The following is a 72089-nucleotide window of genomic DNA, read 5'->3' as shown; positions in this document are numbered from 1 at the left end:
TTTCTATAGCACTTGAAGGATTACAAAGCATTTTCCTCCCAATAATCCTCAGAGGTGGGTACAACAAGCATCAATATCCTCACTTTGTGGGGTAGCTAGATGGCACAATGAGTAGGGTGGTGGGCATGAAGTCAAGAAGACTAATCTTCCTGAGTTCAAATCTGACCTCAGACACTTACTGGTTGTGTGACCTTGGGCAAGCCACTTAACCCTGTTTGCCTCAGTGTCCTCATCAGTAAAATGAGCTAAAAAGGAAATGGCAAACCACTACAGTATCTTTGCCAAGAAAATCCCAAAAGGGGTGATGGAGAGTTGGACAAAACCACAACAGCAAAAACATCCTCACTTTGTAGACACAAAGCCTGACATTCAGGAATTTCCCTAGTATCACTTAGTAGTAAATGTTAGAAACTCCTTCTAACTCCAGCTTAGTCAATGCTGTGTTCCACTGTACAATGATTACTTTGGAAGTACTGCCCTTTTAAGGAAGGGACTTCACATCATCATTTCCCAGTATATAAGTATTCCAAAGGCCTAAAATGCTTTTGATATTTTAGAAAATAGACTCATGGATTAGGAATAAGGAGCTCCATATTCTAATCTTTCCTCACCCCAGAAGCCTTTGCTGATCCTCAGTTGCCAGTGATTTTCCTCCAAATGGACATACTTATTTTATACATATTGTGCAAACATTTTTATACATGTATACATATTCCCCCAGCAAAATATAAGCTCCTTGAGAATAGAGATTGTTTCATTTTTATCTTTGTATCTTCAGCACTTTACACAGTGCCTGGTACATGGTAGATCTGGAATGAGGAAAACCTGGATTTGAATCCTGCCTCTGACACTTACTCCATATTACTATGGGACTATAGCTTACCCTAAGGGGCAGCTAGGTGCCACAAGTGTATTAAATGGGTCTACTGCAAATTTGTATTGCCTGACCTCAACTGGAACCTCATGGAGCATGATAATCCCTTTAAAGCTACTTAATTAATTCATTACCCACTCACCACAGTGGCTCTTCCAAACCTCCCGCTGAACTCCTCCAAGTCATAACTCTGTGTTTGAGAACAGGTACTATCTTTTGCTTTCTTTGAATCTCTAGCACTTAACCCATTGCCTGACACATAGTAGGTGCTTGTCGTTTATGGTTTGGCCTTTGTCCTCAAAGAAGACCATGACATCAGAGGATGATGCCATGACATGCAAGTGAGTTAGGTTTAAGTGAGGGAGGTCTGTACAAAGTCAGTAGCCTCAATCTTTCCTCTGGAGCCATCTGAGTCCAGTGGCCAGATACAGATCAAGATGACTGGAGATAACCCTCAGTAGGTGCTTAAATGTTTATTGACTGACTGACAATGTCTGCCTTTGACTTCATCTATAGCTGTGTGGTTATTATCCTCCAATTACATTTTCCCCATCCCAACGTGTTGCCTTTGCTATACTATTTTTCCTTTGGATTGAAGGAAAGAAATGATTTCTTTCCTCCTTTATATCTCTCCAAATCCTACTTTTCATTCAAGGTCTACCTCTAGGTATACCTTGCATACCTCCTTTATGAAGCCTTCTCTGATCACTCCAGCTCACAAATGTCTTCCCTTTCTCTTAATTGTTACCACATTTATTGTCTCCATAAATTATTTGACACATCATGTCTCATGTGTCGCTTTTCACACAGATTTTATTTCCCCATATGGCAAGTTCTTTGAGAGGAAAGGCCATGTTTATACATACACACAGACACAGAGACACAGACACAGACACATGCACACACACACATATATATATATGCCATGTTTATATATACATATAGGCCATGTTTATACACACACATACACATATATGTAACTCACATAGTGCCTAGGAAAATACTTTGTATTCATTACTGTTTATACAATTAAATGAAAGGTCTTTGGTTTTTAAGCGATTTCTAGCCATGAGATAATTAGGCAGCACCTAGCAGCATTTAAGCAAGAGAATAATTGACTGAGTGAACAAGATAACAATTGACTGAATTGAATCAATTCTCTTACTGAACAGGAAATCACCAAGATGAGTTAAAAAAGAAATAAACAACTAATTCAGGGTGTTCATTAAGACAACCCCATGACTTGCCTAAGTGTAATGAATTTTTTTCTTAGTCTCCAGAAATCTGTGTAAAAGGAGTAGTTCATCAGGGAAGTTTCTTGAAAAAATTGATGAGTTCCCTAATCAACATGATGGGATTATGAAGTGTGGGTCTTTGATTAGAAGCATCTAAGTGTTATCACCCTATAGGTGTGAGCACACCACTGGCACCTTGCTGAGAGTACACAGAGAGCTCCAAGATGATTGATAGGCTGAGAATGGAGAAGACAAATCCCTTTCTGGTGAGTCACCCCTGTCCAATGTCTATAAAAGTGAGCTGAGTTTCTAGTTTGATTGCTTAGTCTTTCTCTGATTCTTTCTCTCTCTCTCTCCAGAAGACAAACAGTAGTAATTGGGAAAAAGCTGTTTTCTGAAGTGCTGGTGGAGGAGTAGGGAAAACTCTACACAGGCATATTGTCCTTCCCTAGGAGCAAATGATGGCAATTTGGAGCAGAGTCACATTGTAAGGGTATCCATGCTCACATATACCTAGATAGGCTATTTCATGACTAATTTAGTTGAACCATAACCTTCTGTGTGCAGGATGGAAGACAGTAAATTTCAAATTCCAGGAGCTACATGATCTTAGCATGTAGCCTTCTAGCCTGAGAAAGGAGATTTCTTAGGCAGTGCTAATTTGGGGGTTTACATTACTGGTAAGCCAACATAGGAGAATTCCTAATTTTAGAATGCAGGTGCTAACTTTTTAGACTCTGAGAGAAGATTTCTTTAATAACATACTCCTTAGAGAAAAAAAAAAACACAGTAACAGGGGAGCCCCTGCAGCTGAAGAATTAAAGCCATGTCATGATAGGTGCAAGAATCATGCACCTTGTCATCCCTTGCTATTATTGTTAATAACTTGGAGAGAGCAGGTCTGCTGGGAAGGGGATGGCTTGTTTAACAGCTCCTAACGTAGGGGGAGTTAAAACACAAGATAACACTAGGAAAAGAAAGTTAACACTAGGAATCTTGAGGGACTTTGTAAGGAAGCTGGGAAACAGAAGGTCAAAAGGTTTCTTTGATCTCAGTCCCAAGATTGGTTCCTTTCAAAGGGGACTCAGAGATGAGTTTAGTGCTATATGTGTTTTCTGTCTCTATGTACTCCTTTGAGTCCTTTGCACATAATATATTTTTTTCTATGATGAAATAAAGGTTGTTCTAATTTCATGTGTAACATTAATGCTTGTGTGGAGTTTATTACCTCTACCCCTATAACCTCCAACAAAGAAAATAAGTAATATGTATTACTTATGCCAGAAAAAATACATATGTATAGATATAGATATAGGTTTTTCCATTGTAATTATAGGTGGAGTTAATAAGTTGAAGAAATAAAATGGCATTTTTAGGTCAGAGCCTATTATCAAAATAGTTCATACGAGTCCAGAATTTTGGGGCTCTAAAACATCAGTTTCATCTAATTCATGCAAAAACATTTATTGGTGATTTAGTTTCTAACTAAATTTGCTTACCTATTTGTCAGTGACATTATGCCAAATATCACTTCTATGATCATAGGGATGATTTTGTGAAATATTTAAGTTAACATTTTTTTTGTGAGGGAGAGGTGTGATTGTATATTTTATATAACTAGCACACTGCTAGGTACTAATTGGGATGTCAAGAATATAGAATATAATTTGTGATGTCAAGATATTTACACGTAATTGTTTTATGGTTTTTTACTTTTTTCTCCTCGACTTCACCATTTATAAGTATGGTGGAAACCACACATTTTTCTCTCAATAACAAACGGTGTTTTGGAAATTGGCATGGGAGCTAGTTCTCCTTACTTCCTCTAGATATTTCAGTTAGCAGTTTTCTGTTATTTCAACAATACCAGATTTCTGATGCTGCAGGAAGCATAGTGGACTGAAAATTACTGGGGGCAGAGATTGAGGTCAATAGTCAATAAACATTTATTAAGCATCTACTATATTCTGGGCCACATACTAAGTGCTAGGGATACAAAACAGGAAAAAGATAGCCCTTGCCCTTATGAAACTCATACTCTGAGAGGAGAGACAATAAGCAAACAAATATGTACACACAAGCTATAAACAGGATACATAGAAAATCAATAGGAGAAGGAAGGCACTAGAATTAAGAGGGGTTGGGAAAAACAGAGACTGGGGTGGGAAGCAGAGACCATTTCCAGTTTAGGAAATACAGCAAATGCCTAGGCACAATAGGTGGAATGCCATGGTGGTAGAATAGCAAGGAGGTCAGTGACACTGTATAGAAGAGTATGTGGGGAATATAAGAAGATTGGAAAGGTATAAGAAAAATGAGACTAGGTTATGAAAGATCTTGAATGCCAAACAGATGATTGTGTTTTTGATTCTGGAGACAACAGTAAGCCTCTGAGATTTATAGAGTTGATGGGAAATGGTGGATATAATTCAAGGTTTATATTTGGCAGGGAGGAACTGGGGAAATGGTAAATGGACTAGTGAACCAAGAGAATAGAACAGTGTAGAGTTGAATTGCTTCACCACGAGGTCAAGATGGGAAAAAGAGGAGAAAGTGGTTATTTTAGGAGAGATAGCCTTGTGAGAGAATTGGGAGGTCAAGTGATTGGCATTAGTGGATAAAGAAAGGTTTGCTAACCCACTAATGATTGGCATTAGTGGATAAAGAATCAATTTTGGTAAGAGAATGCTGAGGGAGAGTTGTAAAGTAAATAGACTATGGTGGGATAAAGGGATTTTGGAAGGGAGAGACAGAGAAAGAGAGATAAAGATGGACAGAAAAAAAGACTCCAAGAAGAGGGTTGGAGTTTAATAGGAACCATAATGCAAGAGGAGACTTCAGGAATAGAATTTTCTGGAGCAGCATATGTGAGTTGAGATGAAGATAGAATCTGTATTGTAGGATTCTGGATTTGGGGGAGCTTATTTCTTAAGAGTAGTAATGGTCACCTTTTTGTGGCACCTGAGTAGATCTCCAGGTGTTATCACATTTTAAAGTTGTGAATCAGCATGATATATATCACTCTGAAAGACTAAAAAAGTCCATGAAGAATATATTTGAAAAACGTTGATATAACTTAACAGAACATAGGAGAAAAGACACAGAGACTATTTTATTTATAAAATCATAGGATGTTACAATCAGAAGGAACAATCCAGCTTCTTCATTTTTCATATAAGGAAACTGAGATCTGCAGAGTTTAACTGATGTCACCAAATTTATTTTTGTTTTATGTTTGTTTTCATTTGTTTATTTATTTGTCTCTTCCTTCCTTCTTCCTTCCTTCCTTCCTTCTTTCCTTCCTTCCTTCCTTCCTTCCTTCCTTCCTTCCTTCCTTCCTTCCTTCTTTCCTTTCTTTCTTTCTTCCTTTCTTTCTTTCTTCCTTTCTTTCTTTTTTCCTTCTTTCTTTTCCACAGAGAACCATAAAAAGCAGATAAGAGAAGTAGATGAAAAATTGGGAAGAGAAATGAGAATGATGCAAGAAAATTATGAAATGAGAGTCAATAGCTTGACTGAGGAAAATAACACCTTAAAAAACAAACTAACTCAAATGGTAAAAGGGGCTCAAAAAGGCAAGGAGGAGAAGAATGCCTTAAAAAGCCAAATTTACCAGCTGAAAAAAGAATCTCAAAAGCTCACTGAGGAGAATCATTCCTTCAGAATAAGATTGGACCAAATGGAAGCTAATGACTTTATAAGAAATCAAGATGCTGTTAAACAGATCAAAACAAATGAAAGAATGGAAGGCAATGTGATATATCTCATTGGAAAAACCACGGAGCTGGAAAATAGATCCAGGAGAGAGAATTTAAAAATTATTGGATTACCTGAAAGCCATGATAAAAAAATAAGAACCTATAAATAATCCTTCAAGAAATTCTCAAGGAAAACTGCCCTGATTTTTTAGAACCAGATGGCAAAATAGAAGTTGAAAGTATTCACTGATAACCTCCTGAGAAAGATACCCAAAAGAAAACTCCTAGCTATATTATAGCCAAGTTCTGAAATTCCCAGATCAAGGAGAAAATATTACAAGCAGCTGGGAAGAAACAATTTAAATATTTTGGAAACACAATCAGGATAACCCAGGATCTGGCAGCTTCTACACTGAGGGATCCAAGGGCTTTAAATATGATATTTCACAGGTCAAAGGATCTGGGATAAAAACCAAGAATCACCTACCCAACAAAACTGAGTATTATGTTTCAGGGGAAAATATGGTCATTCAGTGGAATAGAGGACTTTCAAGCATTCTTGATGAAAAAAACAGAGTTGAATAGAAAATTTTACATTCAGATACAAGAAGCAAGAGAATCATTAGAAACTAAACAGGGAGAAGAAATCATAAGAAACATATCAAAGTTGAACTATCAACATTCATACATTGAAAAACGATAATTGTAACTGATGAAACTTTTCTCAGTATGAAAATAGCTGAAGCAAATATATATATATATATATGTGTGTGTGTGTGTGTGTGTTTGGAGGGTATATGGACATATGAATACATATGTGAATATGTGTATATATGTTTACAGGTATACATAGATAGAGGGCACAGGACCAATTTAACAGGAAGGGATGATACTTAAAAGGCGAAATTAAGAGGTGAGAGAGGAATATAATGAGAGGAGATGGGGAGAGACAGAATGGGGCAAACTATCTCATGTAGCGGAGGCAAGGGGAAATGGCTACAATGGAGGGGAAGAATAGGAAGGCAAAAGGGAATGGGTCAACCTTATTCTCATTGAATTTGGCTCAGGGAGGGAATTATATACACACTAAATAAGGTATCTCACCCTACAAGAGAGTAGGGGGGAAGGGGATGACAGGGGGAATGATGGAAGGGAGGGCAGGCTGGGGGGAGAGAAGTTGGAAGCACCCACTTTTGAAAAGGGATGGGATCAAAGTAGAGAATAGAACAAGTGGGAGGTGGGATAGGAGGGAGGGAAATATAGTCAGCCTTTTACAATATATCTACTAGGTAATATTTTGCATTAGCTACACATGTACAACCTATATTGAATTGCTTATCTTCCCAGTAAGGGTGGGTGACAAGGGAGGAAGGGAATGAATCTGGAATTCGAAATTTTAAAATCAAATGTTTAATATATACTATTATTCATGCTATTTTACATGTAATTGGGAAATAATTTATACGGGCACTGGGGCATAGAGACACACCATGCCCTACCGGAAAAGTCGAAGGAGATATGGGAGTAGATATGGGAGAGAGCAGATTGGAGGAGGGGATATCCTGTGCAACTGCTATTTTTGGGCAGTGGGTAGGGGAAAAATGAGGAGAAAATTTGTAACCCCAAATCTGGTGGAAATGAATGATCTAAATAAGAAGTTAATAAAGCATTTGAAAAATGAAAAAAAAAAGAATTGAGTGAAGACAAAGACTGCAAAAAGGAGGGGAATAGAGTAGAAAAAAATGACTATAGAAAATTATTATGGTGACAAGGAAAAGGAAAACATACACTCAGAAAAAGACAACTACATCAAAACTCCTACATCCAAAGCCTCCAAGAAAAAAAAGTGAATTGATCTCAGACCATGGAACAGCTCAAAAAGGATTTTAAAAATCAAGTAAGAGAGATAGATGAAAACTGGGAAGAGAAATGAGAGTGATGCAAGAAAATCTTGAAAAAAACAAGTCAACAGCTTGGTAAAGGGGCACAAAAATACTGTGAGAATTGAGGAAAAGTAATTCCTTAAACAACAGAATAGGCCAAATGTTAAAAGAGGTACAAAAATCCATTGAAGAAAAGAATACCTGAAAAAAAAGAATTGTTCAAATGGAAAAGGAGGTACAAAAGCTCACTGAAGAAAAACAATCCTTAAAATTTGGAATTGAACTAATGGAAGCTAATGACTTTATGAGACATCAAGGAACAATAAAGCATAACCAAAAGAATGAAAACAAATAGAAGAAAATGTGAAATACCACATTTGAAAAATAAATGACCTGGAAAATATATCCTGGAGAGATAATTAAAAAAAATATTAGACTAACTGAAAGCCATGACCAAAAAATTAGAACTTAGACATCATCTTTCAAGAAGTTATCAAGAAAATTGATCTGATATAATAGAACCAGAGGATAAAATAAAAATTGAAAGAATCTATGGATCATCTCCTGAAAGAGAGCCCAAAATGAAAACTCCTGGGAATAGTATAACCAAAATTCAGAGCTCTCGGGTCAAAGAGAAAATATTGCAAGTGACCAGAAAGATACAATTCAATTACTGTGGAGCCATAGTCAGGATAACATAAGATTGGGAGGTTTCCACTTTAAAGGAATGGAGAGCTTGGAATATTACATTCCAGAGGGCAAAGGAGCTAGGATTACAACAAAGATTCACCTACACAAGAAAACTGAGTATAATTTTTCAGGGGAAAATGGATATTCAATGAGATAGTGGACTTTCAAGCATTCGTGATGAAAAGACCAGAGCTGAATAGAAAAATTTAGTTTTAGACAGAGACTTGTGAAGGAAAGGGATACAGCATTTCAACTACACTGCAGTCATGCCATTCTTTTATATTCAAGACTGGTTGGGCCTCAGTATTGACAAATGGATCACAATTATGAGTGCTGAACAACCTTACAAAATGCTGGCCTGATGCCATGCTTTCAAGAAGGAATTCATTGAGTGTGCCCATGGAATTGGTATGACCCAAGCCAAGAAAGATTGCAAATTGGAATATGAGGATTTCATTGAATGTCTACATAGGCGGAAGGTGGTAGAATGCTTAGGAATAATCATGAAGCAGAAGGAGAAGCTGATGAAAGAAGGGAAGTATACTCCCTCAGCTTACTACTCAGGAAAGCAAGAGCAGAAGCCTTGACCAGCCACTGTTGACATTGGGTGGCTTTGTTCTTTATGATAGGATGAAAGTATATCCTGTCAGGGCGACTAGGTAGAGAAGTGAATAGAGCACCAGCCCTGTAGTCAGGAAGACCTGAGTTCAAATCTGGCCTCAGACACTTAACACTTACTAGCCGTGTGACCTTGGTCAAGTCACTTAACCCCAATTGCCTTGGTTTCCCCCTCTCTCCAAAAATAAAAAAAATAATTTAATTAAAAAAAAAGAAAGCATATCCTGTCATCCCCTGGAAAAGTATATTTCATAAAATAGTTATCTCCTTCCAGATAGTAAAAGTCAGAGTATAGAAGTCATCCTGCTTTCCCCAGCCCCCAGTTCTCTCTGTATTTTGCCATTAGGACAACCACACCAGGCAAAGTTGGTGGCAGTGGTTCACTCTCCATATAAGCATATGAGCAACCACTTTTCAGATGAAGACATCAAAGCTATCTATTGCCCTATTAAAAAAAGCTCTAATTCACTATTGATTGGAGAAATATAAATAAAATAATTCTGAGGTAGTATCCTATACCTATTAGATTGACCAATAAGACAGAAAAGAAATATGACAAATTTTGAAGGGGATGTGAGAAAATTGAGATATTAATGCATAGGCAGTAGAGTTATGAATTGATTCAACCATTTTGTAGAACAATTTGGAACTATGCCCAAAGGGTTCTAAAACTGTGCATACCCTTTGACTGAGCAATACCACTACTAGGTCTGTATCACAAAAAGAAAAGGACCTATATGTTCAAAAGCATTTATAGCAACTCTTTTCTGGTGGCAAAGAATTGGAAATTGAGGGAAAGCCCACTAATTGGGGAATGGCTGAAAATGTTATGGTATATGATTATGATGGAATACTTTTGTGCTGTGAGAAATGATAAGCAGGACACTCTTAGAAAAACCTGGAAAGGCTTAAATGAATGATACAAAAATTAAATGAGTAGAAGGAAAAGATTATACATAGTTACAGCACGATTTTAAGATGAACATCTTTGAATGACTTAGCTATTCTCAGCAAGAAAATGATCGAAGACAACTCTGAAGAACTTATGATGAAAAATGCTATCCATCCCCAGTGAAAGAATTGATGGCATCTGAATATAGATTTAAGTATACATTTTTAAAATTTTCTTTATCTTTCTTGTTCCTCTCTCTCTCTCTCTCTCTCTCTCTCTCTCTCTCTCTCTCTCTCTCACACACACACACACATAAACACACCATGGCTAAAATGAAAATATATTTTGCATGAGTACATATGTATAACCTATATCAAATCACTTGCCTTTTCTTTGGTGGAGGAGGGAGGGAATTTGGAACTCACATTAAAAAAAAAGAATGTTAAAAATCGTTTTTACATATAATTAGGATAAAATAAAATGCTAAATAAATAATTTAAAATTAAAAATACTTTTCCAGTACCCCTTAATGCTTGTGACTTCCCTTGAAGATTATCTCCAATTTAAATATAAAACTGGATTTAGATCTCTGTATATATCTAGTTTGTCTATAGCTGTTTGCAAATTGTCCCCTTTATTATACTGTGAGTGCTCTGAAAGAGGGAATTGATTTTGGTTTACTTTCTTTGGATCCTCATCCTTTAGCACAGGACTTGGCACATAACAAGCACTTGACTGTTTCTTGACTTGACTTGCCAAATCCCAAAGTTCAATCTTCTGAGCATATCAATTTAGTAAACGATGCATGACAGTTACTCAACAAACAGGGACTAGACCTTTTCATCATAGGCCTGGACCCCAAATACAGACAGAAATAGACTTTTATACAACAAAAACAGTTAATGAAATAATGCCAATTGAAAGGAAAAATACATTAGGTAATCTGATTTCTAACTGGAGGAAAGATTAGGAATTTTCCAAGTTTGGAGGAGGGTGAGTGAACAGATAGTATTCCCTGAGTTCAGAAAAAGAGGTGTCCTACTCAACCCCCCAAGGATCTGTAATCAATCAAAGGAACACTGAAACAATGATTGATTGATCAGTATGGGGCTAGTTTTCAGATAAGACATTTAGGTTGACTGAGATGTGCAATTGTAAGAAAACTCGTTGCATCAATCTTTAGATCTGACTAAACTTCTCGTCAACATAACCTGGGTCTTTGTTTTAAGAGTCTTTGAACAGCAGATAGGGGTGGTCCAGGTTGCCCAGGCATCCAGGGTTAGCTTCAAAAAATTCAATAAGGTTTTTCATTTTCCTCAATTGAACAAAGTTTTCTCTAGCATAGAAGTTGAACTAGATCAGTAAATGAATAGAAATTAAGGTAGCACTAAAACTGACTAAGAGAATGTATTGGTTCATTCAATTCCTAGTACCACTTGTTGTCCTAATCCTCTCAATTTCCTCACTCTCAATGACTTGGAAAGTTATGGAAGTCCCAGTCATCAGATTTCAGACAGCATAAATCTGGAAGGCATAGCTAATATATTGGATAGCAGAGGCACGGTTCCAAAAGATATTGACAGGCTAGAGCATTTGGGAAAAAATAATAAGATGAAATAAATGTAAAGTGTCAAATGGGGATAAAAAGCAATTTCACCATTACAGCAAGGGGCAGATATTATTAGGCATTAGTTTGTCTGAAAAAAGAAAAAGAACCGGAGTTAGCAATGTGATGGGTCAGTTGAAAAAGCTCATGCGATTCTGGGCTGCATTGACTGGCATAGCTTTCGAGAATGTGGAGGCTATAGTCCCACTGTACTTAGCTGTCACTAGACTTCATTTGGAACATCATGCTCAATTCTTGGCGGCACAGGTTATGATTCCTATTGATAAAATGTGGAGCATGCATACAAGGAGGCCTGATAGGATGGTAAAAGGCCATAAATCCATGTCATATGAAGATCTGCTAAAGGCAGTGAAGATGTTTGCCTTGGAGAAGAGGCAAATCAGATGGCGTGTGATTGGCATGCTTGTGTTGGGCTGGCATATAGAAGAAGTATCCCATTTGTTCTGTTTGATCTCAGAAGGCAGACTCAGGAGCTATAGGCAGAAATTACAAAGAGACACATTCAGGAGGATTCAAGTATCTCAGAGCTTAGTGGTGGAAGCCTTCAGGCAAGCCCTTGAGAAGGAATTGCTTGGGAGTTGGGAGAAAAGAGTTTTGAACTTCTGATGCCTCGAACTTTTCACCTGCACAGCCCTTGGGCCAGAGGAGAAACTTATTCACTTTGAAAACTTTGGGACTTATCATCAGTGTCGTGGCAGTATAGCTGAAATAGTTGATTTCAGTGTCTGTATTGATAGTTGAGGAATTACCAGATATGATAAGTAAAGTGAGATTCAAAGCTCTATAAGGAGAGGTGAACTATACCATATCTAAGATTAACATTTTTTCCAGTTTATTTATTTTTAGCTTTCAACATTCATCTCCACAAGATTTTGAGTTACAAAAGTTTCTTCCCATCTTTCCCATACCTCCAATCCAAAACAGTAAGGGTACTGAATACCCCTTCTTCCACTCTGTTCTCCCTTATATCCTCCCTCATCCCCACCCCCCTAACTTTCTAGTAGAGCAAGATGGATTTCTATACACCAGTGCCTGTATATCTTATATCCCAGTTGCAGGTAAAAAAAAGTAATTTTTTAAAACATTTGTTTTTAAAACTTTGAGTTCCAGATTAAAACTTTGAGTCCCAGATTTAATCTGAAAATTTTGAGGATTTGAGCAAAAGAACTTCCAGAAGATATGGGATATGCTTTTGGCAATATATACCCTCCAACAGTAAGCCCATTTTCCCATGGACAATATGTACTTTTTGGAAATTGAATCATATACTTATACCTAAACCTTAGATAAATCTGGTTGGAAAATTGATGTCAATTTATACTCAATGAAAAAAGTATACTGATGGGAATGCATGAAATAAAGCATTAGAAAGAAAACTGTTCTTTTGCACCCCAACACCCCAACCACCCTACCAACCTCTGGGATGCCTCTAGAATCTTAAGGTAGAATTGTACCACTAGTCAGGCAGTGCAAGTTGGAGTTGGGAGAATAAATATAGAGTGTGTGTTCTATAAAAAGAATATGAATTAATATTTTGTAAAAAAGCAGACCTTCAAATTTTGGCCAAATTAGTAACCAGTTATGACTTCAAAAAAACTGATGATAAAACATACCACCACCTCTTGACAAAGATATGACAAACTCAAAACTATCTAAGCTTTGCTCTTAATGAATACTAATGCAGGCAGCCATTTTAATAATATGACTTTAGGGCTGTCATTAAAGTTATTTATATTCACCCCTCCAAAACTAGATTGTTTATTCCTGAAATTTTCCTATTTCACAGTCATTCTATTATGTCCTTTTAAAATGCAAATGCCATTGGGCTAAATAACATTATTCAACATTAGAATGAATGTTTATTAGTATCTTTTTCCTACGTGCTTATTTTGATAAAAGGGTGGACATCACATTTAGTCACTTAAAGCCTCATGGAGGAATAGGGTATACAGGGAATGGGGTATAGAAATCTATAGTGCCCTATAAGAAAGCAAGGTGGAAAGAGATAAGGGGATATGATATAAGGGAGGGGAGACTGGGGGAAGGGATAATCCAAATGCATGCCATCTTGGGGGAAGAGAGAGATGGGGAGAAAGTTTGGAATTCAAAATTTTGTGGAAATGAATGTTGAAAAATAAAAATTAATTAACTAATTAGAAAAACGCATGGAGTGAAGATAGAAGGAACAAATACCATAAACAATGCTAAGGTGAAGGAAAACATATAAACTACCCACCTCCCCATCAAAGTTTGTTGAATTCATATTTTTCCTTAAGGACACACACACACATAGACACACGCATATACATACATACATATTTGCCAATACAATAATAAATAGTTTGGTTTCTCTTCATAAAGATATCATACGGTTTTAATATGTTAGTTCTCCTTTACAATGACATGTCCTGTTAAGAAGAAGGATATAGGCAACAATAATTAATTTACACTTCCGGGAATTTTGAGCCCTTGAAATGAAGGATGTGGTTGAAATTCTAGGACTAAGTACCAATCTGATGGAAATAGGATGAACTCTTTCTTATGTGTCAGCCAACTCCAAATGAATTTCAAACACCTAAGAGCTATTGAAACTTCCAAAAAAAAACCATTTTGCAGAAATGTTTTTACTTAACTTTTTTGAATAAGAGGCAATTTAACGAAATAATTTAGCTAAATAGTTTGGGATCATTTACACATAAATCACCAAAATACCATTTTGAAAAAAAACCTTTGAGACTTTTGAGGTTTTTCCAATATGTCTAAAAACCTCACAATAGCCAAAGTAAATTTTTTTTTGTTTTTCTTTAACACAGCTAGTACAAATGCTTTCTGGAAATAAACCCTGTACATATGTACATATATGCATGCATATTGTTCATATACACATATATGTAGGGACATGTGTATGTGTAACAAGAATATATATGCATACATATGTGTATGTGTGTGTATACACAAACATAAATAAATATTTGGAAGTGTGGTGTAGTAGTGTGTAGGGGAAAGTGATTTCAAATCAGGAGTTCAAAGTCTAGTTTCATCTAGATGTTCTAGACTCAGTAACTCTTTATGGAATCTTAACAGATCACTTCAACACTCAGGCCTCAGCTTCCTCATCTACAAAATGAAGAGGTCAGATTAGATAATTAAATCATAATATTGCTTTTAGCTCTGCCACCCTCTGATATTCTGCACAATCTGTAAACCTATTGACATGGGTACTTCATCCACAGGGGAAAATTTCAATAAATTTACATTTTATCTTTGTTCATGTCTTTGAATAAATTCATAAAGGATCTACCCAATGTGTTGGAAGCTTTCTTCTAGGTTTTTTTTTTGTTTTTTAGTAGTTGGTGCATAGCAAAATAAATATTTTTGTCCATTTTTAATCCCTTGCACTTTCATACACGACCATCCCAAATGCATTACTTTCCAAACAGCTATGTAACACAGTGCAGAGCCAACTGGACCTAGAGTTAGGAAAATCTCACTTGAAATCTACCATTAGATATTTTCTGTTGGACTCTGGGCAAGTCACTTAGCCTCTGTTTACCTCTGTTTTCTCATCTGTAAAGTAGAGATAATTAAAGCACCCGACTCTCAGGTTGTTGTCAAAAAGTGAGATATTGTAAAGTGATTTGAAAATCATAAAGTCAGCATTTTATAAGCTACAGCTACTACTACTACTACTACTACTACTACTACTATTACTACTACTACTGTTACTACTACTACTACTGTCATCATCACCATCATTATTTCATTTATACCACTTCATGTGAATAAGTCATTGATAGTAAGTTGCAGCCTATTAACAATGAGGATTATCTTTCCATTGCTATTTGGATTGTATACATAGCTATAATACTTATTAGATTGTCTACAAAGCTATATTACTTAATTTCATGATTCTAGTTCTACTAAATTTTCAATGAATTTAGTCCTTGGCAAAGAAATATGAAAGTGACAAATTTAACTGAGAACCAGATTAATGCACTAAGAGTGGCAATGGTCCAGTGCTAGTCTATTGTTTCCCTGGGCCTTTGTGTTCCCATAGTACAATGGGTCATTTTAGGTATTAAAACACCTGTATTATTATGACTTACATGGAGAATTACTACCCTTTATAGGAGACATAATTTGGTGTCAAAATTTAAGTCTTAAAATGTGTAGAAGATTTTTGGATATTTTTGAAAGAGTTAGTGTTATTAACTCAGATCTTTAATAAGTAGAACAAATGAAAGAACAAGCTCACTGGGAAATACTTGTTAAATAATTAGGCTTTGTATACCTTACATTGATGAATCTGAATTAATTTACTTTTAAGTTAAGGATTCCTTTATTTTACTTCTCTTATGTTAGAGCTCATAATTTTGATTAGCTCTAAACAGTTCTCCAGTTTGAAGCACCATTTGTTAATAATAAGTCTGCTAATTTTCAAAGGGGTGCAATTTTACATGTGAAATTTAACACATTATCTTGTCATGACTTAATTCTCTTTGTGATAGTACTTCTTTCATTTATCTGAAGCTTTTTTTTTCTATTAACTTTTTTTTTAAAGCAATCGGGGCTAAGTAACTTGCTTAAGGTTACACAGCCAGTTATTTCTGGGTGTGGTGCTGAGTATCTGAGCCTGGATTTGATCCAGGTCATTCCAACACTGGAGCCAGTGCTCTTACTCCCTGAGCCACCTGGCCGCCCCTAAGCAATTGGGGTTAAGTAACTTGCTCAAGGTTACATGGGCAGTTATTTCTGGGTGTGGTGCTAAGTATTTGAGCCCAGATTTGATCCCCAGGTCATCCCAACACTGGAGCCGGTGCTCTTACTGGCTGTGCTACCTGGCCGCCCCTTTTTTCTATTAACTTTTAACGAATTATGCAACTGGTCTGTAGGATCAAAAAAAGTAGCTTCAGGGGAAGGTGGAGACTGGTTTGAGGAAGTAGCCTGGCCATGAGGATAGGTAAAAGCAACAACTAAAGATATTACTATTGTAAACTTTAATCATCATTATCATCATCATTGATATCATTTTAATTTTTCATATTATTAATAACATCTCATATTATTCTCATTTTAATAGGATTTACAGGTTTATAAAGTGCTTTGCTCACAATAGGTATTCTAAGTCTTGTTATCCTAAATTTTTTAGATAATGAAATGTGCCTCAGAGAAATGGACCAAAATACCTAGGACCACATAGCAAACAACACAGTTGACATTTGAACACAGATCTTTGGATTTTAAGTCCAGGACCCTGTTTATTAAACCATAATTTCATAATCCTGTGAATAGATTTTTGTTATAACTATGTGTTTGAAACTTGAGAGATAGAGGGAAGGGGGACCAGGAAGGAGGTGGGTCAAGAGTAAAGACAGATTTCAAAATTAAGTCTTAGGTCAGTCCTACGAAAGAAGATAATTAACATATATGAAGTCAATGGAGATGAAAACCTTCTTGACAATACCTGTTACATTCAGTTTCTGAATGAATTTATTGCATTGTATGCCATATGCCTTTTCTTATTATTATCTTCTTTCATTTTTTTAAACTAATCTTGATAGCAGCTGTAATAAATTGATAATGTGACTATACCCAGAAAGCTGATTCAGGGATAATTCCTACATCAACAAGTTTTGTTTTGTTTTTCCCCTCTCTGATAAATGATTTTTTTTTCATCTTCTGTGATGTTATTTGATGCTTACCTTATCTATTTTCTTGCAGATGGTATTCATTATATAAAGGGGTGAGACTTCTGTACAATATAGAAGTCTTTGAAGCAATTCTCATTCTTTCCTCTTGAGCCATGCTTTCCTATATATGTCTTGTTGTTGTTTGTTTGTTATTGTTTTTGACATATAAGTCACCAATGGCTGAAGTGTATGCTTATTTAATTTGGATGGTTTTATCTGATGCTTCATTTAACTTCTCTACCTTTTCATTCTTTACAAAGTTGGTGTATAAGATGAAAGTTTTATCATGATAGGCTTTTTGCAAATTTTTGTCGTCAGTACTACAAAATGTGCTGAACACTGCACAAAAGAATGTTTCTTATAGCCCTTGCACATATAATAAAACTTTCTCCACCCACTCCTTTATTTTTCTAACTAAATTGTATTTGTTAGCCATTCTATTTATGGTCTTTTTCTCCCTTATTCTTCTTGGCTTCTTGGCAGCTTTTGACACTGATGATCATCCTCTCTTCCTTAATATGCCCTTCTTTCCATCATGTTGAAAACCACTCTCTCCTAATTCTCCCTCTACCTATGTAAGTGCTCTTTTTTAGTCTCTGTTTCTGTACCTTCATCCAAATCTTGCCCCCTGACAATGTGTCCCTCAGGGTTCTCGTCTTTTCTTCTCCCTCTACTCTCACTGGGTGATCTCATCAGCACTCATGGATGTATTTACCATCCCTATGCTGATGATTCTCAAATCGACCTATCCTGCCTTAACCTCTCTGCTGACAAACAATCTTGCATCTCCAACTGCCTTTCAGATATCAACCTGGGTATCTACTGTGTTTCCCCAATAATAAGACCTATCCTGAAAATAAGCCCTCCCCTTACTGTGTAAGATTCCTCTAAAATAAGCCCTCCCCCGAAAATAAGCCCTATTGAGATTGCTACTGTAGTGAAGGTGATCCCCTGTGCTACACTATACATTACGGTACCCTCTGTATACACCGTGCCCCCCCCCGCCCCGTGAAACGCACGCAGCACTCCAAGCTGCATCCAATCAGAGCTGCAGCAGTGAGCATGTCATCCTGTTCTTCCCCAGTGATTTGCTTGCTGGCGCCATTGACAGCAGTGCCGCAGAGGAGAGCTGAGGCAGGACAACATAAGCCCTCCCCTGAAAATAAGCCCTCTGGTGTTTTTCTTTCCAAAAAAATTAATAAGACAGTGTCTTATTATCGGGGAAACACAGTAGTTGATATCTTAAAGTAAAGAGGCAGTTAGGTAGCATAATGCATTGAGGGCAAGTCTGGAATCAGGAGGACCTGAATTCAAATCAAGTCTCACACACTAACTGCAACCTTGAGCAAGTCATTTAACCTGTGTGCCTCAATTTTCCCAATACCTACATCACAGGATTATGAGGATCAAATAAAATACTATTTGTAAAATACATAGTACGGTGCCTGGAACATACTAAACACTAAATAAATATTTATTCCCAATCTCTTTACTCTTACTTAAACAAGTCCAAAATAAAAAAAAAAATCATTATCTTTCCCTTCAAACTGCTGCTCTTCCCACCTCCTGTCTTACTCTAGAGGGTCACATGATCTTCTCAGTCCTTCTGGCTTACAGCTTGGGTTTTATTCTTGACTCTTTACTGTCTCTCACATCTCATATCCATAATGTTGCTAAAGCTTGTCGATTTCACCTCCATTATTCACCCTTTTCTCGTTTGACACTGCCACCATTCTGGTGCAGGCTCTCATCACTTCCTAACTGGATTGCCATAATAGCCCGATTATGGGTCTGCCTGTCCCAATTTTCTCTCCACTCCAAACAACCCTCCCTTTAGTTACCAAAATGATTTTACTAAAGCACAGGGCCAATTATGTTACTCCCCCTACTCAGTCAAATTCCATGAATCCTTATTGTCTCTAAGATCAAATACAAAATATTCCGCTTGGTGTTCAAAACCATTCATATCCAGGTATGGAGCCAAGATGGCGGAACAGAAGCAGTAACTTTTCTAAGCTCCTCCATGAATCCTGTCACTAAACTTTAAAAAGTGAATCTGAGCAGATTTGGGAGTGTCAGAATGCACTGGGAGACAGAAAGTGCCAGAATCTAGCCCAGTCAAGTGCCCACATGGGTCCAGGTAGGGGGAGCGCAGAGCACATGGGAACTGCAGCTGCACAGACTAGAGAGCAGACTACAGCAGAGAGAGAAGGAGCCCCATCTGGCAGACTCACCCACCCCAAGGGTGATTTGCAGTGTCTCACCAGCATCTCACCACAGGACAGGAAAATTCATTGGAGCCAGGTAAGAGAGGGCTCAGGGCCCCCAGCAGAGACAGCAGCTTCTCCTGGGGCAATCAGCCCCCCAGCCTGGAAGTTTAGAAATCACCTGCCTGACTTTCCAGAGGCCAGGATCACAAAGTAAACTCTGGCTGCTCCAATTCCCCCTCCCTGACTAAGAAAACCCATAGATAAGTGTCCCATCCAGAGTAAAATCCTGAGATAGTGGAAATAGCCCTGGGCTTGGGAGTCATTGTAAAGGGGTGTAACTGAGGAAGCAAGGAGTCTGAAGAGAAGAGGGGGAGGTGTCCCAACAAGCCCTACCTCCCCTGACCAGCAAAAGCCTGCCAGAGTGGTAGTGCAGAGGCATAGAAGCAGAAATATGGAGTGGCCAGACCACCCCTCCTCCACAAAGTACTCTGTGAGCATCAGCATAACTTAACAGAAACACTAAGAGCCCTTGCCTTGCCCTCAATCTACACAACCAGAGGCTATAGCTCATAAAGCCAACAACCAGTCACCTAGCTCCCAGCCTGAAAAATTAGGAAACAGGAAGTTGCTCTGGGAAGGAAGGAAACTGAGAAGGAGAATGGAAAGACAAATAAATCCATTAGAGCTTACTATAGTGGGCAAGAACAACCGAAGAAAGATGACAACATGGGCTCTATATTCACACTTGAGACCACAAAAGTAAATATGGACTGCTCTCAAGCCCAAAAAGCAATCTTGGAGGAGCTCAAGAAAGATTTTAAAGGCCAAATTAGGGAGGCAGAAGACAAATTTAAATCTACAGTGACCAAATTGGAAAAAAGTCTCACTGAAGAAAACAAATCCTTAAAAAGTAAAATTAATGAAGTAATTGGAGAAAATACCTTCCTTAAAAAGGACCTTCAAAAACTAACTGAAGAGAATAATTTACTAAAAGTTAGAATTAGTCAAATTGAAGCTCAGGTCTCTATGATGCAACAAGAGTCAATCAAACAAAACATGAAGATTGAAAAATTGGAAGAAAGTGTAAAATATCTCATTGGAAAAATAACTGACCTATAGAACAGATCCAGGAGAGATAACTTAAGAATTATTTGTCTACCAGAAAGCCATGATGAAAAAAGCAGCTTGTACAACATCCTCAAAGAAATTATTAAAGAAAACTGTTCTGAATTCCTGGAATCAGAAGATAAAATAGTTATTGAAAGAATTCACAGGACTCCTCCTGAAAGAGATCCCAAATTGAAAACTCCAAGAAATATAGTAGCCAAATTCCAGAATTACAAGATTAAGGAGAAAATACTGCAAGCAGCCAAAAATAAACAAGTCAAATATCATGGAACTACAGTCAGAATCACACAGGACCTAGCAGCTTCTACATTAAAAGATCGGCGGGATTGGAATTTGATATTTCATGGGGTAAAAGAGCTAGGACTGCAACCAAAGACTAACTACCCAGAAAAATTGAGCATAATCTTTCAGGCAAGGAGATGGTCATTTAATTAAATAAGAAACTTACAGACTTTCCTGATGAAAAAGCCAGAGCTCAGTGAAAAATTTGATCTCCAATTACAAGACTCAAGAAAGACATAAAAAGGTAAACAAGGAAAACACAAACTCATACATATATACATGGACACACACACTCACACACACATGCACATAACTTGGGATGCAACAAGAGCAAAATATTCACAACCTTATATGAGAAGCTTATAACTGTCAATATCGAAATTTATATGATTATCATGACCTTTAAAAGGGTTATACATAGATAGAAGGTGTGGGTATAAATGAACTAATCTGATGATTAAAAAAAAACCTTATTGGGGGGGTCAAAGGGACTGCAACAGGATAAAAGGAAAGGAAGAGACAGAAAAAGGCAAATTATACCATACAAAGAGGCATAAAAACACACCATAGTAGAAGGAAGGGAAGAGGGAGAGGAGCATCATTTGAACATTACTCTGACTGGTTCTGTTTCAAAGAGGGATCAACATAATCAGTTAAGTTTAAGATTCTAATGTGAAAAGATAAGAAAACTCGTTAAATAGAGGGAAAGGAAGGAGAGAGAGGAGCACTGTATGAAATTTACTCTCATTGGCCTGGGGTCAAAGGGGGAATAACATACTCTGATAAATATAAAAATCTATTATGTCCTATAGGCAGTAGGAGGGTAAGAGGGGATTAAAAGGGGGGATTAGAGGTGAGGGAAATAGTAGTAAGGGGAGAGGGTAGGTAAAGAAAAGGGAGGGCACCTGGAGGGAATACTGAGGGAGGTGGTGGTCAAAAGCAAAATCCTTAAGGAGGGGAAGAGAGATGTAAGAAACAAAAATATAAGCAGGGCAGGGAATAGGATGGAGTGGAAGAGAGTCATTACTGTGAATGTGAATGGGATGAACTCTCCCATAAAACAGAGGCATATAGCAGAATGGATTAAAAATCATAATCTTATAATATGCTGTCTACAAGAAACACATTTGAAACAAAGGGATAACCACAGGGTAAAGGTAAAAGGCTGGAGGAGAATATATTATACCTCAGCTAAAGTAAAAAAAAAATCAGGGTTAGCAATCCTTTTCTCAGATAAGGCTAAAGCAAAAATAGATCTAATTAAAAGAGATAAGGAAGAAAAATATATTCTGCTAAAAAGCACCATTGAGAATGAAGCAATATCATTACTTAACATATATGCACCAAGTGATATAGCATACAAATTCCTAGAAGATAAGCTAATGGAATTACAGGAAGAAATAGATAGTAAAACTATACTAATGGGGGACCTTAATCTTCCCCTCTCTGAACTTGGTGAATCTAACCTCAAAATAAACAAGAAAGAAGTTAAGGAAGTGAGTCGAATTTTAGAGTGGCTAGATATGATAGATCTCTGGAGAAAACTGAATGGGGATAAAAAAGAATATACTTTCTTCTCAGTGGTTCATGGCACATACTCAAAAATTGATCATGTTCTAGGGCATAAAAACCTCACAATTCCATACAGAAAGGCAGAAATATTAAATGCATCCTTCTCAGATCATGATGCAATAAAAATTATATGCAATAAAGGGCCATTGAAAGACAGACTAAAAACTAATTGGAAATTAAACAATTTAGTCCTAAAGAATGATTGGGTCAAACAACAAAGTATAGAAACAATCAGTAATTTCATTCAAGAGAATGATAATAATGAGACAACATACCAAAATTTGTGGGATGCATTAAAGGCATTTCTTAGGGAAAGTTTTATATCCCTGAGTGCATACATGATTAAATTAGAAAAGGGAGGTCAATGAATTGGGCATGCAATTAAAAAAATAAAAAAAGAGCAAATTGAAAATCTCCAATTAAATACTAAATTAGAAATATTGAAAACCAAAGGAAAGAGTAATAAAATTGAAATAAAGAAAACTATTGAATTAATAAATAAAACTAAGAGCTAGGTTTATGAAAAAAACAATAAAATTAATAGACCTTTACTCAATATGATAAAGAAATAGATAGAAGAAAACCAAATTATGAGTATCAAAAATGAAAAGAGTGAATCTACCCTCAATGAAGAGGAAATCAAAACAATAATTAGGAACTATTTTTTCAATTGTATGCACATAAACTTGACAATCTCGGGGAAATGGATGAATATTTACAAAAATACAAGTTGCCCAGATTAACTGAAGAGGAAGAAAACTAGTTAAATAATCCCATCTCAGAAAAGGAAATCAAAGAAGCCATCAGTGAACTCCCTAGGAAAAAATCTTCAGGGCCAGATGGATTTACTAGTGAATTCTGTCCAACATTTAAAGAACAATTGATTCCAATATTCTGCAAATTATTTGGGGAAATTAGTGAAGAAGGAGTCCTACCAAATTGTTTTTTTATGACACAAATATGGTACTGATACCTAAATCAGGAAGAGATAAAATAGAGAAAGAATATTATACACCAATTTCCCTAATGAATATAGATGCAAATGTTTTAAATAAAATATTAGCAAAAAGACTACAGCAACTTATCTCAAGAATAATACACTTTGATCAGGTAGGATTTATTCCAGGAATGCAAGGATGGTTTAATATTAGGAAAACCATCAGTATAATTGATCATAACAATATAACTACCAGAAACCACATGATTATCTCAATTGATGCAGAAAAGGCTTTTGACAAAATACAACATCCATTCTTATTAAAAACACTAGAAAGTATAGGAATAAATGGAGTCTTCCTTAAAATAATAGGTAGCATCTATTTAAAACCATCAGCAAGTATTATATGTAATAGGGATAAATTATAAGCATTTCCAATAAGATCAGAGGTGAAAGAAGGGTGTCCACTATCACCCCTCTTATTCAATCTGGTAATAGAAATGTTAGCAGTAGTAATTAGAGAAGAAAAAGAAATCAAAGGAATCAAATTAGGCAAAGAAGAGACCAAGCTATCACTATGCAGATGATATGATTATATACTTAGAGAATCCAGAGAATCAAGTAAAAAAAAAAAACTCCTTGAGACAATAAATAAATTTGGCAAAGTTGCAGGATATAAGATAAACCCACATAAATCCTAGGTATTCTTGGATATTTCTAAAGAGAAATCATATTTAAAATTACTGTAGACATTATAAAATATTTGGGAATCTACCTGCCAAAACAAACCCAGGACCTCTATGATCACAAATACAAAGCACTTTTCACACAAATAAAGTCAGATCAAACTAATTGGAAAATATCAATTTCTCATGGCTGGGTTGAGTTAATATAACAAAAATGACCATTTTACCTAAATTAAATTATATATTTAGTGCCATACCTATCTATTTACCAAAAAAACTATTTTATAGAACTAGAAAAAATAATAACAAAATGCATTTGGAAGAACAAACGGTCCAGAATATCAAGGGAATTAATGGAAAGAAATGCTAGGGAAGGTGGACTAGCTATACAAGATTTTAATTTGTATTATAAAGCAGCAGTCATCAAAACTACTGGGTACTGGCTGAGGAATAGAGTAGTGCATCAATGGAATAGATTAGGCACAGGAGATTCAGGAGTCAATGACTATAGTAATGTATTGTTTGATAAACCCAAAGACCCCAGTTTTTGGGATAAGAACTCACTATTTGACAAAAATTTCTGGGAAAACTGGAATATAGTATGGCAGAAACTGGGCATAGGCCATTTTGTAACACCACATACCCAAATCAAGTATAAATGGGTGCATGATCTGGGTATAAAGGTTGATACTGTAAGCAATCTGGGAAAGCAAGAAATAGTTTACCTATCAGATTTGTGGAGAGGGAAAAACTTTATGACCAAACAAGAATTAGAGAGCATTATAAAATGCAAAATAGATAATTTTGATTACATTATATTGAAAAGCTTCTGTACAAACAAAGCCAACGTAACCAAGATTAAGAGGGAAGTGAGAAATAGGGAAAGAATTTTTACAACCTATGTCTCTGATAAAGGGCTCATTTCTAAAATAAATAAAGAATTGAGTCAAATCTAAAAGAATACAATTCATTCCCCAATTGATAAATGGTCAAATGATATGAACAGGTAGTTTTCAGAGAAAGAAATTAAAGATATCTATAAGCATATGAAGAAATGCTCTAAATCACTATTGATTAGAGAAATGCAAATCAAAACAACACTGTAGTACCACCAGTCAGGTTGGCTAAGATCAAAAAACAGGAAAATGACAAATGCTGGAGAGGATGTGGCCAAATTGGAACACTAATGCATTGCTGGTGGAGTTGTGAACTGATCTAACCTTTCTGGAGAGCAACTTGGAATTATGCCCAAAGGGATATAAATAATTACATGCCCTTTCACCCAAAAATACCATTTCTAGGGTGATATCTCAGATCATAGAAGTGGGAGGAAGACCCATGTGTACAAAAATGTTTATAGCAGCTCTTTTTGTGGTGGCAAAGAATTGGAAATTAAGGGGGTTCCCATCAATTGGGTAATGGCTAAACAAGTTGTGGTATATGCATGTAATGGAATATTATTGTGCTATAAGAAACAAGGAGCAGACGGTCTTCATATTTACCTGGAGAGGCTTATACGAACTGACGCTGAGTGAGTAGACTAGAACCAGGATAAATTTGAACACAATTACAGACACAACGTATGTGTGATGACCAACTTTGATAGACTGGACTCTTCTCAGAAATGCAGTGATATAAGTCAATCCCAAAAGACTCATGACAGAGAGAGATGTCTACATCCAGAGGAAGAACTAGAAAGAACTGAGTTTGAATTGAGATTGAAGCAAACTACCTGATCTTTTCCCTTTTCTTGTTTGGTTTTATTTCCTCTTTACCATTTTTTATTCCATCTGATACAATCTGTCTTTATAACCTGACTAATGTCTAATGTGAAAGTATTTACAGATCCTGTACTTGATTTTATGCCGCCATGGGAGGTGGGGAGGGCAGGGAAGGGGGCAGAATTTGAAACTCAAGGAATTGTGGAATTGAATTTTGTAAACTAAAAGTAAATAAACAAGTTAATTTTAAAAAATCAACCCTTTATATCCTGAACTCTTCCTGCCTTTACCACTACATACTCTTCAATCCAGTGACACTGGCCTCATGGTATTTCTATGAACAAGATTCTCCATCTCTCAGATCTGGGAACTTTCTCTGGGTGTCCCCTGTGCCTAGAATATAATACCTTTCATGTCCACCTACTGACCATTTTTTTTGTTTATTGTTTTTTTAAGTCACAACTAAAATTTCATCTTCTTTAGTCTTTCTCCACTCTTCTTAATTCTAGTGCCTCCCTTATGTTAAATTTTTCCCCTATTTATCCTGTATATCTTGTTTGTATATGTTTATACGCATGTTGTCTCCCCCATTAGGTAAGCTCCTTGAGAGCAGAGGCTATCTTTTGAGTCTTTTTGTATACCCAGAGTTAGCACAGCAACTGACATATTAGGCACTGAAAAACATTTACAGATGGATTATCAATTGATTGACTTTTTCCACAACTTCCTTCTTTCTTCTGATCTTGTTGATAGCAAGAATACCAATATTGACATGATTCAAGTCCTCCAGAATTCTGCTTCATTGTTCAGTAGGCAAGGAACACACATTTAGGGTACAACTATTTAGAGTATGGATAATAAATTTTATGGATGTTATTTTTAAAAGTGTGATTCTTAGCATCCTTTTTCTTCTTTGTTCTTACTCTAATTCTGTAATTGTAAAAGTGGAAGTGGGGTATCCAGGCCTGAAAGACATTCTAAATGTTCCTTTTTTGGTAGATTTCCATACTCAAACATTCCATCCACAGAAATTTATTCCTACTTTCCTAGGTTGTTCCTCAAAGAATGAATAAATTTGTTGCTGGGGTTAAATATGAGGCCTTTTTGGAATGAGAACCTGCTTCAGTTCATACTCCATTGAGAACCAATGACCAAGATGAAAAGTCAGACCAGGACATATATTTGAAACAATTTGATTTTGAACTATTTAAATATAATTTGCAATCAGAAAGGGGAGATGAACAACAGAAATTCTACTACAAGTTACAGTAATTGTATGAAGAATTTTAACCTATGTAAGTTATGTTTCACAAAAAAGACCAAAATAATTCAGGAAGAACTTTAGTCAGCAAATATCTGACTTATCTGATAAACTGAGCAACAGAATGACAAAGGCAACATTGGGTTAAAATGTAAACTAGCTTGTAAAATTTTATGAAGAAGAATGATGAACAGTTATGAGCTTATTGTCACATAAAGCAGAGAGAATCAGCAAAGGACAAAACCAGATTGAAGAAAACTTCCAAAGCACTTAACTAAACAAAGTTACCTGAAAGGAATTTAGAGAAAAAAAAATGGAGAGGGAAAAAAATCTATGGAAAAGGTTTGTAAAAAAAAAAACTTTACAATAAAGCATTTGCTCAATCAAGGACACTGCAGCTACTGCATTTGGATCCTAACCTCAGTCCTGGATGTGCTTTTAGCAGGGGTATGAAAGCCACTATGGAAAACAAAAACAGTGGATGCAGCCACATTGATCCAAATATATATAGAGAATTCCTTTGCCAGAGGTAGCACGACTATGAGAGCATTGAAGGCTCAGTGTGAAGTTATCTGAAGAAAGGGCAGATACCAAAGCTGTGGAAAACAATCTCATTTGACCATGAGAACATCAATAGCTACTGACTTATATGCTTACTTTCCCATTTAAACAAAATCATTATGAGAGCTATCTATACATGAATTGAAGATGTCCTTGATTGGTCTTGGGAGGGAACAAATATGCTTTCACAAGTGATATTGAACAATGGGTAATATTTCTACCATTTCACAATTGATTGAAATATAAGACAAATAAACTGCAAAGCAACCAGTAGATGAGGAGACTTTTAATCAATTAAGTCCCTGCAATCCACAAATTAAAGACTATAAGGACCAGATAACAGAGATAAGGATGTAAGTGGACTGGTAACAGAAACAGTGAAAGAGTCTACCCTTTTTAGATTTTGATTAGTTACAGTAAAAGGAGAATAAAGATATATATGCACTTCATCCTCTTTATGGAAATATGAACAAGCTTCTTAATCAACTTGAGATGGTTTTACCCTAGTCTTTGGCTAAAGTCAGCCACAGTTAAACAGGAAGCAGTCAGTGAATGGCTAAAAGATCTAACCATTTTGGTATAAATCAAATAAAATGAAATAAAATTATGCAAAAACATGGAAGCCACCAAGCTCTGAAAAGAGTTGCTCTGTCTTTTGAGAATAGAGTCAGTTATAGAGGAAGAACCCAACTCTTGAGGACTCACAGTCTGACCTTTTATCATTATTGTTTTTCAGAGTGTAGTGTGCTGTGTGGCTTTCTCTCACTTTCTGCCCATTGTAATGGCATCTTGCAAATCACCTAGTAATAGATGCTGTGGCCAGAAGAAGGTAGGCCCAGAAGTTCTAGCTGCAAAACAGAGTCAAGGAAGCCAGGAAAAGATATTGTGAGTCTAGTACCTAGAGGCAGGAACCTTCTTGGGAGATATCTGGCTTGAAAGCCATGATTCTGAAAGAGTAGAACCTAATGACAAATAGAGTTAAAGAGTCTAGCAGAGGAACTTACCTAGCAAAAATATCATACCCCATGAATAGTGATGTCCTGGAAAACCCTAGGAGGGATCTTGTGGCAGTGGGAATGTAAATTTTGTGGGCCATATGTGTCCCTACTGCATGTAGCATTGCATTTTTTATCTTTGTTTGATCATTCTTCAAACTAATATTGTATGTAGTTGCAAGAGAATATATCCCAGGTTTATAGTGCAGATGATTTGTCATTTAATATATAACCATGCAATTTCAGTAATTTCAAACCTTTACTTTGAGTTAATATGTCTACTGACTTAAAAATGAAGTCATTGGTGGGGGTTTATGGGCTATAGTTTTAGCCATGTGGACCCAAAGAATACACAAAACACTCTTAACCTGGGGTAATTGATCCCCAGGGAACCCAATGTGTATGTGTGTGTTAATGTGTGTGTGTGTGTGTGTGTGTGTGTAAAGAGAGAGAGAGAGAAAGAGGGGGAGAGAGAGGGAGAAAGAGAAAAAGAGAGGAAGAGAGAGAGGAGGAGAGAGAGAAAAAGAGGAGAGAGAGAGAGGGAGGAGGAGGAGGAGGAGGAGAGAGAGAGAGGAAGAGAGAGAGAGAATGTTAGTTTTGTGGGTTCCTATCATAAAATCCTGCTGCCTTTATTATTTATTAATTTTGAAATATTTTCATTCAATATTGTAAAATGTCTCTTTATAGGATCATTTAATATTACTTCAAATATATATATCAGATAACTTAGTTGAATGATATTATGCTCATAAACATTAGGTGAGAAAGTAAACACAGGGACATCCTCACCAAAGGTGTCTACCTCTGTGCAGACCCAGTGCTGAGTCCAAGATGAAAAGGAATTTCCTATGTGTGTTGAGGTTCTCCAGATGTTCCAATTCGGAGATGACTGTGTGCTGAATGCATCAAGCCCTTGAACATATCAAAGCCTCCTAGAAGAAATCTGCAATCCCTCAAAAGAGTTTTCATGATTATCCACACAGGAAAGATGAAGTGGATGAAGAATGTAGGTTGAACAGTTAACATGCACTTAGATAAACCATAGAGCCTCTCCATCACTATGTTTATTTAGAACAGCTGTTAAAAGATGAACAAAGAGTAGGGCACAGACCTGAATAAAGCTGTGGCTCCAGAGCTTGATGTTGGGAATGACTTTACAACAGATAATTTTTCCTAAGTTTTTAAGACTTGCTGATAGATCAAATGTAAAGTTAAAGATATGAACTTCTAAACTTGTTCCAGTTCTAGTAATTTTTAGAGTCAAGTTGGTCTGCCAGGATGGAAAGCAGAGATTAGAGGACTTGACAACCTATATTCACAAGAATGTTGAAAGTTTGAAGTTTGGAAAATGGTCATGGTGAGTGTTTGTTATTTGTTTCTTACTGTTACAACTTGATTTTCATTTAATTACATACCTTTTTTAATTGCTTTGATGTCATATGATTAATTCCAGCTGTTTGAAAAAAATTCAGGGGGAATAAAATGAGGGCTTCTAGTTTTTAGGATATTTGAAGAGGAAAGGAACCTGAATGTAACAATGGAAACACTAAACAAGAACTACATCCCATTTTTATGAACAAGAAAATGGAAGTTCAGGGAAGTGGCAAGTAAAGTTACATCTAATAAATAGCAAGTCTGGGGTTGAATCCAGGTCTTCAGATGTCAAGTTTTACACATTTTCTACATCACCACATCTAATAGCCTTGAGGTTATATTTCATGTGTCTCCAGCAAATTCATCAGATAATAACATATCAACCACTTACTATTATAATGTCAAGAATTCTAGATAAGGAGTTAGAAACATCGGGGTTTGAATTTTACCTTAGAACCTTAAAAGCTGTGAGACCAGGACAAGTCATTTAAACTCTCTGAGCCTCAGTTTACACATCTGCAAAATAGATATAACAATAGCAACTCTCATATGTATAAAAACCACTTAGTAAACTTTACAACTCTAGATAAATGTAGATTGTTATAATCTTCCCTTTAGATTTCAAAGGGGGCATTATTAATTTATGTATTTATTTTTAGAGCCAAGAAGGAGTCTTCCTATCTCAGAAGTCTATACATTCTTTTTATACAGATACATATGTTCCCTTAGCCTATAGTACTCAGATAGGGTACAAAGGTCATACAAAGATAGTGTGGATATGGAAAGTAATCTAGTAGAGATGTGGTGAGTGCAGAGATTGAGGAGATTAAGTTTAATAAATCACCAGTATGTTATGTTTTATCCAAAATTCCTCTTAAATCAACTTTATTCCCCATCTAGGAACATAGGAAGATGATCAGTTTTTTTGGTTTAGAAATGCAACTTTAAAAAGAAAAGAAAAAATTTACATTTTGATTCAGATTTCAAAGGTAACCTGAAAACATCACCCTAGAAGTCATTATGGTATAGTGGACAAAACAATTACATAGGATGATCTCTGAGGTCCCGTTTTAAAGCTCATATTCTATGACTCTGGGATTGTGATCTTGATGTTTAATTTCATTTTTGGCATGCTGTCACGTGTGTGCTTGAGCAAGTCACTTTTTCTCAGGGACACAATCTTTTCAAGTTTAAATGAGGTGTTTCAATGTGATGATTTAAGGTCTCTTCATGCTGTAAGATTCTATGGTCTTAACACTCTGTGACGCCTTTTGACCAATGGTATTAATCGGGTTCATGGAGAAAATAGTCTCAAATCAGAATGGGGCACTGAAGGAAGGCAGCAAAAGGACAAGACTGTCAAGTAAGAACTTAGAAAAGTAGAGAGACAGAATAAAAGAACAGCACATTATCTGATCATGCTCTATGGTATGTAAGAAGGGCTAAACTCTCTAGATACCAATTTAGCACCTCTGAAAATCTATTTATATATGAAAACCTCTACTATATTCTCTGTAAAATAAGTTATTATGCATTACATTTGAATAATACTATTAACTTTTCAAAACACCTATTATTTTATTCATAAAACAACTTTATCAACATAGTGGATAAGTGTTAATGTTTCCATTTTATAGATTTGGAAACTAAGGACCAGATGGGTCCAGTTCCCCAAAGCCACATAGGCCAGGATGCCATCCACTAGTGTATGTTCTCTCTCATTTTAATTATTTTTCCTTCCTGCTTATTTCTTTTTAAATTTCCTCTCATTACATATCTTTTCTCCCTTCTTTCTATTCACCCCAGTCTGGTTTTTATTACCCATGAGAGGCATTCAGGGCTATTCAGTTTGCTGAGCCCTGGTTTAGAGAAGGGAGCAGGGGCTCTGTTCTTCAGCCATCCCTGCAATTTTCTCTTTTCCTCCCTCCATATTACTGGCCCCTCAGGTCTCTTCCCAGGACTATTTCTCCCTTTGCAGTGCAAAACAAAGCTTCGGGGCCCTATCAAAAGAAAACAGAGTGGCAGGAGGCAGCACAAGAGTAATTTCTTTCCTCCTAATATGATTCCTTAAGTATGTTTCAGCTACCACTTGGGTACAACTAGAACCTTTACAAGCTGATGCAAATGAAAACAGTTGGGCTTCAGTTAGCTGTGTAAACATCTCCCAGAACACACAAGAAGGCTCCATGCACCTAATAGAAGTCAAAGAGCTGCCAAAAACAACATCTGATGCATTTTTATAACCTAGTCTGTAGAAAAGTGTAAAGTTTCCACAAGACTTGCCCTACAGAGGTAGAAATCCCCCAGCAGAGAGCGAGGATAGAAAAAATCAGTCAAGGTAGCGCCTCTGGACAGAGGCCATGTCCTGACTTTGTTCCAACACAAATTTTTAAAGGGCAGAATTTGATGACTGGGTGCCCTGGAAGTATAAAATGTATGATCAAAATATCTAGAAGAGTTTGTGGGCAGGTAACAAAAGACATGTATTCTCTCTTATTGTTCTCCTTAAGACCATGGAGAAAAAAAAAGGAAGGTAATTTTCTCTTCCCTTTATTCCACTCATCCATTTTTTCCTATTCCTGGGTTTTCTTATATTCCCCATTTAATGTCTCGAACCATTTTCACATCTAGAATCCTATAAAGGAAAATATTTTCATATCTAGAATAATTATCTGCTTTAAGATTTAAAAAGAACTTTGAAATCATCTGGTTGTTCAACCATCCCCTTTTGTTCAACAGGAGAGAGAGAGAGAGAGAGACAGAGAGACAGAGAGAGAGAGAGACAGAGACAGAGAGACAGAGAGACAGAGAGACAGAGACAGAGAGAGACAGAGACAGAGAGAGAGAGAGAGACAGAGAGAGAGACAGAGAGAGAGAGAGAGACAGAGAGGGAGAGAGAGAGAGACAGAGAGAGAGAGAGAGACAGAGAGAGAGAGATCGAGCGCACCGGCCCTGGAGACAGAAGGACCTGAGTTCAAATCGGGCCCCAGACACTTAACACTTATTCGCCATGTGACCTTGGGCAAGTCACTTAACCCCAATTGCCCAGCCTTCCCCCCAAAAAAAAGAAAAAGAAAGTATAAAAAAGAAAATTGAGGTATATGGAAATCAAACCATTTGATAATTCTCACATCAATAATAAATGGGAAAGCTAGGATTAGAATACAGGTCCCTTGACTCCCAGTCTCTTGTTCTTTATGGTGCTTTGCTACTGTACCCTGCTGCCTTTATATTTTAACTATTATCTCATTTACCCTGTGCAAAAAAACACAACTGTAATATTATGTCTAGTTCACAAGTGAAATAGCAGCTAATGAAAGGTTGAATTAGTTGCCCAAGGCCACATGGGCACCAGAGCCATTATTACTACCCAGGTTCCCTAAGTTACAGTCTTTGCTCATTCTCCTAAACCACATATAAGATCTAGGATCCTATAAGGTCTCATTCTCCTCTAATTTTAAACCTTTAATACTGTTACCCTTCACCCTGCAAAAGAGAAATTCCAAAATACTTGGAATTTTATATATGGAATTCTATCTTTCACTGTATTCATGATATAATTAGAGTTGTACAGAGGGAAAATCACAGTAAGAATTCTAAGTCCAGAAGGAATATGAAGGAAAAAGAAAACAAAAAACAAAGCACCAGTAAGTCATAGGAAGAGGTGTAGTGATTTTTCTAAGAGAAATGAGGAGATACACAGGAACAGAAAAAAAAATATCAGGTTGACAATCAAAAATAATTAAAATTTAAAGAATAATGTAGAAGATAAGGAAATTGTTTAGAAGAAAATAATATTTTCCTGTCTTCTGAGCCATTTTCTAAAGCATGATGCCTACACTCCAACCATCCTGTTCTAACCTCTCCCCATGGAAGAGGATGAATTCTTTTCCTAGATTTGGTGATTGGGATCCTGGGTTTTCATAAGTTTACCTATGCTTCTCCAAAACCAGGTCTCCCCATCATTCACTGCATATTTCCAAATATAGGTGTATTCTTCTTCCTAGGTCCCCATTACGTGTTTTTTTCATTCATTAAAATATAAGCTTCTTGAGGGCAGAAGCTCTGTTGCTTTTGTCTTCTTATTCCCAGTGCCTGGTAATAATAATTAATAATAATAATTAATAATGAAAATAGTATTTATATGGTACTTTAAGATTTGCAAAACGCTTTAAAATGATTATCTCATTCAATCTTCACAACATCCCTGGGAGATGTATTATTAATATTGTCCTCTTTCTCAGATGAGGAAAATGAGGCAGATGGGGATGAATTAATGTGTCCAGGGTCTCATGGCTAGTGTTTGAAGTCACATTTGAATGCATGTCTTCCCAACTCCAGTTCTCACACTCTAGGCACTATACCACCCACCCATCTCTAGGTATACAGTAGGTGCTCAGGAAATGCTTGTTGATAAATGGATTCATTCCTCCTCATATTCCAATGAATTATATTTTCTAAAACATTTATTATTACCTAGAACAAAATCAATTTCAAAGGTTTATAGAGTTCAGAACTGCAAGAGATAATAACAACTTTATAGCTCAACTCCTTTCATTTAACAGAAGAGGAAACTGAGGCCCAGTGAATTTAAGTGACTTGACAAGTCACATGAGTAAAGAAGTGTCAGAGCCAGGATTCAGAGCCAGTCCCCTTCCTCTAATCCAGAGTAATTCTCTTTACACTATATTTCTTCCAGTTCCCTTAAGGAAAAGAAAAAATGAAGTTCCAATATTTATTTAAAAGCAATCTTTTGGTCATTTATATCAAAAAGTTAGACAATGTAAATCAAATTCCTAGAAGGTATATTGTTGTTTAGTCACATCTGACTTTTTGTGACTCTGTTTTGGAGTTTTCTTGGCAAGATACTGGTGTCATTTGCCATTTCCTGCATTCTCTCAATTTACAGATGAGGAAACTGAGGTAAACAGAGCTAAGTGACCTGCCTAAGGTCACACAGCTAGTAAGTGTCTCAGGTCAAAATTGAACTCAGGAAGAAGAATCTCCCTGACTCCAGGTCCAGCACTGTATCCACTGTGCCATCTAGCTGCTGTCCTAATATGTATATAAAGTACTATTCTCTGAATATTAAAAAAAAGCCTAGGGTATATTCATAAATTAAGGTTTAGAGATAGAAGGGAGCTTAAATGCCATCTAATGCCTCCTCTTGAATTAAAAAAAAAGAAACTGAGTTGTGAGGAGTTAAAATAAGAGAGGGACTCAAGTTGCATTATATGTTAAGTGGCAGAGGAGGGATTTGAAATTTGATTCGTTGAGGTCAAACCCTACATACTTTTCATTGAAGTGTGCTTCTGCCTCCTTGTCTTCAGTGAACCTAGATCTAGGTGGAGACAATGAACCTGTATAAAAAAAGTCTTTTAAAATGTAGAACTTTAAGGTTTGCAAAGTGTGTGCCTCACAAAAATGTGTGAACAGATATGGAAAGACTCACACCTACAATATATGTGTGACTGTATTTGCTCTAGAAGGCCAAAATATTATTTATTATTCATTTAATAAACATTTATTTCTAAGCTCCAAGCATAGAAACATGCTTTAACAATACAAGTGTCAAATGAGAGGAACAAATAAAACAGGAGTTTGAAACAATTCTTCAACCTTCACAGCCTCTATGGTTGGTTTCCATACAATAAGTTATACCAGCATAAGAGAGATGCAGAAGCTTCACTTTTTACAAAAGAAAGGTAAAGTCAAAAAGCTATGAAAGTTTAGAGGAAAATACCCATGACATGCTGCATGTGGCTCTAGTCCAATGTAGAAATAAATGGGGAAAAAATTAAAAGTATTATGCTCATATTTTATAACAGAAAAAAAAGAAAACAATTATGTTTGAAAATATATTGGCCCTTTTTGGCATCCATCAAGGCCAGTTTGGCTCTCCTGGTCTGGAATGCAGCTGGGAGCTCTGGGCAGCCCATGAAGAGAAGGGTGCCAGTGGTGGATCCCAGCTTGGTGGATCCCCACCAGCCCTTCCATGACACCTGCTAGGTCCATGGGCCTGGGAGCTATCTGGCCCACTGGACCCCCAGGGACTTGGGCTGTGCTTCCCCTTCACAGCCAGCTTTCCTTGCTAACCCTGTATCCAACATGGAGATAGCCTATGGGTGCAGCCTGGCAAGGAGCTGGTGGACAAGAATATTGAGCCCTTCATTCCTGTCACCAAGCTGAAGTATTACTTTGCTGTGAACACTGTGTATGTGGGGAAGAAAGTGGGGCTCTTGGTGTTTCCCTATCTGCACCAGGACTGGGAGATACAGTACCAAAAGGACGTGCCTGGAGGTTTGGCATCAATGCCCCAGATGTCTACATTCCAGCTATGGCCTTCATCACATGCGACCTTGCTGCTGGCCTGGTGCTGCGGACGCAGGACAAGTTCTTCTCCGACCTCCTGGGTCTGCAGGTTAGCTCAGCCCTGGCTTGGCTCACAGTGGAGGTGCCAACCACCCTGAAGAGTCTCTACCTGGTCACTGTCAACACAGACCTCACCACCATGGACCTGCTGGCCTTCCTGGGGTACAAGTATGTAGGGATGATTAGTGGGGTCATGATTGGCCTGCTCTCTGGGAGGACTGGTGCTCAGCTGGCGTTGCGTGGCCATCTTTGTCTTCATGATCCAGACCCTTCGACTGAAAATCCTATCCATAGTGGCAGCTGAAGGTGTCCTGGTGCAAGGGGCTGTGCATGTACCTGACCATAGCCAATGTGGCCACCCAGCCCCTCTTCATGCACTGGCTCTGGTGAGGGGCTGCTGAAGCTGCTCAGGCCTGGAGTGGGGATTGGAGAGGACCAGGCCTCTCACCTCTGCAAACGTGAGAAGCAGGAAGTGGAGTCCCTTGGAGGGCCTGTGGAGGAGGCTTGGGCGTTCAGCAGTCAGGACTGAGCTGTCAGGGCTCCATTCTCCCTCTCCCCACAAAGTCCCAAGCCCTTTGAGTGGAACCTGCCATGCCTTCTCCATAAAGATTCATCTCCTCCTTGCCTATTATGCTTGAGAGAAAGAAAGGAGAAAACAATGTTTAAAGAATTAAGCGATCTGAGTTCTAGTTGTTTTAACCTTATGTTTGATCTTGTATGAGTCATGTGGCCAATCTAGACCTCTCTTTCCTAACCTATAAAAGGCTCATCTTAGATAATCTAAAAGCTCCAATACAGCTAGACTGTTCTCTGATTTAAAAGTTCTTCCCAGAAGGAATCTGAATTGTCCCGTTCCCTGCCCCCCACCTCCACCCCACCCCATGCAGAAACTTTTAAAAGAAAGTTACTGGGTCTTGGGTTTGTCTTTTGGGAAAGGTAAGAATGTTAGTAATGATTTCCTTTACTTTACAAGCAGTGTTAAGATGGAATGGAACCTTGATTGTCAAACATCTTTTAGTGTGATTAGGTTAAACATCATGGTGATTTTTGTGTTGGGAATAGATATGTTTTAAAGACAGTTCGCTTAGTTCTTTTGTACTTTTGAAATCCTAATACTGAAGAAAATATAAAGAGAAGAATGCATAGATGACATTTCTAAAGCTAATGCTTCAGGGGATAGCTGCTTCAATGTTTTTGTTTTGTTTTTGCTTTTTTTAGGAGAGAAAAAAGTCACACTGCTTCACATAAAACAATGTATTATCCTTCAAAAACTTTTCTAACTTCAAAAAATGTGCTCCATATGCCTAGAACTGCCTGAAAAGAATAATTTATTTTCTTTATCTAAAGAATACTCACTACTAATGCCAAAAATATGTCCCAAAATCGAAGATATCCAAATTAAAAATCAATTGGCCAACCTCATCAGGACATAGGTAGAATCAGAGAGATTTATATTCTCAGTTCACATGTATGTGTTGACTGGAACAGGAAAGGTACTATGGGTAAGAGTCCATGTGTTCATAGATATCCAAATGTTTTTCATGTCCTGAGCAATCTGTAACTCTTTTCCTAGAAAGGGCTTCCCTGTTCTTCCTTCATGGTCTTAGTAATGGATGGATTCCCTTATTCATTCATGCTGATCTAAAATATAAGATCACAGATACACTAAATATAAATACCAATGGTCTCAGTCACCAAGTTTATTGCCATCTTAAAACAAACAAAAACAAATAAACTAAACTATTTTGCTAAATTTTAGCCTCCTGGATGGCTCCTCATAATCCTGTGGGTTCTACGCATGATCCATTTATTTTACCTCATCTTGGCTATATATTTTTGTGCACCAAACTGTCTGATCTATCTTTTAATTGAGTCTTCTTGGGAGTTCTTGATCTTGTGAGCATGGAGGAATATTCTGTACATCATTTGATTTTTAAAAAATTTCGTATTATGTGATGAAAACACATTTTAAAACATTTTCCCAAGTCTTTGCTGACATACCTTAATGCTTTTCATACAGAGAGAGACAAATAATAGAGATACAGAGAGACAGAGAGGCATTTCAGATTTATATAGAGTGTCATATCCTTTGAAACAGAAACCTCCTGAAATAACTCAGTGATGATAAAAACATGACAACCAAATTTAATGGCATTCATTCAACTAAAAACAATATATTCTGAATATATTGAAAGACAATTACACAGGTCTTAAGGAAGAGCTAAAGGCATTTTACTGAGGTCCTTGTTTTGAGGAAATAAACTGCAGAGAAATAAACAAGTTATGATTCTGGGGGCACAGGGGAAACTATGATCAAAATAATATGATTGGTTGGCTAATTATTCCATTCTTTGATGCCGATGGTGAAGAAATGAGACAGAACCCAAACATCAGTGTCTTTATTGCTGATTGAATGACTATGGAATCATACACACCATGTACTCTGACAGAATGAAGAGGAGTCTCAAAAGAGAACTTAGGCCATCTGGGGTTGAACATCATCACACATTAAGATGAAAACTTCATTCAGTGAATCACTTTTTATTAACACTCTATGTGTAAATGACCACTTGAAACCTAACAGTAGATAGTTGACAAGGAGATCAAATATGTACCAATTTCTACTTTTTTCAAGTGATTTCATTATAGATTGATTTAAGCATTTCTTTTTCTCCTTGGCCTGTCAATTGTTATGTATTATTCTTTACATTGGGTCAGGTAAGTGGTGCGATAGTAGAGTACTGGGCTTGGAATCAGGAAGACTCATTTTCCTGAGTTCACATCTTGCCCCAGATACTTACCAACTACTGTGTGACCCTAGACAACTCACTTAACCCTGTTTGCCTCAGTTCTTCATCTGTAAAATGAGCTGAAGAAAATGTCAAACCACTCCAATATCTTTGCTAAGAAATACCCAAAAGGGAACATAAAGAATTGAACACAACTGAAATGATTGAAAACCAAAAATTTTTATGTATTATTTTGCCTCATCAACTAGGCCATATGGCCAAGAAGGTGAGGAATCATACCTTATACCACCATTTCATGTCCTCAGAATTTAACATGGTGGTTCTCACACTATAGTAAGTCCTGTGTAAATCAGTATCCTCATCTGTAAAATGAAAAGTTTAGATTGCATGGTCTCTTAGTTTCTTTTCAGCTCTGACTTTCTATAATTTACAATTTCATAAAACATTAATTGAGCACTTAATTTAATACATTTAATGAGGAAGTACTACATATGACACTATGTAGAGTAAGAATTAGGCCTTATTTAGACTAACACAGCTTCGTCAAGGAAATAAGATAGAAAGAAATGAAAAGTTGCATGACAATGATACCTTGGATCTGTGCTGCCATCATTGTGAGTTCTCCTGTCATTCATTTTTTTTTACTCAACTAGCATTTATTTTATGCCTAGTGTGAGTGAGGTGTTATGTTATGCACTAGGGATATAAAGATGAGAAAGAAACAATCAAAGCCTTGGGATGCCTCCCATTCTACTGGAGGAAAACATCACATAAATAGATGTCAATGTAAAATGGATATATAGACAATATATGGCATAAGGATAGGAATCATAGAGACCTAGTCAAGGAAGTAGCATTTGAGCTCAGCATTAAGGGGAGCTTGTGATTCCCTTAATTCCCTGCGAAGTGTTGAGGAGAGAATGAAATCAAGGAAAAGGAGACATCCTGTGGAAAGGGACAGAGACTGGAGATGGAATAGTGTCTGCATGAACAACAGTAGACCAGTTTATCTGGACCACACAGTGTGCGAAGGTGAACAATATACTTTGAGCTTAGAAGACGGGTTTTGCCAGATTCTGAAGATCTCTAAACACCAGAGTAGTTTGCATTTTTCTTCGAGGAAATAGGGAGCCACTAAAGTTATTTGAGCAGGAGAAACATGGTCAAATTTATGTTTTAGGAGGATTTGGTAGTTCTATGAAGAACGGGTTAGAGAGGAAAGAAACTGGATGCAGGAGAGCAATTATAAGGCTAGTATCGTAATTCAAGAAAGTGATGAGAGCCTTATGTTAGGTGGTGGTTATATGAAAAGAGAGAAGAGAGATATTAAGGATAATGATGGAGAGGTTATCCATCTCCTTGATGCAACCAACTTCTCTACACCCTTGATCATACTTTGGAGAGGGCAATTTCAGTGGAAAAATGAGATTGGAAACCAAAGCACAGAATTAAGAAGAGAATGAGAAGAAACCCAGTAGAAGTTCCTATTGTAGATGACGTTGTCAAGGAATTTAGTTACAAAAGTGGGGAGAGATATGGGATGATTGCTTATAATTAGTAGGGATGAGCAAATTTAATCATTTTTTTTCTTTAGTTTGAGGACTGGGGAGACAGGCTGTGTTTCTAGACAGTTTGAAAGCAAGTGGTAGAAGGAGATTAAATACGTTGGAGAGTGGGATTATAGAGGAAGAGAACTTTTTGTGAAGAAAGGATTGAATGGCATCATTTGTGCATGTAGATAGGTTTGTCTTAGCAATTTGAAGGTTTGTGTTAGTAAGGGATGATGGAGGAGATGCTTGCAGAAGGCACATGAGTGATATCAGATGAAGAGAAGAAGAAAAGTTGCCAATGTTACCCACGATCTCCTAATTGTCAAATTGAATGTCTTTTCCTTAATCCGCATCCTTCTTGATGCCTCTGAAGCCTTTGACACAATTAATCACCCTTTTCTCCTTGGCACTCTTCTCTTTTTCCTGTTTTTTTCTTTTTGGAATGAGGAAGGGAGGGCAATTGGGGTTGAGTGTCTTGCCCAAGGTCACACAGCTAGTGTTAAATGTCTGAGTATGCGTTTGAACTCAGATCCTCCTGACTCCTCCAGGGCCAGTGCTCAATTCACTGTGCCACCTAGCCACCTCCAATATTCTTTTCTCTTAGTTATTTTTTGTGTGACACGTCTCAACACTTATTTTCCTCCTACCTATTTGATCACTCCTTCCTCATCTCCTTTTCTGGATTGTCATGCAGGTCTCCTTCCCTAATTTATTGCAGTAAATAGTACACGAAGCAAGAGATTGTATAGAACATACATATATACACATGCAAGTAGGTGGCACAGTGGATAGAGTGCTGAGCTTGGAGTCCTGAGGGTATGAATTCAAATCTGGCCTCAGACATTAGTTAGGTGTATCTGGCCAAGTCACTTTACCATGTTTGTCTCAGTTTCCTCATCTGTAAAATGAGAAAATGAAAGAAATGGAAAACCATTTCAGTATTTTTGCCAAAATCCCCAAAGAGGTCCTGAAGAGTCAAATATGACTGAAAATGATTGAACATCATATGTGTGTCTAGGGGGACAGAGAGCGAAAGAGAGAGAGCTAGTTTATTTACCTTTATGGATAAGCTATATCTTCTTTGAACTATGAAAACACAAGGAGAACAGGGTACTTCCAGCTCTGAATCCCCTGATCTTCTGAGCCCCAAGGATAAGACAGCTCTAGCCTTTTGATTATTTTTTTTAGCTCTGTGTTAGCTTTCAATGTGTTAGAATTTGTAGTAAACAGGACCTTGCTCATCATTTGTCTAATCTGATTTATGGTTTGAAAGGATCAAAAAAGAAAGGAGAGAAAACCACAATTCTTCCCCAAAGGAAAGCCAAAAGGAAAATGCTCTCCTGTTAACTTTCAAAAGGCAAACTGTGTCAGAAAATCAAAATCAAAATGTTGCCCTCTGTCCAGCTATAAATTCAAAGTGTTTGTTGTACTTTTTTGTTCTTTTTGTTTTTCATATTTAAAAAGAAGTGATATCCCTTTCACCTTTGCATTAGTAGTAATGATATTGGTTAGCATTTATATAGCTCTTTAAGGTTTACAAAGAATTTTGCAGGCAATATTTGACATAATAACCCTGTGAGGTAGAAGCTATTATTATCTCCAGATAAGGAGACTTATGCTCATAGAGATTAAGTGACTTTCCCAGTACTATACATATAGTATGTGTATGAGATAGAGTTGGAATTCAGGTATTCCTTCTAATACCTACAGCCTACCTATGCATCCTAATGGGCATACCTAAGGGACCTCACCTTCACTATCTTTGAAGCAGTATAATATAATATAAAGCACCTAGAACATGAAGAACTAGGGATCTGGGATGAAGAGTTATCTCTGCCACTTACTAGATTTGTGACTTTGGCCAAATTAACCTACATCTTAGATGAGCTACAAAATGGTAATCATAGGCGGAGTGGAGGAGTAGAAGCAGGACCTCCCTGTAGCTCCGGCTTCCACCTTTCCCAATCAATGTAAAAAGGGGACTCTAAACAAAGTTTGGAGCTGCAGAACCCACAAAATGACACAGAGAAGCTAACCTCCAGGAATCGGCCAGCACAGTGCTCAGGAAGCTGAGCCCAGCCCCATACCAAGACTTTAGCCCCAGGGCAGGTGTGACTAGCTGCAAGCCAGAGGGACTCCAGATCAGCATAAGCTGTGGCCCTTTCAGATTTATCAGCACATAGATGCGAAGGACAAAGTGAGAGGTCAGTGCAGTCTGAACTTTGGGACCCAGTAAGTGGGAGTGAATGGCTTTTTCCCCCAGGGTGAGAAGCCACTAAGACCCCGCACAGCCAGCCAGGGCCACATGACGTCTTCAGCTCCTGGCCTGCAGAGTTTAGGGGGACCAAGCACCAGTTTGAGGGGTAATGGCTCTTGCTTTAACCTTATTTTGATCTGGATTGCAGTCTAGGGTGGAGGTCCTAGGATGTGTGTCCAGCTTGCCAGAGTGTGTGGAAACCTCAGAGAGGGGACCCATCTAATACCTCTGGCAGTTGAGAAAACCCCAGCATTTGGGACAAAAGCTCCCCTGTCTGGTGGCAGAGTCCTACTGTGGCAAAAAGCCCAGGGGTCAAGTGACTGAGGGGTGACATGATGAGGCAAAGGAAAAAAAGTAGACAGAAGATTCCAACATTAGATTGTTATTTGGGGGACAAAAAGGAGCAAAGCATGGAACAGTAGGAAGACAGTGGAGTCAGAACTCCTGCACCAAAAGCTTCTAAGGAAAATATGAGCTGGTTACAGGCCATAGAGGACCTTAAGAAGCAGATAAGAAAAGTGGAGGAAAAATTGGGAAGAGAAATGAGAATGATGCAAGAAAATTACAAAATGAGAGTCAACAACCTGACTGAAGAAAATGATACCTTAAAAAATAGACTAACTCAAATGGCAAAAGTGTCTCAAAAAGGCAATGAGGAGAAGAATACCTTAAAAACCCAAATTTGCCAGATGGAAAAAGAATCTCAAAAGCTCACTGAGGAGAATCTTTGCTTCAGAATTAGATTGGAGCAAATGGAAGCTAATGACTTTATAAGAAATCACGATGTTGTTAAACAGATCCAAACAAATGAAAGAATAGAAGGCAATGTGAAATATCTCATGAGAAAAAACCACTGACCTGGAAAATAGATCCAAGAGAGATAATTTAAAAATTATTGGATTACCTGAAAGCCATGATCAAAGTAAGAACCTAGAAATCATAATCCAGGAAGTTCTCAAAGAAAACTGCCTTGATGTTTTAGAACCAGAGGGCAAAATAGAGGTTGAAAGAATCCACCAATCACCTCCTGAAAAAGATCCCCAAAAGAAAACTCCTAGGAATATTATAGCCAGGTTCCAGAATTCCCAGATTAAGGAGAGAATATTACAAGCAGCCAGGAAGAAACAATTTGGATATTGTGGAAACACAATCAGGATAACCCAGAATCTGGCAGCTTCCACACTGTGGGATCGAAGGGCTTGGAATATGATATTCCGGAGGTCAAAGGAGCTGGGATTAAAATCAAGTCACCTACCCAGTGAAACTGAGTATCATGTTTCCCGGGAAAATATGGTCATTCAGTGAAATAAAGAACTTTCAAGTATTCTTGTTGAAAAAAACAGAGTTGAATAGAAAATTTGACATTCAGATACAAGAAGCAAGAGAAGCCTGAGAAGGTAAACAGGGAAAAGAAATTATAAGGAACTTACCAAAGTTGAACTATATATATTCCTATATGGAAAAACAATAATTTTAACTTATGAAACCTTTCTCTGTAGTTGAAGGGAATAGAAATATATGTGTCTATATATGAGGGTTTATTTGCATATGTTTACAGGTATACATAGATAGAGGGCACAGCACCAATTTAACAGGAAGTGATGATACTTAAAAGGTGAAATTAAGAGGTGAGAGGGGAATATAATAAGAGGAGATGGGGAGAGACAGAAAGGGGTAAACTATCTCATAGAAGAGGCAAGGGAAAATGGTCACAATGGAGGGGAAGAAAGGAAGGCAAAAGGGAATGGGTCAACCTCAGTTCCATTGAATTTGGCTCAGGGAAGGAATGAAATACACACTAAATAGGGTATCTCACCCTCCAGGAGAGTAAAGGGGGAAGGGTATGAGAGGGGTGATGATGGAAGGTAGGGCAGGCTGGGGGGGAGGGAAGTTGGAAGCACTCACTTTTGAAAAGGGATGGGATCAAAGTAGAGAATAGAACAAGTGGGAGGTGGGATATGAGGGAGGGAAATATAGTCTTTTACAATATATCTACTATGTTATTGTTTTGCATTAGCCACACATGTACAACCTATACTGAACTGCTTATCTTCCCAGGAAGGGTGGGTGACAAGGGAGGAAGGGAATAAACCTGCAATTCAAAGTTTTAAAACCAAATGTTTAAATATATATACTATTATTAATACTATTTTACATGTTATTGGGAAATAAGATTTACAGGCACTGAGGCATAGAGATTCACTAGAAAAGTCAAAATGGGTATGGGAGAAAATATGGGAGAGAGCAGTTTCGAGGAGGGGATATCCTGTGGGACTGCTATTTTGGGGCAGTGGATAGGGAAAAAACAGGGAGAAAATTTGTAACCAAATCTTGCTGAAATAAATGATGTCAATCAGAAGTTAATAAAGAATTTTGAAAAAAAATGGTGATCATAATCTCTTCTTGCATATGTCACAAGAATACTATGAAGCCAATCATTTTAAAAATTCTGGTAACTATTAAACCTATAGAGATGTTTAATAATTAGGCTCCTTCTGTTATGCCAGATATCCAAATTTGGGTTCATGGCTAATTAAATTAATGCTCAGTTTCCCCCTTTTATTTTTTCCTTACTAAGAAAACTTTTTCTCATTATAATCAAATATTAATGATAGTATGTATGTGTATATATTAACATATGTATATATAATAAGCATACATTAATTATAGGGTACATACACATTTATATGTGTATATATATATGTATATATACACACATATGTAAAGATATGCATATATAAACAAAATAGTGGGGGAAGTACAATTTATTTATAATAGACAAGGAAGACCAATAGGAAAATAATTATAATAAAAGGTAAGCATTCCTTTGGGCACTGAAAGTCAGCCATCTCCCAATTTCCTATATAGAAGTTAATGTATCTCAATCCTGCCCTGTCCTTTGTAGCCCATCTTTTAAGAACAGGAAATGATAGATTAATAATTTGCCCTTTTATGGTGGCTACATGGCACAGTAAATAGAGCACCAGTCCTGGAGTCAGGAAGACATGAGATAAATCCACGCTCAGATACTTAATAAACACCAAAAAAAAAAAATAGCCATATGACCTTGGGAAAGTCATTTTATCCCAATTGCCCTGCCCTCCCTCCTCCAAAAATCAAAATAATAATAATAATAATTTACCCCTTTGTATTATCATGAAAAATGTCACCTGCCCTTTTCAGGTTGTGCTACTGTATTTGAGTGACAGACTTCTAATTCTAACTGTAATTCTTTGTGTGACCTTAGCAAAGTCATTTGATTTTTTTGCTCCTCAGTTTCCTGGCCTTTAAAATGAGGTTGTTGAGGCAGGTGGAGTCAAGATGGCAGAGTAGAAACAGGACTTCTGTGCAGCTCGTGCTTTCACCTCCTCCAATTCATGTAAAAAATAACTCTAAACAACCTTTGGAGGTATAGAACCCACAAAATAAAAGAGAGAAGCTAACTTCCCACTGAAAACAGCCCAGCAGACTGGCAGGAATTGGCCAGCCCAGTGTGTTGGTAGCCAAGCCAAGCCCCACACAAGCCCTAGGTGTTACCCTCAGGGCAGCCACAACCAACTGCCAGATGGAGGGACTTCAGATCACCAGCAGCTGTAGCAGTTTCCAGAATTATCAACCCATAGATGCTAAGGACAAAGTGAGAGATCAGTGCAGTGTGGTCTTTGGGATCTTGGAGTTTGGGAGTGTGGATCGGCCTTTATACCCTGGAGGGAGAAGCAGCTGAGACACCATGGCCTTGAAGCTGCTTCCACGTGGCTACTTCAGAGCTCCTGGCCTGCAGATTGCAGGGGAAAAAGAAACCAGTCAGAGGGGTAATAACTCTTGCTTTAATCTTCTTGAATCTGGATCACTGTCTGGGGTGGAGGTCCTGGGGTGTGTGACCAGTGTGCCAGAGCCAATGGAGGCTTCAGAGAGGGCACCCAACTAATAGCTCTAGCAGCTGAGAAAACCCCAGCAATTTGGAACAAAGCTCCCCTTTCTGGTAGCAGAGTTCTACTGTGGCAAAAAGCTCAAAAGTCAAGTAATTGAGTGGCAACATGAGCAGGCAAAGGGAGCAAATCAAACAGAACCATCCAACTGTACACTTCTATTTGGGGGGCAAAAAAAGATCAAAGCAGAGAACAGGAGGAAGACAATGAAGTCAGAACTCCTGCACCAAAAGCTTCCAAGAAAAAATATGAGCTGCTTACAGGCCATAGAGGAGCTTAAGACGGATTTTGTGAAGCAAATAAGAGAAGTGGAGGGAAAATTTGGAAGAAAAGTGAGAATAATGACACAAAATCATGAAATGAGAGTCAACAACCTGACTGAAGAAAATAACACCTTAAAAAAAAAGACTAACACAAATGGCAAAAGAGGAAAGAGCCTCAAAAAGGCAATGAGGAGAAGAATGCCTTAAAAAGTCAAATTTGCCAAATGGAAAAAGAATCACAAAAGCTCACTGAAGAGAATCATTCCTTCAGAATTAGATTGGATCAAATGAAAGCTAGTGACTTTATGAGAAATCAAGATACTATTAAACAAATCGAAACAAATAAAAAATAGAAGGCAATGTGAAATGTCTCATTGGGAAAACCACTGACCTGGAAAATAGATCTAAGAGAGAGAATTTAAAAATTATTGGACTACCTGAAAGCCATGATCAAAGAAAGGACCTAGAAACCATCCTTCAAGAAATTCTAAAGAAAAATTGCCCCATTGTTGCTCTTTTGAATGGCATTGTCTGGGGGCCGTATTCTGGGGTTCCTGGAGATGCTCTATGCTGTTGGGGCTGCAGCTAAGGAGGCACCACTCTACCATGAGCAGGGATTTAAGAGATTTTGGCATCTGAAGCCCACAATGACAGAAAACAGAACCTTTTGTATATTGAGGGCCATTCCATTGATCTTCCTAGGAAAAGGATCTCTCATTTCACTAATAAGAACATGAAGGAGGGTAAGAAATCTCCAAAACAGTTGGCTGCTTATACAAATAGAACAGTTGGATATGCTGTGAAAAGTCCAGACAAATTGCACAAAGAAGCATATTACAGAAAGAAAGTTCATCATTATTTTCCAAATCCTTGTTATAGAAGAAAACACTTCCCTAGAAGCAGGTGCTGTGACGTGGCAAATAAAGAAAATAACTGGCTTGTGCAGGCCACCAGCCTGAAAAATTATGCCATGAAGGTCGGGCATTTTTACTTAACTCCCGTGATTCTAGTTCTTCACAGAAAGCGCATCATCAAAATATAGTGGATTTTTAATGAGGTTTCTCAGGAGCATGAGACAATGGCACAAGTCCTTATCAGTAGAAATCTGAGGTTGAATGTAGCTTTAACTTTTTGGAGAAAGAGAAGTATAAGTGAATTGATAGCCTGCTTGGTGAGGATATAAGACCTTGGAGTGGTGGTAGATTGCCTTCCTGTGCTCACCAGCAGTTTACAGGAAGAAAAGCAGTACATTTCACTTGGCTGTTGTGTAGATCTGTTGCCTCTAGTAAAATCACTACTTAAAAGCAAATTTGAAGAATACGGGATAGTTGGTTTGAACTGGATTCAAGCAGTCATAAAAAGATGGTGGTCAGAACTATTTGCTAATACAGAAATAGCCAAAGATGGAAATGTTGATATTTTAAAACAACAATCAAGTGGATTGTGGAAACAAGAAAACCATCTTACCTTGGTTCCAGGATACACTGGTAATATAGCTAAGGATGTAGATGTTTATTTATTACAATTTCATTGAGAAGTATCACCACCTGAGGAAGAATTTTGAATATTCCTGGACTTTGTAGCTTCCAGAAAGAGGTTTCTTCTGAGAACTATGGACCAAGGAAAGAAGTGAAATCTTCCAAAAATGACATTTAATGAAACCACTTATGAAATCCTAAGAATCTACTTCACATTGATGTGGGAAAATATCCACAAGGGGCATCTTCGATTTCAATGAGGTGAAAGGGCACTATGAAAATTGTACGCCTTTGCCGCGTTGGGGATTTCTATGGTTATTTGGGGGAAAGTTGTATAAGGGCTTCTGTGTCTTATTGCAGTGGAAAGATAAAATGGGCAAGACGTTTTACTAGGAACCACAAAGGCCAATCACCATTAATATTTTTATAAGATTGTTTTTTATAAAAAAAAAACACTAAATGTGTGCCTCTACGTTGTGATCATATTGAAAAGACTTTAAAGATTTTTAAAACAATGTAGCAAATAATGGATAATTTTTCACACTGTTATACTGTGTAAAGCAAGATGCCTTAATTATTAGTATCTTTAAAAAATCCAATCTATTATGTTACTCATATCTTATAAAACAGCCATGCATACAGTCATGAAATCAGGGGTTTTACAGTCATGTAGAATAATGATTTTGGAAACTATATCACACAGTTTGAAAACCTTGAGGATATTTTTCTATGGTTTTTTGCCAGAATTGAGTGTGTGTGTGTGTGTGTGTATCTGTGAATATAAAAAACTGAATATTAATTGTATGAATGCTTAACTGGAAATGTCCTTACAGGTAGCTAATTTATATTCCCTTTTTAAAATTTATATTTGGATTTCTATTACTTTCAGTTCTGAGTCACTTAGACTCCTTTTATTTGAGTAAAAATATTAAATGTTAAAAAAATTGCCCCATTGTTTTAGAACCAGAGGGCAAAATAGAGGTTGAAAGAATCCAAAGATCACCTCCTGAAAAAGATCTCCCCCCCAAAAAAAAACTCCTATAAATATTATAGCCAGAATGCAGAGTTCCCAGATCAAGGATAAAATATTACAAGCAGCTGGAAAGAAATAATAGCATAACCCAGGATCTGGCAGCTTCTACACTGATAGATCAAAGAGCTTCAAATATGATATTCTGGAGGTCAAAGGAGCTGCGATTAAAACAAAGAATCACCTACCCGGCAAAACTGAGTGTCATGTTTCAGGGGAAAATAAGATCATTCAGTGGAATAAAGGACTTTCAAGCATTCTTGATGAAAAAGCCAGAGTTGAATAGAAAATTTGACATTCAGCTACAAGAAGCAAGAGAAGCATGAGAAGGTAAACAGGGAAAAGAAATCATAAGGAACTTATCAAAGTTGAACTATATACATTTCTACATGGAAAAACAATAATTGTACCTTATGAAACTTTTCTCAGTATGAGAATAGTTGAAGGGAATATAAATGTATTTATATATATATATATATATATGTGTGTGTGTGTGTATGTAATTGTATATATACATACACACATATGTAAACATACATATATGTCTATATAGGAGGGTATATGGGCATATGAATACATATGTGGATATGTGTATATATGTGCACAGCTATACATAGACAGAGGGCACAGGACCAATTTAATAAGAAGGTATAATACTTAAAAGGTGAAATTAAGAGGTGAGAGAGGAATATAATGATAGGTGATGGGGAGAGACAGAATGAGGTAAATTATCTCATACAGAAAAGGCACGGAAAAACTTTTACAATGGAGGGGAAGAACAGGAAGGTAAAAGTGAATGAGTCAGCCTTATTCTCATTGAGCTTTGCTTAGGAAGGGAATGACCTACACACTAAATAGGGTATCTCACCCTACAGGAGAGTAGGGGGGAAGGGGATGAGAGGAGGGATTATAGAAGAGAGGGAAGGCTGAGTGTAGCTGCAAGCACCCCAGTGTCCCCAGGGTTCCTGCCACCACAGGTTCTCAGATCTGCTTTTCTAAAGGAAAAAAAAAACTCAAAATGGGTTAATAAGCTAACTTTAATCAATTAAACGTATATCATTTACCTAGTTCAGGGGAAAAAGGTCAGCACTCCAAACTTCAGAGTATACATAGGTTGCAAGCATAAGTTACAAGAACATTTCAGCAGACAGGCTTCCAAACTATCCAACCATTACATACATCCATACCTATTCACAGTTACCAGAGAGGTTTTCATCAACATCAACATCTGGGTTTCCAAAGCTGGGGGGCTCATAACAATGGCTGCCCAGATTCTCATCTGGTGAAATCACACAAAACTTCTCAAAGACAGCCCCAAAGCAAAGCCTCCCATCAGGGCTTTTATAGCCTTCTCCTGGCTCAGAGAATGTAACAACCTTCTTGACCCACTGCCCAATCACAAAGTATTTCCTGAAAAACAAGCCTCCCACCACAGGTTCCAGGTGCACTTAAGCCTAGGGGCAGAGAAGATCTTAAATATTTACATTCCTATAACTTTGAGGGGGAGGGAAGTTGGAAGCACTCACTTTTGAAAAAAGGTCAAGATCAAAGTAGAAAATAGAACAAGTGGGGGTTTGGATAGGATGGAGGGAAATATAGTCAGTCTTTCACAATATATCCACTATGGAAATGTTTTGCTTAGCTACACATTTACAACCTATATTCAATTGCTTATCTTCCCAGTGAGGGTGGAAGACAAGGGAGGAAGAGAAAGAATCTGGAATTCAAAGTTTTAAAATCAAATGTTTATATATATAATTAGTATTATTTTTCATGTAACTGGGAAACAAGATATACAGGCACTGGAGCATAGAGATCCACCCTGCCCTACTTAAAAGTCAGAGGGGGTATAGGGGTACATATGAGAGAGACCAGATTAGGGGAGGGGATATTCAGTGGGATTGCTATTTTGGTGTAGTGGGTAGGGGGAAAATGGGGAGAAAATATGTAACTCAAAATCTTGTGGAAATGAATGATGTAAACTAAAAAATAAAAAAGAGAGAAAAAATGAGGGAGTTTGTTTTGATGGACTCTGAGGGTCTCTTCTAGTCTATTTATTGATAATTGTATGATCACTATTGCTACCTATGCGAAAATATTGACTCTTCAATAATGTACCAATATTACTTGTAGCGTGGAAAGGTCTTGTCTTCAAAGTCTGGTAAGGGGATGTCTAGGTGACTCAGTGAAGAGAGCACTGGTCCTGGTGTCAGAAGAACCTGAATTCAAATCTGACCTCAGACACTTAACCCTTACTAGCTGTGTGACCTTGTGCAAGTCACTTCCCCCCCCAAAAAAAAAAACCAAGAAATTCTGGTAAATCAAGACAAAAATGAAAGCCCAACTCTGTCACTTTTAGAAAGTACAGAATTTCATTGAGCTATACCAGTGCTACCAAGCAATACCCAGGTTTTGGTTTTGGTAGAAGAAAGACAAATACTTAGGCTTCTTCAAACTTCTCTGGGATGCAGCATAGCATGGAGGGAATTCCTAAGCTCAGCAGGCACTTTTTCCACTTTTACTTTCTCGTTCTTTCTGGTTTGCCCAGAACTCCTTTTAAAAATATTCACTTCAAGAAGGCAACAGTGTTTCTGGAAAATATGACCACTCAAAAGGACAAGTTTGGGGAACCCCTTAATGAAAGTCATTTTTATCTTTTGAAGACTCAATCTATTTACTTGTAAAATGAAGATGATACTTGTATTACCTACATCAAAACATTGGTAGAGGACTGAAATGAAATATGCTTGTGGTTGTATGTGTGTGTACATACACACATGTGGATATATATGTGTGTATGTATATATTTGTTATATATACATATATAAGAGAGAGAATAGAGGAAGAAAGAAGAGTGATAGGGTCAGAAACAGAGAGAAAGGGAGCTTTATCTGTGTCAACTATTTTTGTTTTTATTCTCTGGATAAGATTCATAATCAATGAATTTATGGCCTTGTTTTATTTGTAGTAGAGACAACATGCTTCCACTTACCTTTTTCTCACATTGGAACAATAATAAAAGCAATGCTATCATTGCTATTAGAAAGCATCTGTTAATCTACTTTCATATTAATCCATTCTACACTCCTGTTATTTCCCAAATTCAAACACTTCTTTGCCAGAGATTATTCCGTTACATATATAATATGTATATGTACACACATATGCACACACATGTGTATATACATACACACGTGCATGCATATGCACATATATGTATTACTCCCCCATTAGAATGCAAGCTCTGTAAGGGCAGGGGCCAGTTGGAATTTGTATTTAATCCTGATTCCTTAGCACATGGTTTTACAGAGCATAAGCCTTTAATTAATGTTTATTTATTACCTCACACATGCATTCACCATCTGAATTCCTACCAATTCTTTAAAATAGAACTCAAATGTCACCTCCTACAAGGAATCTTTTCTGATGTTTCCCCATCTCTTACATCAGTAGAACCTCCCACTTCAGTCTAGTTCACTGATTTTCTAAAGCACATTTATATAATAATTATATGATTATTATATTCTATGTTTATGTCATCTACCACTGGATCATAAGGCCACTGGGGGCAAGGGAAAGGTTTCATCTAAACTTTATAACTCTCCCAGAACCAAACATAGTGCTCTGCTCATATAGTTGGCTTAACAGATTATTTTTAAGGTTTAATTTATCCTTTCTTTTTTTTTTTTAAGCAATCAGGGTTAAGTACCTTGCTCAAGGTTACATGGCCAGTTATTTCTGGGTGTGGTGCTGAGTATCTGAGCCCGGGATTTGATCCAGGTCATCCCGACACTGGAGCCGGTGCTCTTACTCGCTGAGCCACCTGGCCGCCCCTCCTTTCTTTTTTTTAATTAATTTTTTTTTGCTTTTTTCTTTTGGAGGGGAGAAGGCAGGGTAATTGGGGTTCAGTGACTTGACCAAGGTCACACAGTTACTACGTGTTAAGTGTCTAAGGCCAAATTTGGACTCAGGTCTTCCTGACTCCAGGGTTGGTGCTCTATTTACTGTACCACCTAGCCGCCCCTGTTAATCTTTTCTGAATGGTATTTGAACTTAATAAAATGCATAGGAAACCTGTTTATTTTGTAGTTCACAACAGAAGGCTAAGGAAATTATTATTTTCATTATTGGTAGAACTAGTAAAACTACTAGTGGTAGTAGTAGTAGTGGTATAGTAGTAATAGTAGTGGTGGTGGTAGTGGTGGTGCTGGTGGGGGTTGTGGGGGTGGTGGTGGTGGTGGTGGCGGCAGGCCAGTTCATAATCAGTGACTGAGACATCATTAACTCTAAATCTATTCAATGGGAACTAGAGCAAGTCCTCCGAAAATTAGAGGGTAGAAGTCATGGAAATTGAATGAAGACAACCACCAATATGATATAGTAAAAATAAAGATAGCTTCTCATCCTTGCTCAGAAATTAACTGGCTTTGATCAAGTCAGTTTACTTTTCTTTGGCCTAGATTCTTCATCTTTACCAGGGGTTCTTAACCTGGGGTCCATGAATTTCAAATGTATGTGTGTATGTATGCATGCATGTATGCATGCATGTATGTATGCATATCTAGCTACACACATGTATAGAGTACATATACATATATGCTTGTGTATGTATAAGCACACATGTGTATGCATATACACAGAAATGTATATCATTGTATTCCAATAATTGGTGTCCTTTGAAATCTTATATATTTTGTTTTATTATGTTAAAAAATAAAATTCTGAGAAGGGGTCCATAGTTTTTATCAGACTACTGAAGGAATCTCTGACACACAATAAAGGTTTACCCAAACTATCTTTTCTAGAGATGTCAAAACCCAAAGGAATAGATTTCCAGTATTGGAATTTAGGTAATATAAATAAGTGATGGTGAAAATATTTTGTGACAAAGGTCCATGTCTTCTATCCTTAACATCATACAATATAGGTATGTTATCTACTCTCCTTTCTCTTTTTTTCTCATTATTTTTAAATAATTTATTTTTATTTTTCAACATTCACTTTCACAAGATTTTTGAGTTTCAAATTTTCTCCCCATCTCTCACCTCCCCCACTCCAAGACCACATGTATTCTGATTACCCCCTTTCCCCAATCTGCCTGGCCTTCTATAATACCCCCCCCCACACACACACACACTTCTCTTATCTCCTTCCCTTCTATTTTCCTGTAGGCCAAGATAGATTTCTAAACTCCATTGCCTGTATATATTATTTCCCAGTTGCATGTAAAAACAATTTTAACAATAGTTTTTAAAACTCTTGAGTTCCAAATTCTCTCCTTCCTCCCTTCCCACCCACCCTCATTGAGAAAGCAAGCAATTCAATATAGGTTATAGATGTGCACTCATGCAAAACACTTCCATAATAATCATGTTGTGGAAGACTATGTTTTCCTCATCTGCTTATTCCACTGTTTTTCACATGCTTGGAGTAGACATCCCCCTAAATCACTGATGGTTTTGTTGGTTAGCCTCAACCTGGTTTAGGTCATCTGCCAAGACAGTTTTAGCAGTAAGTGGTCACTGTACGTGTTGCAGCTTCTGAGAGCCATAGGTTTAGTTTAGTTACAGTTTAGTGACAGGTGGACACCAAAAGTAGATGGGCAAACCCCCCATATGCTCCAACAGGTATTTATATGCTTTAAGGAAAGAAGGCACTTAAAGGAAGAAGCAGTTTGATATAGAGATCAGAGACAGAACAGGGATTCAGGAATACTGATTTCTAACACAAATTGGATGATGGCATCTAAGTAAGTCACTCATCTTTCAAATTTCCTTTCCCTATCTGTAAAATGATTATACTTAAAGAATCTCCCTTGCAGGGTAGATTTGATGATCAGCTAAGATAACAGAGTTAAGGAATTTTGCAAACCTTACAGTGTTCTATGTTATCTATTATTATAATACCCATTATCTTATTTGATTTATTCTTCACAACCACCCTATCAGGTAAGTGCTACAGATATTATTTTCAATTCAAAAATGAGAAAACTGAGACTCAGAGTAGCTATCTTCCTCATTCAGTGTCATGCAATTTTTCTGAGATGGGAGTGGAGCCCAAGACTTCATGATTCCAAGTCCAGAGCTTAATATGCTATTTCACCATGACTCTCAATCACTGATAGTCCATCCAAACATTATGATACAAACAAATGCTTATATTCCTGAATGTCTTTCTGATCTACTGCCATTGTTCATTCTGTCCAAAGTTATCAGTGGACACTATTTTGTTAAGTTTCTGCTCTGAACTCCATGGCCCTGGCTAAGGTCACAATGAGAAGAGAATGAATAATTACTTTCAAATTGACCCACATAGAAAAATGGAGATCCTTGCTCTGAAACTTGGAAGGTAAAGCCTATGACCATCTGAACCAGCTCCTCTCTACGCTTCCTTTTAGCACACCACCATTTCTCATGGCTCCAAAGCATACTCTCTAAAGAACCATTTCAATAAAAACACCATGTTTGCTGCTTGATTTAGCATGCACACTTATCTGAAGTTATCTCCTGAAGTTTCTGAAATTTGCTAATTGCTAATTGCCAATCACGAGCTACTGGGGCAATGTTTGATTCCTGTCAGTAGAAGACTTTTAGGGGAATTTTAGTAAAACTGAAAAATTCAAAAATTTCTCATTACAGGTATGAACCAGATTTATATTCTGTTTTAGTTTGTTTTTTTTTCACTCTTTGAAATGAACTTGGAGACAGAAGGAAGCAGAGACAAAGGATAGACAGGGCCCTTCTCATTACACTAAATTCCTTATAGATTCTATTTGAAAATGTAAATCTGATGTTGGAAGTTACTACAGAGAAGATGAATATTTTAAGTGATGTAGTGAAAGTTCCTAAAAACCACATTTTTAGGTCAAACTGATTTTAAGAGTTTAAACCTTAGTTTGCTGCTACCTTAATAAATCAAATACAATCTTCCCTAAAATGAACATAGCTACGTGGGGCAGTGTGTAGCCCTTTTGCTGAAACATGGATGGATGAACTAGGTCTTAGTTAACAATCAGGAAATTTTACAAGATCTTTTTGCCTCATTCAATTATCCCTGATTAGAAATGAGAAAACTAAAGTAAGGCACTCTGTTATCCTTGGTCAAAAGCTACTTCTTATGTCTGTTTTCACTCCTGTCATCCTGTGTTCTGCTAATGGTAAAATGTTAAATTAAACATGCCTACTGAGAGCATTGGGCAAGAGACTTTGGAGTGTAATAATAGAAGATGAAATGTATAATTGAAAGTTATAATCTGTACCAGGAAATGGGGTCTTCAAAACTGAAATGTATATAGTTAATGTGGGAAACCCACAAATAAAATTTTAAAACCCACAAATAAAAATACCTAAGAATACTAAAAAAAAACCATAGATTGGCAGGTGGGGCTCCAAAGCTACCATAATTCGAAAATATTCATTGTATTCATGTCATCTTGAAATTATAATGAACTCTGATCAACATATTTTTTTTACTAGTCAGATAAAGGGAACAATTTGCTCATTTAAATGCAAGTCATACAATGAAATAGTATGGTAAGAAAAATAGCAACAGCACATTTCCCCCCACAGTTTTCCATACTCTCCCACACATACACACATGATAAATGAAAAGAATAGACAACTAGGGAATGTACATGGTTGAGCATACAGGTAGAGAAGTACACATATATGTAACATGTTTAGTCGGTATATTTATAGAGGAGCATGAATATGTAGAGGTATACTACATGCCTTTGATATTGTAGGACCACTAGTGTCTTCTAATGATATTATTTTAAGTAGTCAACAGATAATAATAAGAGTTGATATTTGTATATCTTTTTTAAGGCTTGAAAAGCACTTTACTCATCTCATTTAGTCCTCACAATGCTGAGAAGTAGGTGGTATTATAAACCCCATTTTACAGTTGAGGAAACTGAAGCAGAAAGCATTTTAAGTAACTTTCCCATAGTTACACAATGACTGAATTTAGGTCTTCCTGACTCCAGGCCTACTACTCTTTGTATTGTGACAATTAGCCTCCTCTACAGTATAATCTAGAATCTCTTTTTTAGCTTATTGGGTAAAAGAAACTTAAATCTTTGCTCTCCTAGGGATGTGAATATCAACTAAGGAAAAATCCACAATTGTATTTTTCCCCATAAAAAAGTGGGGGAAAGGAGAGCTGTGGATGGTTCTCTTTGTTTTCACAGGTGGAGAACCTTCATTTCTAAGGTCAAGCCGTTTCATAATTCAGAATAACTGTCAGTAGCTAAATATCACCCATGAGTTTTTAATCTCTCTTTTGACCTTATTTTCTCCTGTTCAAGGAATCTGTATCTTTGTTCTAATCCTCTGTCTCACTTAGGGTTATAAAGACCTTGTAATTATTAACTTTTGATATGAAGTTACCAACCTGCATATTTCATGAAATTCTAGGCTATTCTTTCTCTACATACTTTCCAGAGTTAATTTGGGGTCCAAGATCATCACATTTCTCAGCTCCTCATTTCTTTTGGTTGTCAACAGAAGTCAAAGGAAGAGAAAAGTCAAAAAACAAAATCTCCAGATGAACCTGACTAGAAGCAGTGACTTCAACCTCATTTGCAATTCCTGCTTTTTTATGAGTGGATAAGGATTTTTCCCCCAAAGACTTTGAGCTTATGGACACAAGTTTAATATTATTAAGCAATAAATAACATTGCCTCCCCTCCCCAAGTTAAAAAGTGTTCTACCAAAGTATGTCAGTTGCCCTGAATATCATCCCACTTTCAGCTCATAAAGAGACCACTGTGGTTGGTGTGAGAGAACATTTGGGGGAAACATGATGGTGAGCTCACAGGAGAAACAGTGATGACCTCAAAAATTTTCCTGAGAAAGTAGGACTAATTTTCTCATGGTCTTCCACTTTGTCTATAGCTAAATCCAAGGCCCCTTCCATAAAAACCAAATCCAGTGGAGAACAGAAGAGTATTAGGGAACTTCATAGAATTATAGATTTAGAGTGAGAAAGGACCTTAGGTGTCATCTAATCATAGAATTATTTTTAAGTTTTTGAAAAGAGATGAGCTGAGAAGGTATAGAAAAAATAAATAAAACAGCAGATGGCACAAAACATTTTGTCTAACCCAGAATATACTCTCCTTTTGCATGCACAGGGTTCCTAGGTAAACACTAACTTAAGTCAGAAATACAGTGAGACACATTTCTAGAGAACACATATAGCAAGGGGGTACCTCATAATTCATCCTCAGAGGTCCTTTTCTCTCTTAATGGAATTCATGTGGTATATAGTATCAGTGACAGAGGCATTCTGATATTCAACTAAGGTACCTCCTTGTAGGCTGTGAGGGAACATGTTGTTGGCACTTATAGCCCTTCTCCAGGGTGAGTGCAGTTGTGCTTTAGATTATGACACTGAGACTTGAAAACTACTACATCTTCCCATCCACCACTAGGAAGCACCCAGTGACATGCTGGTAAATTTTTAAAAACTAGCTCTCCAAATAATACACACAACTCACTTTTAAATTTAATAATGATTATTAAAATGTTCTGTATAGTTTTTTAAGTCTAGACAATCAAGAAAAACATAAATTATATCCATGGAATAGCTTCCCAACTCATTGCAAAAATAAGTGGTGACAAGATGTCAACTTCTCCTTCTCTAAGGTCTAGATGCCTCCCTCCTACACCCAGATACATAAAAATGACCTAAATCTGACTAATGTGGTAGGTGGGAGGGGAGAAACACACCATTTTTCTTCTTAGAAAATATATCCACTCTCCCAGAACTCTCTGTGTTTATTTTGTGTTGGCCTTTGACTTCACTATCATCATTATTATGATTATTGTTATTAAATTTGTATGAGCAAGATCATTTTATCTTGCATGAGGATGGAGGTGGAGGATCATTCAGAGAAAACACATGTTTGAACTTTTTCCTCTTGGTCCCTAAAATAATCGACTCCAAGAAGTCAGCATTACTCTCCCTTTAAAATTAAACAGATATACTTGACGCAAAGCCAAGATGGCAGAGTGGAAGCACAAACTTGGCATGAGCTCTGGTTCCCACTATTTCCAATACATGTAAAAATGACTCTAAACAAACTTTAGAGCTACAGAACCCAGAAAGAGAAAGAGAGAAACAAATCTCCCACAAAGGGCAGCCTGGCAGGCCAACAAGAAGAGTCAATCACACTGAGCTGGGAGCTGAGCACAGTCTCACCTGAGCCACCCTGTTCCAGCCCTGGGGTGCCTGGACCAGCTGCAGCCAGAGCAGACTTCAGGAGAGTGAATCACCAGCAGCTGTGGCAGTTCCCAGACTTCTCAACCTATAAACACCAAAGACAAAGTAAAAGGTCAGTATGGAACTCTGTTGGAAGAGGGGGGACAGAATTGGGTGGTCCAGCCCCTGCCCTCAGGGCAAGAAGCAGCAGGAGCACCACAGCAGTGCAGCCTCACCATGTGGCTGCCTCAGGAGCTCCTGACTTGCAGATTGTAGGGGGATCAACTCTTGCTTTAACCTTGGATCTGAATTGCATTCTGGGGTGGTGGTCCTGGGGTGTGTGACCAGTGAGCCAGAGCTTGTGAGGGCTGTAGAGAGGGAACACTCCTAATAGCTCTGCCAGCTGCAAAACCCTCAGCAATGTGGGACAAAGCTCTCTGTATTCTGTAAGCAGAGTTCTACCATGGCAAAGAGCTCAAAAGTCAAGTGATTGGGTGACAATATGAGTAGGCAGAGGAGGCAAAAACAGACCATGGAATTCTTTTTTGGAGACAAAAAGGATCAAGGCATGGAGCAGGAGGAAGACATTGAAGTCAGAACTCCTAAATCAAAAGCCTCAAAGAAAAATATGAACTGCTTACAGGCCATGGAAGAGCTCAAGACGGTTTTTGAAAATCAAATAAGAGAAGTAGAGGAAAAATTGGGAAGAGAAATGAGAATGATGCAAGAAAATAATGAAAAGCAAGTCAACAGCCTGCTAAAGGAAACCCAAAAAATACCCTGAAGAAAATAGCACCTTAAAAATAGACTAACTTAATTGACAAAAGATGCCCAAAAAGCCAATGAGGAGAAGAATGCCTTAAAAAGCTGAATTTGACAGATGGAAAAGAGGAATGTCAAAAACTCACTAAAGAGAATAACTCCTTCAAAATTAGATTGGAGTGTTTGGAAGCTAATGACTTGATGAGAAATTATGATACTATAAAACAGATCCAAAGAAATGAGAAAATAAAAGGCAATGTGAAATATCTCATTGGAAAAACTACTTACCTGGAAAATAGATCCAGGAGAGAAAATTTAAAAATGATTGGACTACCTGAAAGCCAGGATCAAAAAAAAAAAAAGAACCTAGAAACCATCCTTCAAGACATTATCAAGCAAAATTTCCCTGATATTCTAGAAGCCGAAGGCAAAATAGAAAATGATAGAATTAACCAATCACCTCTTGAAAAAGATCCCAGAAAGAAAACTCCTAGGAATATTATAGCCAAATTCCAGAGTTCCCAGGTCTAGGAGAAGATACTGCAAGCAGTCAGGAAGAAACACGTTGTTTGGAAAACACAATACAATGTTTTCCATTATATTGTGGAAACACAAATAGGATAATGCAGGACCTAGCAGCTTCTACATTAAGGGATCGTAGGATTTGGAATATGATATTCTGAAATTCAAAGGAGTTAGGACTAAATCCAAGAATCACGTACCCAGAAAAACTGCTTTAGGGGAAAGTATGGTCATTCAGTGAAATAGAGGACTTTCAAGTGTTGTTGATGAAAAACCAGAGCTGAACAGCAAATTTGACTTTCAAATAAAGAAGCAAGAGAAGCATGAAAAGGTAAACAGGAAAAAAAGAAATCATTAGAAATGTATTAAAGTTGAACTATTTATATTCCTACATGGAATACATACTAAAATAATTGTAACTCATGACACTTTTCTCAGTATGAGGACAGATGAATGGAATATATGTGTGTGTATTTATATGTATGTATGTATATGTATACACACATATATGCAAGTATAGGAGGGTGTATTTGTATATAAATATATATATATATATATGTGAGTAGGGGCATATGTATGTTCATGTATACTTAGACAGAGGGCACAGGATGAGTTGAATATGAAGGGATGATATCTAAAAAAAATAAAATTAAGAGGTGAGAGAGGAATTAATTAGGTGAAGGAGAAAAAGAGAGTTTGATTAAGGTAAATTATTTCATATAAAAAAGGCAAGAGAAAATTTAACAGTGGAGGGAAAGAGCAGGAAGTTGAAAGGGAATGGGAAAATCTGATTCATATTGAATTTGGCTTAAGGGGGGAATAACATGCACACTCAATTGGGTATCTTACCCTACTGGAAAATAGGGGGTAAGGGATAAGAGGGGGGATGATAGAAGGGAGGGCAGATTGTGGGAGAGGGTAGTTAAAAGCAAATATTTTTGAAAAGGTATGGGGTCAAAGGAGAAAATAGAATAAGTGAGGGGTGGGATAGGAAGGAGGGAAATATAGTTAGTCCTTCACAATATAACCACTATGGAAATAATTTGGGTAACTACACATGTACAACCTATATTGAATTGCTTATCTTCCCAGTCAGGGCAGGAGAGGAGGGAAGAAGTGAAAAAAATCTGGATCACAAAGGTTAAATATAAAAAAGTAAACAAACCAAATAACAAGATGGAAACAAAAAACTGAGACCCATTTCAGGAAGGCTAAATGATCAGCTCCAGTCCTTACCTTACATTATTTACAGTGGTGACTCACGGATACCTAGAGATTAAAAAAAAAAAAAAGACCTTTTTTTCCTCTTTTTTTCAGAGGTGGTTTGGTTTAATGGACTTGCCCAGGATTACACAAATAGTAAGTGTCTGAAACTGGATTTGAACTCAGGTTCTCTTGACACCGGGACTGGTACTTTATACACTATACCACCTAATTGTCCTATTTTTTGAGGCAAGTGAGTTTAAATGACATGACCAGGGTCATAAGCTACTAAATATATGAGGCTGGATTTAAACACAGGTCTTCCTGATTCCAGGGCCAGTACTCCATCCACTGTGTCACTGACCTGCACCACCCTCCCCCTTTTAAACCAAGTACCTTTTAAATTATTTTTTCCAATTATCCACTATTTTTCTCCCTCCCATTTCTCTCATCTCATCGGGGGGAGGGGGGTGAAGAAAAACAAAACTCTTGTAACAAATATTTATTAAAGAAAAACAAATTTTCATATAGATAATGTCCAAAATTGTCCCTTGTGATATACTTAGTGCATCACTACCCTGCCAGAAGATAGAAATCTTCATCACTACTTCATCTTTTAGAATCATCATTCATCATTGCATCGATCATTGTTCTTCAATTTTTTGAAATCATTCCTTTTTACAAATGTTGTTGTATAGTCTAATGCAAAGTATTTTACATATATTATATCACATGATCCTCACAACAACTCTTTGAGGTCAGATAATTATATATATATATATATATGTATATATATATATATATATATATTAAGATTTTATAAAAGAAATGGAAAAGGCAGAGAATTAAAAACAAACAGATGGAACAAATGTGAATACTGAAACTGGGAATAGATAAATGACTTGCTCAGGGTCACACAGCTAGCAAATGTTTGAGTGAGATTTTACTGATTCCAAGTCCTGTATTCTCTTCACTATGTCAGGGGGTTTCTTCTATTTCTATTTTTGTAGGATACATTTAAATTTTTCTTTAAATATTTGATAGAATTCCTTTACAAAACTATCTGAACCAGATAACAACTCCTAAATTTCTACCTTTGAATCAAGCATACTGGACTTTGCTTCAGTTTTTTTTTAATTTTCATTCCTTATATATATATATATATATATATATATATATTTCACGTTTTGTTTGTTTTGTTTCTGAATCTGGTGTGTGATTTCATTGTACAGACATTTACAATTTAGAGAACTCCCTCAACCAAAGTGGATCACATCAATTTGCTATTTATCATATATTCCTAGAAAGTTTTCTGTGTGAATTGAAAAATTAAGCCCAGGAAAATGGGCTTCATCCCAAGAGCTAGAACACAGTTAAACATAGCATAAGACTTGAAGAGAGAAATTATGTTCTTGAAATGCTGGCCTACATCAGAGAAAGAAAAGGGAACAAAGTAAAATTGCATGCTAATTTAAAAAAAAATGCTGGTAAAAAGATGGTCAAATGTTAGGATAATCACTAGTATAATTAATTATGTTCATAATTAAAGTACATGATTATATCAATAAGGTACAGCATGGGAAATGGAAAATACAATATCTGTTTATGCTAAGACAATAAAAAAGTATAAGCTGAAGGATTTTTACTTAAAACGATCAATATCATTTATCTGAATCCAAGGACCAAAATTATATATAATCAATACGCTTTAAAATAGCTCCCATATGAATAAAAGACAGTAAGGCTGCCTCCTATTGATGTTATTATTCGATATAGTTCTAGACATTTTAACTCTAGAAAAATAAAAAAAGAAATTTAGGAATAAAATTAAGAAAGCAATAGGTGAAAATATGCCTGTATATAAACAATATATGATGCTATTATCAATAAAAAAGTCAAAGCATTGTGTCCTAGAATTTGATATTACAGAACTTAAATGGGAGAACAAAAGTTCAAAAAATCAAAGGGAGTTGTAAAAAAATAAAGCAGATTCTAGGAGATTCCCTTTTGAAGAAAAAATGATGATGCAATGGAGAATATACAGGGATCAGAGTTAGGGAATCAGGGATCAAATAATGATGATCAGACAAGACATCAAATCCAATTATATATGTAGGCTGTGCATATATAAAAAAAGTGTTGGCCTATGGTATTTTCCAGCCCTAAGTACATAATTCTGTATCTCAAATATACTATAAAATACTAATTATCAAAACTGCCTGACATGGGTCGAGAACAGAATGAGAGAGTAGTTTAGACATTAATGATATAGAACAAGAAACATACAATACGTTTATATGAAATTAAACCACTTGTAAATTAGATTGTAGTTTGATTAAAATTGAGATCAAAGCAGCACCTTTGACTAATCGTTGCAATTAGATCAAATGCATTAAGTAGTAGAAAAAAATTTTTGTTGATTTATGTAAAATATGACTTTCACTATTTTGGAAAGGAGATAATTCCTCATATAGTCATAACTTAGAAGATAGTATTAAACAAAATAGAAATATCTGATTATGTGAAATGTTTTAAAGGACAAGAATGTATAAATAAAACAAGAATGAAACAAGTATCATAATTAATTCTATTAAAATGTCAACATTTAAAACTTATAAGAAACTGATATACATATGTTTATATGTACATAAGAGTAATACTTCAATAGATTATTTGGAAAAGGGAATGAATAAGGAACAAAAATTTCAGTACTACATGAAAAAAACTTTAAATATCCAATAATCAGTGAAAAAAATTCAAACAATTCCTAAGTTCCACTTTATACCTGTCGAATTGGCAAAGCTAATGGATGATAATACACTTCAACTTTGAAGTAGTTATGGTATAAACATTGTTGGAACAGAACAAATCTATGCTCTTCAGGTGGTGCTGAGAATTGGCCCACCTTTTAATAATTGAATAACAAACGATCTTCAAGAATGAAGGGTTGGCAACAACAAACTATACAATAAAAAAAATTCCAAAAGATTCAGATCTTTTTTATCTCTATCTAAAAATATTTCTAATATCATTATTTGTGGTGGCAAAAGACTAGAAACAAAACAGATATTCATGATTGCAGAATAGGTAAATACACTGTGTCATATGAATAAAATGCATTACTATTTCAATGATTACAAATGGCAAATATCAATATTCAGATTTGTGGGAAAACAAAAAGTGAGACAGAGTCAAGAACGCGCCGCTAAAAGTACAATATATACATCGACAACAACTATGTAATGCATGACGGAAGCAATACCAATAAATCTTATAAAATATGGATTCTGAGAAGGTCAAAATAGATCATAAGCAAAAACTAAATAATTTTGTTTCTTCGTCATTCAATTCTGCATGAATGTTTTATACCTCTGGTTAGCAACTAGTAAGGAGTTTACAGATATAAAACTTTATTTTCTAATTTCTTTTTATACTGCTATGTTTACTTATTTTTCATATGTTTAATATATTTTAATATTTGTACTTGTCACTGGAAGTTAACTCAAAATTTATAATAAAAAAAGAAAATTCCTCATCTGAGACAAATATATTGGCTTAGAAACCAATGGGTGCTAACAATTTTGTTCTCATAGATTTTTTTAAAGTTGTCACAGAGATAAAAGAAATGTATTTAAAGAAAGTGAAAGATTCTTTCTAACTTATGGTGGAAATATGCAACATTACCCAATTAATCAACAAAGACTTAATGTACTTCCCAATTGATTTCCTCAAATAAACCTTTGCAACTTGTCTGTAAAAAACTTGGACTCTGACCAACCTTTGATTTTCAAGAGGGCTATGCCATTGAGAAAAAGATAATCTAAAATTTTCTCTACCTACTCTAAAGCAGGCAATTAAAATTACTATTAAGATATTTTTTTTAATTTATTGTTTTTATTCTTGTTCATACATCTACATTCTTGAAGGTTTAAAAAAGGCAAGTTGGAAATAAATTGGTTTATAAATATTATCATCCACTATTCATACTCTAAAGAAAATGAAAATAATGAAATTCTGTTTTTCCTGATCACCACTGCTTAGTTTTATCTTATTTTTATTAGATTTGTATCTTAGCCTTTATTGTATTTACTTGCATTTCTGAAAGATCTACCTCCTCTTTTAACAGAGTACATTTGAAATTACACACCCCAGAAACATTTGAATACATCCTCAACCTCTGGTCAAGTTTTTGAGACTCAAGCAGGTGCAGAAAGAAAAGTCAAAGACACAGAACCTGACCAAAAGGAATACATCATAGAAGGGAACACATGCAGAGATGCAAAAAAGTATATAAATAAATTATACAATTCAAGTGTTATAGGAGTTAAGAATAAGGAAAGATCCTGATCCAGTTTATGCAATCAGAGATGATTTTCTTGATTAAGTTAAATTTGAGCTGGGTTTTGAATGTATAGCATTTTCATGAAGAGTGGGATATAATCATTGAGTCAATAAGCATTAAGTGCGTAATACGTGCCAGGCATAAGCTAAACTCTGAGGATACAAAGAAAGTCATAAGACATTCATTGCTTTGAAGGAACCCACAGTCAAATGTGGGTTACCACATGCAAACAACTATGTATAAACAAGATATATATACATATATATATATATATATATGTATGTATGTATGTATGTATATGACAAATTAGAGATAATCAATAGAGGGGTGCACTAGCATTAAGGGGGATCAGAAAAGGCTTCTTGTACAAAGTTGGATTTTAACTGAGACTTGAAGAAGCCAGGGAAGCCAGGAGGTCAAGACAAGGAGGAAAAGAATTCTAGGAGGGAGGAGGAATCTCTGAAAATGCCTGGAGCTGGAAGAGACTGTATTGCTCTGGTACGGAGGAGGCTGGTGTCACTGAGTAACAGAGTACATAGTGGTGACTCTGGCATAAAAAGATTGGAAAGGTCAAAGGTGGACATGTTATGAAGAGGTTTGAAGGTCAAAGGCATTTAATTTTTATATTTGGCATAGGCAGAGGATTTTTACATTTGATTCTGGAGGTAATGGAGAGCTACCTGAAGAGGTTCTCAAACTTATCCTGTGTTATAGGAATGTACATTTTTAAGATGTTCCCTGACCCTAGGTTTAGTGCACCTAGAGCCTGTGGAGGGAGGCTTATTTTTCAGGAGATATTTTGTGATTGGGCAGTGGGTCAAGAGGGTTGTGACATTCTCTGAGCCAGGAGAAGGCTATATAATCCCTGATGTGAGGCTTTGCTTTGGGGCTCACTTTGAAAAGTGTTGTGTGATTTGAACAGATGAGACTCTGGACAGCTGTTGAGAAACTGCTAGCTTTGAAAAACCCAGGTGTTGATGCTTCCCTCTCTGGTAACTGTGATTTGGTATGGATGTAATGGTTAGACAATTTGAGGCTTGCCTGCTTGAGATTTTTCTGTCTCTATACTCTGAAGTTTGGGGTGCTGACGTTTTCCCCTGAACTAGGTAAATGATATATGTTTGATTAATTAAAGTAAGCTTGTTAACCCATTTTGAGAGCAGATCTAAGAACCTGTGTTGGCAGCCACCCTGGGGAAGCTGGGGTGCTTGCCTCTACATCCTACTGCCCCCTTTTCAAAAAAAATTACTCAGGGTCCCCATGGGCTTCAGTTAGATTAACCCTTATTTTTATTCAATGCCCCCAATTGCACCTGAGGCTACTATCCCCCCATACTACCAGCACCACCACCACCCCCAGGCATTATCGTTCACTTTGGGAACTTATGCACTAGAGTTTACTGAAAAGGGTGAGGGAGTAACATTGTTAGACTTGTGATTTAGGGAGACCAATTAGACAGCCAAGTGGAAGATGGAGTAAAGTGGCAAAAGATATGAGTCAGGTAGACCAACTAACAAGCTATTGCAGTAGTACAGCAGGGTGAGTTACAGTATCAGAGGAGAAGAAGCAATGTAAAGGAAAAATTTATGAGACTTGGTAACTGTATTGGAGGGACTAGGAGATCTCATGGTATTTCAAGCATAGAAAAGTATGTGAAGAAAGGCATTGAGGTAAGAAACAAGACATTTTTTAGGTAACAGTAAGTAGTTTGTTTTGGCTAAAATGTGAGGTATATGAAAATAAGTTTGATATTTTATGCTGAATCTAAATGATGGAGAATCTTGACCATTAGGATAAAGACTTTGAAATTTATGTGCCAGGTAATGGAGAGTCATTAAACTACTTTTTGAATAAAGGTGTAACATCATCAAGGATATAGATAGGAAAATTAATCTGGCCACAAAGTGAGTGCCCTGATGGAGAAGGGAGTAACCCAAAGGGTAAAAATAAATTAAAATATAATTCCTCTGGAAGTTTGAAAAAACAACAGAACAGAATATTAACTTGAAGAAAATTGTTAATTTAATGAAGGCTAGAAAAGTAACATTCACTAATATCCTTAACAATAGGACACAATATTCTTGAAAAAGAAAGTTGAATTCAATCTTTATACTGACATTAATAAGGGTGGGTTAGGTTTCACTTGTATATCTCTTTTCTAAAATAATGCTATGGCATGAAAGAATATCAACACACCTTTAATTGAAGTAGAAATTTAATGAATACTTATGTCAATCTGTTTTTCTTCATATTTTCTTCAAGGTTTTCTCATGAAGCTCAGAACCATGAATTGGCCAGTTCTAAACTTAAAAAGTCAAAATAGATTTTTAAATAATTTCAACAGAATTAACTTCCTAGAATAAAGGTTCTTAACCTTTTCTGTATGTGCCATGAATTATATTTAAATATATTGCTCCACATATTAAAAACAAGCTTGTCATATAGTAATGTACTTACTTTTAAACACATTAAATGATGATACATTTAAAATACAGTCAAGGTAAAATTATTTTTTTATTTAAAAAATAACTCATAGTATGAAAATTTTGGTTGCTTAGCTGAAATGATAACATTAAAATGTGGGATGGTCTTTGTCAAGATAACCTATATGCAATATTGAACAAACAATTGCTTTTATTTTTTGTATAATTTGTTTATTTTTAGTTTTCAACATTCATTTCCACAAGATTTTGAGTTACAAATTTCCTCCCCATATTTCCCCTACCTCCAACCCCAAAATAGTGATTCTACTGAATACCTCTTCCCCCATTCTGTTCTCTCTTATATCCTCCCCCATCCAACCTCTGACTTTCTAGTAGGGCCAGATGGATTTCTATACCCCAGTGCCTATATATCTTATTTCCAAGTTGCATGTTAATAATGGCCATAATGTAAAGCCAAGCATAAGCAGCTTTCCAGAAGAATGCGACTGTGAACACCTTTTAAGATTCTGATTACATAGTATAGTGAGCACTCTATTTATTCAATAACAAATCAGAGCAAAATATTCACAGCAAATAAAGGTAAAACATTCACAATGTTATAACTTATCAAAGATAATAAAAATACAGCATTCACAACAACTTATCACAGAAAATGGCCACATAGTTTTCACCACAGTGGTCATATAATTTTGAACAAAGTGTAATCATGTAGTAAATCAATCGCTTAGGAACTCAATCATTCAATCAACTCAATCAGGGTCACAAAAAACAGTGGTCAAAGTTCTCCACTCATGGGGCACACTAAGTTACAGTGTCAATCACTACTCAGCACTCTCTTAAGGGGTAGTGTAAAATATACATGCTATCTACCCCTCAGTCACAAATAAGTTACAATATTTTCAGTCAGTAAACAGTATCCAAGTAAAGTTTTCTTTCAGCTTGACTTGGGGTAGTCTTTCATATTCCCTGGATCTTCTTCCCTGGACCCAGCTCCTACCTGGATTCACCAAACTGTCACCTGGCTTCAAAGGCAGATAGCTCCCAGGTCCTTGTCCAGTTCTCTGTGCTGTTCCTATTCGACACTGAAGTTCACAGTGTACAGTCCACCTCAAATCCTTCACAGCCTCTGTTCCCAGGAAGTCAAGGTTTAACAAAGCCACAAGGAGTTTCATACAAAGTACCAGTATCACAGTCATGTTTCCTCAGCCTTCAGCAGCTCCCAGGAGAAGCTGGTAGCTCCCCAGCAGAAACTCCAGCTTGTTCCCAGAATCAAAATCACTTCACCTAGGTTACCAAAATCAAAATCATTCTCTACAGCCTGGGCCTTTCATCTTCAGCTTCCTCAGCAGAAGCTGCTTCTGCCTCCAAGAAGTTTATCCCAAGGAGTTCTTACTGACCTTTTACTTTCTCTTTGGCATTTATGGTTTGAAAAAAAAAAAAATCGGGAAACTGCCACAGGTGCTGGTCATTCACTCTCCTGAAGTCTGCTCCCCCCTGGCTGCTGGTCAGGGTTGCCCTGCGGCCAGAAACACCTGGTTCACATGGGACTGAGCTTGGCTCCCAGACCAGTTCGATAGGCCCTTCCTGCTAGTCTGCCAGGCTGCCTTCAATGGGATATTTGTTTCTCACTGTCACTTTGTGGGTTCTGTAGCTCGAAAATTTGTTTAGAGTCATATTTTGTGGGGGGAGGTCATGGAATTTCCTACTTCTACTCCACCATCTTGGATCTGACCCCCCACTTTCAAAAGTTTTATTTTGATTTTCTAAGTGTCAAAAATACTCATTCACAAAGATATGTCATCACTAAGCAAAAGTATCTATAACTTGCTTTATAAGGCTGAAATAACCTTTTCTCAAGAAAGAGAATTATCCAGGTTTTCTGCAGGATATTCTAGTTGCAGTAAAATATTTGTCCTTAGTACAGTGAGTTAACTTTTGACTAGAACAACATCCTTGATGTAATTAATATTAAAAAGAAAACCATTGTGAATCATATGATTTTACTTTTAGTGTTATCACAATAGATATAAATTTTGAAAGAATTCTGAAGTTTACAGGTGTTTACAGATTTCTCTTTACAAAGAAATTGATGGAGAATTTTGTTTCTTAATTCCATCTATGTAAAGTATGCTCTTCTAACATTTGAAAATGTGTGAGGATTTCAGACTCTGCTCTTTTCTTCTATATTAAGTGGTATAGCCAAGAATGCTGATGATTTTTTCAATAGTGTCCATTATGGTGACTTCAGTACTCACAAATGAAAAATTATCTCATTCATGTGATTTTGAAAAAGTTTCCATGCAAGGCAACGAAGGAATAAAATCCTTTGTTCAAAGTATTCCAAGATTAGACATTCTTCATATTTTTTTTAAATTTTATTTATTTATTTTTAGTTTTCAACATTCATTTCCACAAGATTTTGAGTTACAATTTTTTTTCTCCCCATCTTTCCCCTATCACCCACCCCAAAATAGCAAGCCTACTGAATGCCTCCTCCTCCAATCTGTTCTCTCTTATATCCTGCCCCATTACCACCCTAACTTTCTAATAGGTCAAGATGTATTTCTACAAACCAGTACCTGTATATCTTATTTATCAGTTTTATGTAAAAAAACAAAATTTTAAACATTTGTTTTTAAAATTTTGAGTTCCAGATTTTTTTCCCCTTCATCCCGCCTCACCACCCCCACAGGGAAGATAAACAATCCAATATAGTTTGTACATGTATACTTACCCAAATCATTTCCATAGTAGTTATATTGTGAAAAACGAACTGTATTTCTCTCCATCCTATCCCGCCCACCCCCCGCTAATTCTATTTTCTCCTTTGGCTCTATCCTTTTTCAAAAATACTAACTACCCTCTTCCCCAAATTTCCCTCCCTTCTATCACCCCCCCTCTTACTCCTTACACCCCCCTATTTTCCTGTAGAGTAAGATACCCAATTGAGTGTGTATGTTATTCCCTCCTTAGGCCAAATTCAATGAGAATCAGGTCATCCCATTCCCTTTCATCTTCCTGCTCTTCGCCTCCATTGTAACAGTTTTCTC

General features: G+C 36.7%; 3 pseudogenes; all 3 read left to right on the top strand.

Moving 5' to 3' along the window:
- The first annotated feature begins 8453 nt into the window (after positions 1-8453).
- LOC138145209 (NADH dehydrogenase [ubiquinone] iron-sulfur protein 5-like) lies at positions 8454-8984 on the top strand (annotated as a pseudogene).
- A 26755-nt stretch (positions 8985-35739) lies between these two features.
- On the top strand, positions 35740-36693 carry LOC138145231 (protein YIF1B pseudogene; annotated as a pseudogene).
- Positions 36694-47674: 10981 nt separating this feature from the next.
- On the top strand, positions 47675-48821 carry LOC138145208 (KATNB1-like protein 1 pseudogene; annotated as a pseudogene).
- Positions 48822-72089: the final 23268 nt, after the last annotated feature.

The sequence above is a fragment of the Petaurus breviceps genome, unplaced genomic scaffold (genome assembly GCF_028583685.1).
Source record: "Petaurus breviceps papuanus isolate PSGF00001 unplaced genomic scaffold, PetGlider_PUasm1.0 90731, whole genome shotgun sequence".
NCBI classification, from domain to species: domain Eukaryota; kingdom Metazoa; phylum Chordata; class Mammalia; order Diprotodontia; family Petauridae; genus Petaurus; species Petaurus breviceps.
Note: the sequence above shows the minus strand (reverse complement) of the source record. Positions and strands in the feature narration are given on the sequence as shown.